Genomic DNA, 65254 nt, shown 5'->3' with positions numbered 1-65254 from the left:
ACCCTGTCAGGCTCAACAGCCAGCTCGTCAGCATAAGCGGCTAAGAAACGAACTTCTTCTTCGTGCTACTTTAGGAGGAAATGAGGATTCAAGAGCATGACAAGTGACAGCCGCACAGTACCATTAGATACTGACAGAAACAGCATCCCAACCGAAAGTGGTTTAAAGCCAGGATTTGCACTGAAACGTCCCCACTAGAAGTCAGTTTTAAACCATCACAGCGAGGTCATTTCTGCATTGTGAGGACATTTTGGCCGGCCCTCGCAATTTCAAAGCACGGTTTGAAGGTTAATACTTTAAAAGTTTTATGGTTCAGGTTAGGATTATGTTTAGGTTAGACTAGAGGAGAGATGGACTCCGTCCCAAGGATGAAGTCGGGGGGGCAAGGTTTGGGGTTAGGCATTTAGTTGTGATGGTTGAGACTAGGGAATGCATTATGTAAATAGGGGTCCTCACAAGTGTAGAGAGACATACGTGTGTGTGTGTGTGTGTGTGTGCGGTCCTACCTGGTTCGTTCCTTCCACAGCTCCTGATTCTCCTCTTGGTTTAACACCCACTGCTTATTGAACATGTGGTCCACGGTGCAGATTTGGTCCCCGTCACGGATGCCGGGCCTGCTGCGCCAGATGAGATGCTGATGTGAGATTGATGTCCGTCAGCCATACTGCAGGAGAGTTTCACATCAGATTGTTGCTCTGTTTTTACCATTTAAGGACAGCACTCACTTTTTCGCATGACCCCCCCCCCCCCCCCAAACTCTAAATCCGTGGCCAACCTTTTCGACCTATGACACCTGAAAACAAAGCAGTGTCTACTGTCCACTGGGACCCCTTGTCACAGGTTGCACGTGTCTACTGTTTGTCCAATCAGAGTTTTCTTCTCCTTCCCCATCCTGTTAACCTTCCCCTGACCTCTTAGATTTATCTGGCGACCATGAACCTTGTCGAGCCCCAGCCTCCAGGTTGGGAGCTGTTTGTGTTTGTGGGTCTGTGTGTCAGCCCTGTAAATGGACGACCATGAATTGATGTAATTATCATCCATCGTCCATTCCAGGCCGGTTCTATCGGAACAAATGAAAAGGGCACATACCAGACTTTACTCTTTGTCACATATACTTGGCCTGACGACTGAGCATTTATCAAAGTCTACCAACTCCTTTGGTTTGTACTCAATCCACTATCATCCAAGTCAAGGCCACTGTAATATAAAGACAACAATGATAGGTTCGCCGCACGTCACGCTGTGTGCGGGATCGTTTGAATACAAATGTGATTGCAGTCAGACCTGTAACTTAAGGTGGTGGTGACAGCATAGGCTTTCACTGTTTCGCTCATGATTGTTATGATAGGAATTTCTTCTTCCTGTGCAGACCTTTAAAAAAAGTGCTTTGACAGCATCCAAGCATGGTGACATTATGTTCACCAGGATGAACCAACTGACTCGAGCTGTCACGTCTCAGGCTGGATGATAGAAAAACACATTTAAAAAAACAAAAAACGCTTGGCAGTGATGTAATGTCAACGCTTTACAGTAGAAGCACTGAAACATTCGAAAAACAAACAAATCACCGTGATCATACCTGACTTGAGTCCTGAGAGCTGTCGCCCTGCGTCAACTGCTGGACTGATGAGATCTCCACTGCGTGCTTCTCCACTGGCTGGTGACGTGGGTTTCATCGGCCGCTCTGTGACTTGGCTGTCTGCTGGAAGGCTGCTTTTACAGCAGCGTTGGGGCGAGGAGCAGGTTGGCCCGCTGGCATCCTTCTAAAGTCTCTGTGACGGTCAGTATTTTCACAGTGAGCTGAAGTTCAGATCAGACCAAAGCAGGATTGCTCATCAGTGTGGGACACCCTCTGCTCTCTCTGTGTGTGTGTGTGTCTCTCTTATGAAGCGGATGGACTGCCAAGCCATGCATTCCACTGTTACCTTGTATGGTCACTGGGGGGGCGGGCCTTACACCAGGGAATGCCCCCTCTAGACATGACTGATTGGCTAACCTGTAGAGTCTGTCTTGGAAAGATGGAGGGAAAAGAGGAGGGAATGAGAAAGGAGAGGAAGAGAAGGAGGGGGGGAAGAAGGGGGTGGGGAGGTGGAGGAGTGGGGGATGAGAAATAAAAGGAGACACACTGACAAAGAAAGGGGATGTGAAGAGAGAAGGGGAGGGTGCAAGGAAAAGAAAGAGAGGAGGGGAGAGAAAGGGGAAGGGAAGAAGAGAAAAAAGAGAAGGGGGAAAGAGAGAGTGTGGGGGAGGGAGGGAGGGAGGGGGGGGGGTGTTTTCCCCAGTGAATGAAAAAAACTGTTTGACAATTTTCATATTTCTTCTAAATTTGGGCTTTTTCTGCATCGGGCAGCTGGACTGGACTGAGCAGCAAACTCAAACACCATGTGGAAGCTATTACACTGCTAACAGGCAGACAGGGAGGGAGGGAGGGAGGGAGGGAGAGAGGGAGGAAGAAATGTATGAGAAGCGATGACCTGGTGTAGCTGTCCCCCACACAACAAGGACTACAGCGGCACCTGGACCTCCTGGAGCAGCACCGTCGGAAGTCAACATGAACACATCTGAAATCATGATCTCACTTCATCTTAGGAGATCCCAGCCCGCCTCAGGTGGCCTTGGTCTGTTAGTCAGGCATGGGGGGCTTTTTACAAAACAGATGAATGGACTAAAATATTGACAGCGCAATCCAACCAATCACCTTCATGGTCGTGAAATATAGGGTCCACCCAGTCATCAGGACCACACTAGATGGGGTCAAGCGTCCCAACAGAGGCCCAGCATGCAGGATTCTGCCGCTCCATATTAAACATCCACAGGAAAAAACACCAACCAATGCATGCGGGGGCGGGATTGGGCTGCCAAAAGAGAGAACGCTTCCATTCTGGTGACATCTCAAATTGAGATCTGAGATGCCTGAGAAGATGCCTTGTCCCCTCCGTCAGCTTCTGAGACTTACTGATCAAATGACCCCCCCCCACCCCCTGCCCAATACTGTTCACCCTCAGAGCAGCAACGCTTTCCAACCACTAATCAGAGGGAGTCACATGGTTCAAATGAACTGAAGGTGCCTACCTGGAACACTGGACCAAATCAAACCAACTCAAACAAACTGTGTCTCTTTTACTGTCAGAGACACAAAGCAGAGACAGATGCGGACCACAGGTTCTATTGGGAGACGGATTGAGCTGCACGTCACACATCATTAAAATGGCATATAATTACCTCGACATAGCCAATTATACACACACACACACACACAAATGTGATGTAATGTAAAATACAATTAGACGGTTTTGACATTGATATACTGTATATAGTGTATTTGATTTTATGTTGTGTTATTACTAATATTACTGTTTTTATGTATTTGTATTTTTTTCTTCAGAAACGTTCATGCCAATAAAGTCATTGAATTGAATTGAGAGACAGACAGACAGAGAGCGGGGGGGGGGGGGGGGGGGGGTAATTACGTGAGTAACATTGTTTGACAGCTCTCTCGCTCCCTCTCAGTTCAGCTCAATAGGCTTTATTGACGGTCACAATTCCAAGTCATATGAGTAATCGCGTTAGTATTGGTACAATTTCATTGTGACTTCAGCAAGTGTTCAGTGATAATAATGAGATGCTGGTGGGATGGTGCAAGAGATTATTCAATAGATGCCAAAAGTAAATCCCCTCCCTGATATTTGTGTGGTTTTCTGTTAAAAGAAAAAAGTGGAATTCTGTCTCTCCAGCTCCTCGTCACGGGGACAGGCCGGCCGGCCTCCAGTCCTCTCCGTGGTCTCCCAGTCTGCCATCAGTATACTTACGGTCTGTGCAGGGACAACGTGTCTCTGATCTCCTGACCTGAGAGTTTGCCTGGTCCGAGGCTGGCCGGGGGTTTGCGATGTCAGACTCCTTTTTCTACGGTCCACTCTTGGCAGGCCTGGGCTCCAGAGTCTGGTACTTCTTTTTTTTGAACACTTTGAAGTGAAGGATATTGGCCTAATTCAGCCCTGCTTGTAGAGTCTGGGGGGTTTTTTTCTTTGCACCCAGAGAATACCTTTGCAGAACTCCAGGGTTTCAGTTGGATTTTTTAAAAATGAATAATTGGAATTTGAAGATTTGAACACTTGATCGCATAGAAAGCCCTTTTTTCCTCCTCTTTAAGTATTTTGGTCCCACCAATTCCAAATTGTTGGGTCATTTCTCTGTAAACTTCATCTTTTTTGGAAGGTGATCGTTTTGGTCTTCTTCGTGTTTTAAAAGGGTCAGGGTCTGGCAGTACTGACGGAAAAGGTCCAGACTCCTGAAGAGTGAGACCAGGTGCTGGAGACTGTTCTAATAACAATGCCAGTTCGTTGGTATAAATATTGAAGGGGCTGAGGTTGCAGCCTTGCTTCCCCCCCTCTGTCCTGTGGGAAGCTTTTTCGGTGTGTCCTCCAGTGGGGTTTGATCATTCTGACTAGCTCTTTCAAGATCTTTTTCGTTTTTTTTTCTGAAATCTGCTCTCGAGCTTGATTCTTTGCAGGTTTTCTACAGTGATCTTCAAAATCATTTTTCCGTGTATCTCCATTTTGAATCGTTGTAACGTTTCTTAATAGTAAATAGGCCTGCGCAAAGTGAATTCCACCCCAGACACTCTTTTTTTCTTTTTACATCCAGAGGCGTTTTGGTCTGCGCCTGTTGATAACACCCCTTGGAAATCAGAAGCGAAGAGGTTGTATGGACACACGAAAGCTGAAAATGGCGTGCGACTTATAAAACCGTGCACACGCATGTTCCCTTTATAAACCACAGTCCACCTGCGAATGTCACTTTTTAAAGTGAAAGGTGCTCACGGAAAAGTTGTGGCTCACTGCAAGCGTGAGTTAAGTGAAAGTAAATGTGCGGGAGGCATCTTTATACAATCTGGCTTCAGTTCAAAAAGCCTCACCATCTCCAAAACGTTGGTAGGCATGGGTCAGAGTTTGCCTACAGGTGAGCACATTCTCCCGTCAAGTTTGTTTTTACAGACCACAACTTTTGTGCAGGAAGTGGCGTACTTCCTCTTTCAGGCCCGGTTATCAATGAGACCCCGGAAGGGACCCCTGGGAGAGGTGCGCTGGACCATTCTCGCAAGCACACTTGCTGTTTTTGGTCCATGTAGCTGCAGCAGCACAAAAAACTGCCAATCACAGGGGAGCATGAATAAAAGATGAACCGCTGAAATAAATAAAATTTAAAAACAACATCATCATAAATCATTTGGTGGGAATATTTTATGTTTTTGCTTTTTTGAGAGATTTTTAATGTATTTCTTTTTCATTTATCGGGTATGTACATATATTAGCCCTCTTATCTATTTTGTTTCTTCGCGTTTTAATCTAATTCATTCTGCATGGTTTGTTGTAACCTGTATGTGCTGCTACTATCTGGACCTGGACCTCCTATATATATATATTTTTTTTTACCCTCTGGTTAAAGAAGCTTTATGGGTGAGTCATATCACAGGTGTTTAAAATGTGCCACTGACACAAAAGACCAGCAAGTAAGAATAGTACTCCACCAGTCAAACAGAATGCTGCTGACATCTTATTAATATAGATGGTCTTTTCCTGTTAAAGTAGATGTGTGTGTGTGTGGGGGGGGGGGGCAGGTATGAACCAGCTTCAAACTCTCCTCTGTCTGTTCTGTCTCTTGTGTCTTAATAAGGTAATGTTTGGAGATGGTTCACTGTTTACAGCAGCTGACAAGACTGGGCTATTAGTGATGGCAACCAAGCATGAACACACTCACACACACACCCACACACACCCACACACACACACACACTTACATTACCCTTTACTAATGTACAATGAGCCCACATCAGGACTAAATCTTATATAAATCTCCCAGAGTGTGTGTTTGCAGTCTTTTCCCTCATATGGAGAGGAGCCCCCCCCCACCCCCCCCCCCGTAGAAACTAAATAAACATCTACTTGTCTGCTACATGCAAAGTAAAATAGTTATTTTAGGCAAAAGCTTCCTCAGGCTCTGTGCTGTTCCCAGCAAGCTCGAGCGATGAAATCCCACGAAATGCCCTCAGTTATAGATCGGTACACGTAGATCTGGGGCCCCATGATTGGTCCTCAGGTCCGCCGGTGGAATTTCGGCTGCAGCCTGAGAAGGAGGACTGGACAGAAACATCCCCGCAGTTGGTTTCATCGCTCCCCCCTGTACGCTTGGTTGAGGCACACTCGAAGGTGCTACTACTAGCTATATCTATATATATATATATATATATATATATATACACGTCATTTAAATGTGGTTTCAATGACACGTCAGTTTTGTCAAATAGGCCAAGTCTCAACCTTCTGGCACCCACATGAACTTTGAAAAGGAGGAGGGGGGCTTTTATCTTGCTCTGTAAGTTCCTTATGAAAGTCTATAAATAGCAGATTAAGGCCATCTCAAATAATGGGAGAGAAGAAGGAAGCTGAGAGTGCACGTGTCACCGTTCACTGATGTGTCCCCTGTTTGTGCAGAAGCATGCCGCATGGTGTTCTGCGATTACTGCACATTCATGCAGAATGTGAACTCCTGCAGGGACTCTGACCTCCGACTGCGGCCTTTTCCTCGCGGTAATCAAACGCGTGGCACTGACTCTTCTGGAAATGACCCCATGACTAATGCGCGTAATTATCAGACGGGAGCCCCGCGTTGTGCCGAAACGGCGCGAGGACCTAACAGAAGCGGTTTAGTGTCACAGGAAGTCCAGTGGAACAGCAGGAGGCTGTGCAGGCCGACAGGAGGCTGTGCGCAGTTTCACTCTGTTTACATTCATTGACGGAACACTCTGTGTGTGTGTGTGTGTGTGTGTGTGTGTGTGCGTGTGTGTGTGCGTGCGGCACTCCAACTTGTCAAAGCAGGAAGAGCAGAGATTAGCGAAGGCAGAGTTGGAACAGTGTGCGCAGGTAGACCTGCTTCCTGTCAGCCCCATTCCCCTCTGCACCTTCTGACCAGGCGGCTCCAACGCGTTGGTCTTCGTTTGAAAGCAATGCCTATAAATAGCAGCCAGTCAGAGATCCACTGGGTGCCATGACAGCAGAGATCACTCTAACATTATATTACTGGATTATTTACCCTCTACTTGTTGTGTGTATTCAGTGCCATTAGAGGACAAATCCTGATGTCCTTGAAATCAAAGAAATACCTTCCACGGTCAACGGCAGAGAATCAGAAATGAGGACATGCAACGACGAAGACAACCAAAGTTATTTCCCATTATTTTATTTTTTTTCAGTATGTGAAATAGTCTTGCTCTTTCCTTATAAACATATAAACACCATGGAAGCATATCGTCATCCATGACATCTGTACACAATACACAAACAGAAGGCTGGACTCGTCGCCTCATATTCAGTCCATTCACCTCTCAACATTCACTGGCAGCCATTTTTTTTTTTTTTTCATGACGCTGCCAAACCCTTTTCCACATTTGAGAAAACCAACATCCTGAACCTCTAACCTTGCAGTCCTACGGGGCAGAGCTGCCCGCATACACGTGGCCAATGAAATCCTTTACGAGCCAACCAATTCTCTGATTCCTGTGTGAGTGAAAAGCAAAATCCAGAACCTTTTTTTTTGGGGGGGGGGGGGGGGGGGCTGGCAATCCTTAGCAATGAAAATAAGTTCTAAAAAAAAAAAAGGGAAAAAAAAAGAAAAGTCATTTCTCCAGGCTTTGAAACAGACCAGAGGTGTCAAGGGTGACCCAAGAATACATCTCCATCTGTCATACAATCTCGATCTAGCAGTCCGATTCCTGTCCATCACACGGACTTGGGAGAAGCAGCGAAGCACCGGGAGGCGGGCCGAGCATCAGCGGACTCCAGCTACATTTAAACTGTTTCGCTCCGTCATGGTTTCCAGCTTTGTGCATTGCAGAGTCGCCCGTTGTTTTGCTGTATTGTTTTGATTTCACCGCTTTGTGAAACGTCTCTACCGTATGAATTTCTTGGTTGGAGGATCATTTCACAAGTCTAGAGTCATCAAGTAAGAATTCTGCATTCATTCTCACACATTTTTTTTTTTTTTTTTTTTTTTAAACTTATCATGTATCAAAAGCAAACATAACAAAACCCAGTCGACAATTATCTGCACGAGCAGCCGACCGGGAAGATAAGAAGCCCGGAGGCAACATCATACACGCACTGTACTTTCACCGGGAGACGCCACAGCTTTGGGGAGAGATTTAACAGTGCCGTGCGTATCACCTGTCGCCTCCCCCCCGTGCACATTCAGTACATCCGTTTGTGCACATGAACTTACAGTTCACAGTGTATTTTTCTCTCTCTCTCTCTCTCTCAGACCTCCAAGTTTACCTGGCAGTCTTTATCCAATCGGCCTAACGTGCAAAGAGGACCGACACTTAATCCACAACTGTTCTACCATCTTCTGCTCCACACGGACTGAACGTTTCTTGGTCTCTTTTTCCATGTAACACTTTCTTGAGGTCAAATGCAAAACCATGACACATCCTCAACCAGCCAGAGCCACCAACGCTTCTGCATGTTGAAGGAAAAACTATTCACTCCAAAAGGGAAAGTTAAAAAAAACAAACAAAAAAAAACTAAACATCATCTCTTTGACATTTCTGTCTAAGGCCATGTGTGGAACAGAGGTAGGCAGACTGTGGCAGTGGACAGACGACAGATCAGGCTAACGCTGCAGCATAGTCCTTCTCTGCATGTGTTCTCGCGGCTAGCATGGCAGACAAACAAAAACACTAGCTGTGCGGACTACTGGGGGGGGGGGGGGGTCACACGGTCACTAGAGGCCTCAACAGCAGGACGAGCCTGGCCTTTATTTGGAACAGGACTGTGATGGAGCTAGGCCTTTATTTGCACGGGACTATATGAGAGCCAGGCCTTTTTTTGAACCAGGACTATACTAGAGCCAGGCCTTTATTTGAACAGGACTATGATGGAGCCAGGCCTTTATTTGCACGGGACTATACGACAGCCAGGCCTTTTTTGGAACCAGGACTATACTAGAGCCAGGCCTTTATTTGAACAGGACTATGATGGAGCCAGGCCTTTATATGAGCCACATTATACCAGAGCCAGGCCTTTATTTGGAACAGGACTATGATGGAGCCAGGCCTTTATTTGCACGGGACTATACTGGAGCCAGGCCTTTATATGAACCAGGACTATACTAGAGCCAGGCCTTTATTTGAACAGGATTATATCAGAGCCAGGCCTATATATATATGAACCACATTATACCAGAGCCAGGCCTTTATTTGGAACAGGACTATATCAGAGCCAGGCCGTTATTCCTAACTAGCTTATGTTGAAAGTCAATGTTTTTACCATTTGAGCAGTCATTTTCACCACTGTGCTGTTTTTTTTTGTTTTTTTTCCTTTTACTCTGCTTTTATTAGAGGATTTCACAGTATGCTAGGACGCTCACACATGCCTTAGGATTTTGCTTAAATAATCACCTATGTGTCATGAACCTCCTCCAAAATGTTTGCAAAATTCAAAGTGTATTATCCCCCATGGAACTAAATAGGGGGGGAAGAAAAACGGATTAAGCCTTCAATACGGTCCTCATGAACCAAATCACAAAAGTGTACATTCTTTGGAAGAGGTTTCGCCTTCAACATGTCGACTTTTGGCCGCTTCAACTGTTCTTGCTCCCTTCTCTGTGAATCTAGTGAAGTTATCATGCGCATGTCAGTCTGTAAGAACACAGCTCCGACCTGCAGATCCCACAGCTTACAGACTACACATCTCCCAGTCGCAAAGCTCAGGCAGTGCTGCAGCAGGACTGGCATTTGCTGGGATCCCTCCTGATGTGATGGACGGCGGGGTTTTGTGCGGCGCCTAGATGTAGTCGTCGTCCACAGGCTCTCCCGGCGTGTCACAGTGATGGAGGAAGAGGACCACCACTCTCTGAAACACCCCTCTTTTGCTCTGCCGGCGCTCTGAGATCTCCTCCCCAATGGTCTCCATGCAGATGTCGGCTGACAGCTGGCCTTTACGCCGCGGGGCGTAGATGGTGGCTGACACGCGACACAACAGAGAGGACAACAATTTCAAGTGCTTATGTGATCAGGTTCTGCCTCTGGGACAACTGCAATGTACATTCAGCGAACAGCCGCGTGGCGTGACTGCCGACAGGACAGATATGTGACGCAACGTGTGTGACTGCACTCACTGCTTTCATCGTCCTCAAAGTCATAGCGGGCGTAGCTGTTGGGATCAGCCGCTCTCAGAGTCCTCAGCCAGGGGAAGTCTGTTATCATGCTGTAGGGCGCGCCATCCACCACTCCTGAACAATAACATCACAGAAGACGGTTAACTTTAGAAGAACAGGGTTCACATCTCACGCGCCTCCGCTCCGCCTGCGGGTTCAAGTCCAGTCATCCCGCTCAACTTTGCTTTGTCTGGACTGAAAACCGCACGTTCTTCTTCAGCCCGTTTTTCTCCCACGTGATGCATCCAGAAGATTTCGCCATGTCATTTATCAATGCCACCTTCCGCTGCACTGCTGAAATGTCACATTTCTTTTACAACAAGTTGGGCAAAATAACTAATTTGTTTGTTATTTTGATCAGTATACCGCGATTACAACGGATTCCATTGGAAAAGGCTACTCGCACTCGATTTGAAAGTGATGTAAAAAAAAATGAACTGACACTGATCCTGCTATTCAGTGCGTTCTGTAAATGGACCTGCGAGACAGTTGAAATGAAACAATGACTGCGAGGTTAAAGTGCCGACTCTGACCGCCTCGAGGGGTTTGTTTGAGTGTGTTCATATTTGGTGAACACAGCGGGACTTGTAGGCCTTTTTTAAAATAGTACAAAAAGGTCCTAAACATCCAGACGAGCAGGAAGTGAAGCTGACCGCATTACAGAGTATCTATCGAGAGTCTGGTGTCGTCTGTAGGTCGGAGGTTCAACAAGACAATTTTAACACGCACTAATTCGCTACACTGCTCATCTGATGGATGTCAATTGAGTCATTGTTTCAGTAGAAATCCAACAACACTGGACGTGATCTCAATCCAACTGGCTACAAAGCCAAAAAACGGTTCGGTTGATATGTATGTGCGTGTCTACTCTGTGAGGGTTCATGTAGGTGTGACTGCATTACCCTCCAGCGTATAGATGTCCCGGCCCCAGGGGTATTTGGGATGCTTCATCACGTCCTCTTCTGTCCTGGTGGCCTCTGGGAAGAACTCATATTTGATCAACTCTCTGAGAGGGCGAGACAGAGACATGCAGAGAGCTCAGTTTGCGGGCTCATGTTCAAACTGAGATCAGGCCGCACACTTGCTTGATTAACCCTCCTACGTGTATTTATATCTACTTAGCTAATGAAAACTGGCCATTGTGCCTGCAGCAATAATGGTGACAACCAATTACGTTCATACTTGTGCAACACAAGCACATACACTCAGTGGCCACTTTGTCAGGTACTTATCTGTACGCACCTGTGACATTGTGGGAGAAGCGTTAATCATGTGTTTGTCACTGAGCTCATGGTTAAAAGGTGCTGTTGTACTGGACTACGGTATGTTGAGAGGTGGCAGTATATTTTGGTCCCTCCCATTTACAAACATGTGGGGGCAAAGGGACAGAGGAAGCAGAAGCAACAAAAAAAAAAGTAATTCCAGCACTTTTTGGACAAGGGTGTTGTTCAACTTTTGTTTACTGTTATCAGAGATTAGGGTGGGCCACATGTTAACATTTTCCAACCGGCCACAGTCAGCCTTACAGCCGGTGATTGCTGACATATACGCAGGTGTGTGTGTGTGTGTGTGTGTGTGTGTGTGTGTGTGTGTGTGTGTGTGTGTGTGTGTGTGTGTGTGGCGCACAGAGTGCAGACTTCTTCTGTCTGAAGAAATGTGCCTTCATCTTATCCTCTGACATTCGTAAATCAGTGCCAAGACAATGTGCATGATACGGCCCAACTCCAACTGCCAGGACCTATTTGCGTATGCTTTAAATTGCGCTTCACAGGTGAATTATTTACCGAGTTGAGAAAAAAACATTAAATTGGCTAAATAAAATGACAAAAAAAAAAAAAAAAAATCCCCCAAAAAAACAACCGACGATGGTCATTGCCGATAGTCAATATATTCACCCATCCCTATCAGGGACATTACTCACTGGCTGATGTTGGCTATGGTGTCCATCCAGCTGCGAATGCGAACCTTGTTGCGTATATTTGGAGGGTTGCTGAACTCGTGCACTATTGCGATGTGATAGGCATAGGGCCCCTGGAAGAGCTGACGCTCCAATGCTACTGAGTCAATCTGAGGAGGAGAGAGAGAGAAGGAAAGAGATGGAGTGTCCCGGAGAGGGCAAAGAGAAGGAGGGAAGACACCAGAGACAGGAGAACAACTTCAGCATAATGGAAACTGCGGGAAATGCTTGTCTACCTTCACTACGCAAGTAGGAGGTGTTCGCTTAATTTTCAGCATAAAACTGATTTACCAACTAAAAGCAGCTCAAAATGTCCCACTGGTTGAAAACTGAAATCAACTGACGGCTACTCAAGACTTAGCTGTTGTTTCAAAATGAAAGCCTTCATAAATGATCTTGGCTGGAAGACTTTTTAACTAGGAGCCACATGCAGAAATGTTGGAGGTGCCCTGTCAACTGTTTTACAGTCGTCTCTTTTATAATGGTGGCAAAATGCTTTTTGAGCCGCAGGTGACTTTCCCGTTGCAATTCCGTCAGCGGCCACTGAGACAAACTGGCAGCAAGACTGAGCGCCGCCGCCGCCGCCGCCGCTTCCAGCACGGAAACAGGAAACAGACATAACATGACATCCCATGTTACCAACCTGGTGCATAGGGCGCATGTAGATGATGCGGTTCCTCTCAGGAGGCATTCGCAGTATCTGATCCAGGACCTGTTCCATGTCTAGCTTCTTACACTGAGCGTAATCAAACCTGTTCACTATGGGGGCACTTTCCACTCGCAGCTGCTTCAACACCCGACATCTGGTGGCTACAGAGAGGGGAGGACATGAGGAGACGGTTTGTGACTCAGCATAAAGACGTGACGAAAATGAACATAAACTGCATTAAAAAAAAAAGCTTTGTTTTTAAAACTCGACATAAAGTTGGATTTATTTAAAAAGGACTATAGTAATATCTGGAGATTGTAATGGTGGACACACTACAATCAAAGATCATATAGTTAACACATTCCAAAGAATGTTTTGACATCATTTTCATCTGTCTTGTTCAAAAAACATGAAAGTTTTTCAAACTTAATGAAATAGTAAGAAATGTGTACAGGCGAGAATGAGTGCAATCTATACCATTACGTGCAGCTCTATGTGAGGGCCACGTCGAGCTTTATGTTGACCCCTTAAGGTCTACATGGGTCATTTGTTGTTCCAAATTCCACCTTTGAACAGTTTGGGCCACAAAACCACTCATTTGTGGGAAAATAATAATCAACTTTACTCCAGTAAGAGGTTTTAGTTGTAGTTGTAGAGTATTAGCACACATTTTGTCAAAGTAATGCAAAAGGGCAATGTGAAAAACATGAATCCGAGTCCTTGTTTGTCTGTTACCATGAATGAACATCATCTTGGGGCAGTCTTTAAGGACCAGGTCAGTGATTCCACAGTTGGTCAGTGTGATGCCCACCAGGTTCTTACTCTTCAGAGACAAAATCTGCACGAGCAAAAGCATCGCAGTATGTCAACAATACCAACAAAAGGATACAAAGTCTACAACTGGCTCGATGGAGCTGCCTTTGAGCCCCACCTTTAACACTCTGGCTCCCCCCAGGGGAGGACGACCTTTGAAAAATCACTTTAAAACAAGTTTACTATGTACAGTGAATATACGAAGTATTCACCTCCCCTGTTGGACTCTGAATGACAGTGAATTCATTAAATGTGTTTAACACTGATAAATAATAATAATAATGATAATAAATGTCTACATATTGGATTGTGTGTGTGTGTGTGTGTGTGTGTGTGTACCTGTACGTGGTCGTCCTCAGTGACCGGGTCTGAGGTGCTGGTTGATTTGTCAGCCATTCGTTTCCTCCTCACTGCTACTCGAGGCCTGGCTTTAGAAAGATCTACACAACGTAAACAATGAGCACAAATACCACCTTAAAAAAAATACAAAAATCGGTTGTACATTCAGCGCGTGTTCACATGAACTGCCAGCCAACAAACAGGCCAAACAGAAGTCAACTATTCTAACAGCTGTAAGCAACAACGTTAAAAGCGTACTCATCATTTTAGCATTGCACTTCTGGCACAGGACAGTTAAAAAAAAAAACAACAACAAAAAAAACAGAGATGTTTTTATCTCTCACAGTCTTCCTTCCACATCCTTCTACCCACAATGCAACAGGCAGTTGATTTTTTTATGATAAAGAAAAATCACATAAAATAAGATTTTAAGAGATATTTAAATCATTTAGGCTCAGAAACTGTGCTGGTTTATACACAGTGGTATTGTTATAGTATAAATGTAACAGTTATGAAAAATAAATAAATAAATAAATAAATCACAGAGGCTGCTTGCTATTTGGCCCTGCTGAAATGACCAATTAAACCAGCTGGTTTTTGCCATGTGTTGATTTCCATGATTTATGACTGGTATTATTATACTGTAGTGGGTAGGAAATGACTTAGCTTGTTCTAAAATGTGTTGATTTTGGATTTACGCTTGATTCCTTGACTCTTTTCCCCTTACTTTCATAACTTTATCTTGCCATCATTTATGAAAAACAAACCACAAGGATTCATAAACAATTCTTCAGTTAACTCCCCACCGCCGGTTTATCCATTAGAACTTGCAATTATCTCTGCAGTCGAAGTTCTTGGATACACTAGAGCCAATGCGAGACGTCGCCAATCTTTGTTTTATTTATTTCTTTATTTATTTTTCATGTTTCTACGTGGGACGTTTATGTTTAGATATAAATATGATGTGTCACTTATATATGTTCTGAGTGGTTGAGAGATTACTTTAGGAGGGGGGGATGAAAAGGAGGGGGTTGCAATTGCTTTTTATGTATTTAAAAGTACAGAGCATAAAATAATAATCAACATGTTCAATGATATAACTTGACAGGCCCAAACCTCTGATACTAAACAAACACAGCTTTGGTTGCATACATTAGTGGACACATTTTAAATGTGTTCTGTGTCTTACCTGTCTCAGGTACCAGGGACACAGAGGACATACGTGTGCAAGATCGGGTCAAAGGTCGTCTAGGAACAAAGTCCTCGTCTCCGGCTTGACGCTGCTGTGAACCTGAACAAACAGCAGAGGCAGATCCAGCAGGGGCAGGTTGTCTCTCCCCCTGTCCAGTCAGCAGTACTGGTCTCCTGGGAGCATGGTTTACAGAAACATATCTGGGCTGCAGACTGTCCACACCGGCAGGACCAGAGCTCTGCCTCACCCCCGCCTCCCTGTCCCCAGCCTGTGCTCCAGAGGAGCCCTGTGTGCCATCATTAGTCCTGCCGGTTCCTGTAGCTCTGTCAGTGGTTGTGGTTGCTCTGTGTGTGGTCCCCGTCAACACCCTCCCACATCCACCCGCCTGCCTGGATGTGGCTGCCCCAGGTCCAACCCTGCCCAGAGATCCAGTCACAGGCCTCACTCCGGTCCTTGCCGCGGCCACAGCACTCCCAGGGCCCCGCACTGTCCCACTGTCAGCCCCGGACCTTGCAGTGGTCTCCCCAGGCTCAGTAGTAATTCCTTTACTGCTAGTCCTCCTGCTGTTCTCAGCAGCAGCCTTCATGTCTGCCTTGATCTGTTCACTGGTCACCTGACAGCTCTTCTCACAGCTGCTCTCCGACACCTGAGCCTTCGTCTGATCGACCGAGGCCGTCGCCGCGTTGTTGCTCCGCCGCAGAGGCGTCTTTCCTTTGCCTGGAAACACACACACATTTATGTTACACTGGTGGGGACACTATTCACTTCCATTTATAACTTCACAAAATAAATTTAACTTTGACTTGTTAAAAACTGTTTTTTTTTTTTTTTTTTTTTAAACCAATCTCTTGTGCTTTTCAAGGTCTTTAAATGTAGGTGTGTCTTGACAGTTTCCTTTACCTTTTAACTGCAGATTTGTGTGTGTGTGTGTGTGGAGCCACATACTGGGAAAAAAACAGTTTTACACTCTACAATTTTGTAAATTGAACAAGAAAGACTTGTTACTCTCACATGCCCTCATACTGTAGCTGCTGTGTGACAGAGCGCAGTCTACGTCCACAATGTGTCACAACTGTCACTGCTGGGTGTGTTCTGTGGTGTGCTGACACCTTCTGTACAGGACGCTGGCTGCTGCAAACAGGAAGCTGGCATTAGCCTTGAAACAAGGCCTTCCTCTTCCTCGCTGTCCGAGTCTGAGATGACCAGCGGGGGCTTGGGAACGGCGGCTCCAGCTGGTCTGCACTGCTGGACTAAACCACTGGGACCTGGAGGTGGGAGGGATATATCAGTAGACGTCATAACTTAATAAATTATAAAATGGGAAAGTAAGAATGTAGGGGCCCTACAGGAGTTTGCCAGGAAACCTCCCGTCTTGACCTCAGCTAATGATCAAAAAGGAGCAGCTCCAAACCTGCTTGCTCCTCATCCGGAGGTTGCGGTGTTCCAGCTGGACGACTGGGCCCTGGAGTCACGTCAGCTTCCTCCACTCCCACCTCCTCTACTGCTCCTTTCAGGTCTTTCTGAGGCTCAGGCTGCACGTTCTCCTCCTCTAACATCACCTCCTCCTCCTCCTCTTCCTCCTCCTCCTCCATCCCATTTACCTCCACTGGTGCTGGGGAAACAAACAACATTTCTTTACTTTTTTTCCCCACAGGAGGAGGTTACGTTTTCCGGTTCCATTTGTTTATTTGACTGTTAACAGGATCTCTCAAAAACTGACAGGTGAAGCAATCTACTTAACGTCTGGCTTTTAGGAGGCACAATAGTAACATGTCAAATCTAAATTGCCATGAGTGCGAACAATCCCACACAGGACCTGCGTGTGCTTCTTTTTATACGGTTTGCCCTTGCTATGTTTCTACGGAAGACTTTCTAAACAAAAATAACAAATGAAAGTGTGAAAAAGTGAAGGGACCTAAATACTTGAGAAGCCACAGCCCCTGATGGTAACAAGCTTCTATGCTACGGAGTTCAGGTGGGACTTGCCATTGTGCTGCTGCTGCTGCTGCTGCTGCTGCTGCGGTCTTTGGTTGTTGTTGTTGACGTTGTTGTTGACGTTGTTGTTGACATTGTTGTTGACATTGTTGTTGACATTGTTGTTGTTGACGACAGGTGGAGGAGCAGGAGGCAGGTTGTCCTCATTATTGTGGTGGTGATTGTTGTTGTTGTTGTCGTTGTCATTGTTGGAGTTCTGGTTGCTGACCAGTGCTGAGGACACGCCAATACCAGTTCCTGCACTCAGGCCCACCCTGGCACAGCCCTGACACACACACACACACACACACACACACACACACACACACACACACAACATGCATCAGCACATACACTAACTTTATGAAGCAGATCAGACCAGCCACACATCAACCATTCATATTAAATAAGATTGAAGTCTGTTGTTGTTGTTGTTGTTAATTATAAAATTCAGTGTTTCCACTATCAATTCACTCAGTCCAGTGTTAATTTCCTCCATAACAACTATGAGGGAAAGTATTTGCTGACGACCTATTATTCACGCATCATACCAGTAATGCTTGTGAAAGGTGCAGATGACTGTGTGTGTGTGTGTGTGTGTGTGTGTGTGAACGCACTGTATACCTTGGGTGGTTCTCTAAACATCTGGTCCAGACAGATAAACTCCAGACTGGGCAGTAACTCTATGAACTGGGAGAAGGATTCCAGTTTTATAGCATGGCAGCGAACCAGAGTGAGATCAACGAGACGGCTCCACCTGGACTGGTCTGAGGGGAGAAACAGGCACAACATATTAAGAGCTGCGTAGAGCATTAACATCGGAGCCATGTGTGGCTGTAGGCCGGCAGTGGTGAGGACTGGCGAGTGAGTCGGCAGTGTGTTGTACCTGTGATCCAGTGGTGAGGGTTGTGCAGGTGAGGGCAGTTGTAGATGAGGAGGTATTTAATATTGGTGAACACCTCGTTCACCACCTTTATGCCAATATCTGTGATGATGCCTGGGTTCTCAATGACGTCAGCCAGACCGTACTTCACCAGCTCCGAATGACTCATCTTACCTGCGTTTATACACACACACACACACACAAGACGTTGCACTTTCACACACACCTGTCAACTTACTACAATTCATCAGAGCACAACCATTTTAGTTCAATGTTTAAGAAAAGCTGAGGCGAGACAGCAAAACTGTGGGAGGGCCTAATGAGTGACTCTGCCAGCCGGAGCAGGAGCGTCCTGCTGGTCTGGAGTTTAAGGTGCTGATTCAATTCCACGACCAAGTGGACGAAGTACAGGAAGAGAAGCCGAGAGAGAATCGCTCGATTCCTGTCAGGGAGGGGAAAGTGCCCGATGCTCTCGGAGCCCGGTGATGATATCCGAGAGGAGGAACTAACATTGCAGCAGGAACTCATCCACGTAGCCCAGGTGAAGCGTCTCAAACTGAGGGAACTCCAGTTCAGCCATTTTGAGAGCGGAGAAGACTCCATCTTTAGTCAGTGAAGGCTGGATACGCAGCTCATGAAGCCTGTTGCAACAAAAGTCGTGTCATTGTCAAATGCATGGTACTTGAAAGCTAACAAAATCCTGTCTTTAATTACAAGAATAACCCACCTTTAAGTAAGTAAGTGTCATAATATATGAGTAGCAAGATAATGCTGTGATTATTATTCTGACTATCATTCTGTGTACTGAATAAACTGCCCACGTTTGCCCACAAGACGCCAATGAAAGCGGCTGCATTTTTGCTGTATACCAACGCCTTTTCTCTCAGTCAGTTTAAACGATTGATGACTGGCTGAGCACCTGCGAGCAGCAGTGATGATGAGGTAGCCCAGGTCCACTTCCAGAGCGTTCTTACAGGCCCCAAACACAATGGTGTGGAGGTTCCGAAATCCCCCTGGAGATGCACAGACAGCATTACAGAGAACAAACAAACCACATTAGCCAGCAGCGTCGTTCGATATCTGAAATCCCGAATGCTATTAAGAGCATGCAAATCGTCGGACACCGCCGAATACAAATGGCAGTGGAATATGATTGTCAACATCGTCAAACATGATAAAAATGTTACTAATTCACTTCAATAAAATACATGTTACTCTTAGGAAAACCAACAGGTGCTCTCCTCACCTGACCTCCAGCTATCCTCCACCACATGTTGGATCAGCCCTCCCAGGAAGGGTACTCTCACCAGCTCCAGCTGCTCCAGGTTGCGGGCTGACGCTAAACCAGTGACCAGGGGAACGTATTTGAGGGAGTTGGTCGGCCCTGCACAGTTCCGCATGACAAAGGTTCTCAGGCTCACACACAGAAAGTCCTTAAACGGCTGTGGTTTGGTGAGGCGGACCCACTTCAGGTAAAGGTGGCGCAGCATGGACACACAGGGGATCTCTGGGACGTTCACACCTACAACAAACAAACACCATGTCAATGTACATCAATACAGCCGCCCCCCCCCCCCTCAGGAACACTCCTCAGGCCTGTGTATTCAACACAAACAGGGATATGAAGACATCACAGCGGGAAGTAGGGGTATAAATGTATATACATTGATGGCCTAATGAGGACCTTCATCAGCGCATTTGCCTTTAGCACCCCTTGTTCAGAATACGTCTTCCACCCAGTATTTCTCATTAGTTTACTCCATTGAATTTCAGCTGCGGTGTGGAGGCAGGTGAAGCAAGAACGGTCCTACTCACCCACTAGATGTAGGGTCTGGATCTTTGCAGTTATGGGGATGGTCAGTTTGTTCTCAGCGGGAATGGGAAAAGCCCCGTTACGGTTGCGGAACTTTCCCAGTATGTGAACCTGAGGCATGTAGTTCCATATGGCTTCCACCAGCTCCAGATGAGATGTCTCCACACCCTGAAATGAGGTCAAATAAGGTTACTGGATAAAAAAAACAAAACAAAACAATTCTTAATTCAAGGTCCACCTACTAGCTTTTGTTCCTTCAACCCCACTGGAACAAGTAACTGAAGAGGACCTACAACGCTTCTGTTACTACATGTATTACTACATGGTACGGTTGTTTGTTGGATTGAAAACCTGCATGCCCTTGGCTCGATGTGATGTATCGGTGCGCCGCTTTGCAGTAGGACATCATTCTCACACTACATACTGACCAGCAGATTGGGACAGGCCTGTAGTGCCTCCAGGACTCCAGGTATACTGAAAGCCTCGTAGCCTCGGACTCGTCTCCTCTCCAGGTATCGAGGGTGGAGGCCGTATAGCTGCTCCAGGTCTGGCATCTTCTTCAAAAGTAGCAGAAAGCTGCTGTCTGTGAAGCCTAAACCAGGGAACACAATACACGCCATTAGACCCTTTCCACAACATGTGCGAAAACAGCGTGATCAACTGCTGAACCAGCTGAAGGTTCCTCGTGCAGCAAATAGGGCACAAATATCTCAGCTTTGTGCTAAAGAATCAAGAAAAGGACCCCTGTGAAATAAGCTGATACACATGAGTAGTAAACTGGTGTAAATATAAAATCAGCGGAACGTGTCTTATTACATCACCACAACACTGCCACCCCCTGCTGTGCTACTGCAACTCCCTCCTCACCATCTGCAGCTAGTCCACAGCGCTAGTCCAAACCCTCGTGTTCAGCCTACCCCACTTTTCACAAACCACTTTGTTTTTTTTTTATTCACTACAGAGGCTCCCTGCTGCAGCTGACAAAAGGCCCTCTAAGCAGTTGTCCTGTAGCACTGAACACTTAGTTCTTTAGTTAGGGTGCAGCGGTTGTGCCCCGAGCTCTTACCTGAAGGCATATACTCCCACCAGCGACCAGCACAGAGATCCACTACCTTGACCACTCGCAGGTACAGAGTTACAGCTTCTCGAAGCTTTCTGGACAGACACTCCATACACATGATGTCCTTCATGGGAAGGTACCTACAAAACAAAACAACGGTCACACATATATATACCATGAGACGTTGTAATACCGTTTATACTGTAGTAGCTGTCCCTCCAACATCTCTGGGTGTATTATTGGCAGTATCGGGTTTTTACATGAATTTTGCATCGTGAAGTATCTTGATTTCTCAGGTATATCAGACAAACATATTTAAAGCTGGAGTGCGGAACTTTTACATATAAATAAACATTCAAGCCAAACAACTTCACACAATGCTGGTTAACATACAGAGTTTTTAAATTTGGGGCCTGCGGCGACATTCCCGCGCTGGTGCGCCAAGAGTGATGCGGTTTACGTCAACCAGCAGTGATTGGTTTGCTGCAGAGCTGAATGGGGGAGCAACCGCAGCGACAAAGCTGGCTACCGCTATTGCTACAGCAGAGCCATGTAGAGACAGAGTTGCATCAAAGCTTGATCATCATGTGATTCAAATAGTTCTTGGAAGGAAGTTCTCGTCAGGCGATTTGAATGCCTAAATATATAACGCATGCATGGTAAATACAGAGAGACAGAACTGCGAACTCTCTCTCTATGGCTCTGGACCACAGAAAAACCTGTAGGCATATGCCAGAAGGGGGAGACAAAAGTTCTGCACTCGAGCTTTAAATAAAGGGAACGTTGACATACTGTACTGTGTAGAATTTTTTTCAACTGTGATATCACCAGCATGCTTACTTGCATGGTGCAGACATCCTACTGCAGGATCCATGACAATATAAAACACACATACATATATATGTATATATATGTAGAACCCCACCCAGCCCTACAATATATTGTAAAGTACATAACAGAGTGGTTGGCTGGAGGGCGGTGTACCTGAATATGTGACAGAGGACTTCATGGGACAGCTCATTGATGTAGTCTTTGGGCTCAGTGGGTCTCAGGACCAGTTCCCCTCCGCCGCTGCCCCCAACAGGCTGGAGTTTAGAGGCCTTCCTCCTGGGACCCATCACTTGTGCGTCACTGCTCGGGCTTCTACACAGACACGCACACTTCCTCCCTCCTTCAGCCTGGAGCCTGGAGACTATTTCCCAAGCATGAACCTCAATTCTGGACACAACGTCATAGAGGAAGACAGACAAGTTAATGGGAGCGAGGGCAGGTCAAAGACATCTCTAGATTTTATTAGTCTCTGATTGACCTTATAGTCGTAGCAGATTTGCATTAACTGTAGGTCCGATCAGCAAAGGAACCATAAAACAACTTCCAGCATTCACCAGAGAGCTTCAGAGGACGCATGAGAGGACAGGATGTACCCTTTCACTGAACACATTTCGTTTCCTTGCACCCCTCCCTCACACCTTATGTGCAAGGGTCAAAGAGGCAAGGAAAAGTTGCAAGTGAAGGAAACAAGAAGACATTTAAGGCACATGAGAAGCACACAGAGAGTAGGTGACATCCATACCAGTATGGCACTTACAAAGCTGCTTCCTGTATGTGAACATATTCAGGATAGGATGTTCATTGATGCAGGGTCTTCCTGGTTATCCATGTCCTTTCTACATGATAATAATGACATTATCCAGGTTTCTGATCTCCAGTAGTGGAAGACGAGAGCGACAAGCAATAACCAAATTATCCTCCACGTGAGTCGTTTTAGCTCCGTTTAGGTTTCCGACAACTCCAAGGAGAATCATCTGGCTCTTCTGCTGGTAGACACTCAGCTGTGTGTTTTCACTCAGTAACGTTGTTTATCTGCCATGTGGTTCTTGGCAAGTCAGCGTGCAGGCATTACTGTTACCAATTTAAAAGGGGAACTCCCCCGTATTTATACATGAAGATCAGAAAGTAACCCTGATGATGTCATCAAGGTTATCTCAGCTTAGGCTTGGGGACTACACGTTTATAACAGAGCCTGAATTAGTACCAAGTGGAGGAGTGCAGTTTGAAAGATGTGGGCATTCATTGCACAGGAAGGGTCTGAGGCAATGGTTCTTAAACTGGGGGGGGGGGGGGTCACCAGGGGAAAATATGGAGTGGAACTAAGTTGAATGAAGGGGAAATTAAAAAAACTAAAAAGGAGTTGAGAGTTTGTTGATGCTATCTTTACTTTTAGTGTGTGTGTGTGTGTGTGTGTGTGTGTGTGTGTGTGTGTGTGTGTGTGTGTGTGTGTGTGTGCGCGTGTGTGTGGGGATTGGGGATCTCTCAGCCTCTGCGGCACAGATTCTGACAACTCATTCTTTATTCTGTCTGTTGTGAATTGAACAACTTTCTGGAGAAGCACGAATAAATCACTGGAGTACACATTTAAATCATCTTTTTGTTGACCATCTATTGTTTTATACTGAGGCAACTGCTTGTGTTCAGATATCATGAAACGCGGAGGGATTTGAGATGCTTGGCTTATTCTATGTATGACAAAAATATCCCTTTAGAAAAGTGTGTCATACAAAACAAAACAAGGTTTCAAGAGGAAGTCACAGGGCCGAAGTCTGTGTCACCGCAGCAGTACCAACACATGTGTAATGGTGCAGTAAAGGTGAACTTCAGGCTCATTGGGCTGTTCTGGCTTCAAGGTGTATCAATCTGTTAACGAGAGGTCAGTAAATAGAACAGGACAAGCTTCTGGGGGGGGGCTTCAGCTAATGCCAGGCACGTTCCTTTCCTTCGGTTCAAGGCCAGTGTGTGCAGGTGAAGTCTCACAGAAAACAACTCACTGATGGAGAGGTACACAACGCAAAACCACAGAAACGTGAACAGCATTTTCTTTTTCATGTCTGTTAGCCAACGGACAAATGAGTGACAGTTAAACGTTTATCTACAGTGTCAGAACTAAGATTAAATCTGAAGTAGCCCCATTAGTCCACACCTGTCAGACTCGTTTCAGCGTTATCATGCTGTAAAGTTCAACCGGGTCTTTGTCAAAGCTAGCTTAACTACTAGTTAGCATAGCCGCAGCTAACACTGTACACAAAGACAAAAACCACACAAGTAAACACTACAGCAAGCAGGCTGACAAAAGCTGTCCAGCTTTAACAAGGCCTTTAGCTAAGATGCTAACCTACCGGTGCTTTTCTCTCACAGCCGCTGTGGTGTTGCTCTTCAGCCATCCTGAGAACAGCAGTGTTTCTAAACACAAGCTTCGCTCTATCACTTCTTCTTCTTCTTCTTCTTCGACTTCTTCTTCTTCGACTTCTTCTTCTCCTTCGTTTTTACCGGCGGGCCCATGTAAAATGTGTACACCGCCTCCTACTGTCTCGGAGGGCGTCATTCATTCATAACACCAAATCCCCGCGGCTGTGGGATGGGATCATATCTTGAAAATGGGTTGTTCAAAAGGAAATCTGGATTCTGAGAATCGGATCGGATCGCGTAATCCAATCCTGATTTTAATCTGAGCCAAGGTAAATTTTAACCGTTTGTTTTTTTTCGATGCATTTGACACAGACAGAAACCAGAAGCAGGTTTCGTTTTTTCGTTTTTCAAATTTTGGACAAAAAACAAAAAAAAACACAAATTCAGCTCAATTTCTTGTTTTCTGTTCTTACAAACAAGACAAAGTTACCACTCAATGTTTCGTTTTCATTGGTGGGTGGGCCTTCGGTGCTTCCTTGCTTCTGATTGGCTAGTGTGCTCCGTCAATTATATTTGCGCTGTATCCTTCAAAATAAAGGTTCTACCTGTTTGCCTTTAAACAGTGCAGTGTCAGCACAAATATATATATATATATATATATTGCGAAACTTAAACAGACAGACAGACAGGGCTATGTTACGATCACAGACCAGTCTTGCACCATGGTCCTCCTCAGATCCACAGTCAGCTCCTTTGTCTTTGTCAGGTTGAGCTCTAGATGCTTCTGCTCGCACCATGTGACAAAGTTGTTCACAGCAGCCCTGTACTCCTCCTCATCACCCTTACTGATACATCAAACTATTGCTGAGTCAGTGCAGTAGCTGAAGTCCGTGGTGTAGACGGTGAAGAGGAAGGGAGAGAGGACAGTCCCTTGCGGGGCCCCTGTGTTGCTGACCACTCTGTCTGACCCACAGCGTTGCAAACGCACATACTGTGATCTGCCAGTTAGGTAGTTGACAATCCAGGACACGAGGGGGGGGGCATCCACCTGCATCTCCGTCAGCTTCTCACCCAGTAGAGTCGGGCGGATGATGTTGAACGCACTGGAGGAGTCAACAAACATGACTCTCACAGTGCTCGCCGGCTTATCCAGGTGGGCGTATAGATGATGGCATCAGAATCAGAATCAGAATCAGAAATACTTTATTGATCCCCGGGGGGAAATTGTACAGTACCGGTGCTCCCATTCCAGAGTAGAAAAATAGCATAATTTAGAACTAAAGGTATGTACAAAATATAAAAATAAGAAATAGAAAATAAAAAATATACACATTTACAGTATTTAAGTGAAGTGAGGTAAAAAAAATATATATACAATAACAATGTATATATATGTATGGATGTGTTGCACTGTAGTGTATGACTATATATGTATTGCACTGAAACATTCAGAATAAATAGTGAGGTAGTGTATGACAGGTGAAGTAGATACAGATACAGATTTCCAGTTTCTTCCTGAGTGTCTGACACTCAGAGGGAGGAGTTGAACAGTCTGATGGCCACAGGCAGGAATGATTTCCTGTGGCGCTCTGTTGTACATTTGGGAGCAATGAGTCTCCCACTGAAGCTGCTCTTGTGTCCGACCAGTACGTCATGGAGAGGATGTGAGACATTGTCCAAGATGCCCCGCAGCTTAGACAGCGTCCTCCTCTCTGACACCACCGTCAGAGAGTCCAGCTCCACCCCCACAACGTCACTGGCCTTGCGGATCAGTTTGTTTAGTTTGTTGGAGTCCGCCACCCTCAGCCTGCTGCCCCAGCATGCAACAGCATAGAGGATAGCACTGGCCACCACAGACTCATAGAACATCCTCAGCATGGTCCGGCAGATGTTGACGGACCTCAGCCGCCTCAGAAAATAGAGACGGCTCTGGCCCTTCTTGTAGAGACCATTAGTGTTCTTTACCCAGTCCAGTTTATTGTCTATGTGAACTCCCAGGTACTTGTAATCCTCTACAATGTCCACATCCTCAACTCCAAGTCAGGGCTGGTAGGTGAACTGAAGGGGGTCCAAGTGTGGCTTGACCAAGGGCCGGAGCTGCTCTAGCACGAGTCTCTCCAGGGTCTTCATGATGTGGGAGGTCAGTGCCACGGGTCTGTAGTCCTTGGAGCCACTGGGACGCGGCGTCTTTGGCACAGGAACGAGGCAGGACGTCTTCCACAGCATGGGGACCCTCTGAAGACTCAGGCTCATGTTGAAGACGTGGTGAAGTACTCCACATAGCTGGGGGGCACAGGCTTTAAGCACCCTTGGGCTGACACCATCAGGGCCTGCAGCCTTGCTGGAGTGGAGTCTCCTCAGCTGTCTTCTAACATGGTCAGCAGTGAAGCACACTGTAGAGGTGACCGGCGGGGGAGGGGGTGGAGTCGTCAGGTTGGAGAGTGCCGTCAGCCTGGGGACTGGGGAACCAGGTGTAAGGAGGGCCCACAGAGTCAAATCTGTTGAAAAACAGATTCAGTTCGTTGGCCCGGTCCACACTGCCTTCAGCTCCTCTGCTGCTGGTTGGCCTGTAACCCGTGATGGTCCTCATTCCACTCCAGACCTCCAGCTTCCTCCTGTACCTCTCCTTAGCCTCCCTGATCTCCACCTTCGGTTCCCCCTGGATCGTCCCCCCCCCCCCCCCCCCCCCCCCGTTGCCAGCTCTGAAATACCCTCTTCTTTTCATTCAGGAAAAGAGTGTCTCATCACATTTAAGGTCCCCTCCAATTCTAACTTGAACAAAACTAACGGCCTAAAGGTCTTAAACACAACTGTACGTAGTCTCCCATCATTAAACCCCCCTTCCACGTGGTTTTCCCCCGTATCAAATGAAAAGGAAAGACAAATAATTCAGCCTATTCTCTATTCATCTGGAGCCTTCTTCATCTCCTTTTTTAGAGGAAATAACAGGATCCAGTGGTTTGAGCTTTTTAAGTTTGAGAATCCAACTTCAGTGTTGAGATGTGTGGCAGGTGGTGTCCTCAGCATGTTGGCAAGGCCACCTTTTGCTAATAGAGAATACAGAAATGCTGCTGCCCCAGGCGATGTTTTATTTTTGCGAGGACAGAGTCCCTTGGACCTTGAGGCTGGGCACAAGGGAGAGGAGTCCACAAGATGGCGGTAATGCAGCATCAGAAAGGGGGGGGGGTGACAGCTCGCTGTGATTGGCTGAGCGCTTACCAATAGCAAGCTGACAGGAGGTTGTCGTGTGTCGGCAGCAGCGTTGCAGAATGTTTGGAAAACTTTCCGTTTCGCTGTTTCTGCTCTTTGTTTTCTGCAATGGGCCCGCCGAGGCACAGAAGAAAAAAGAGGTAACGCGACTGTGCTGACACAAAGCGGAGAAAGTTCTTAAACTTTTGGGGGGAAACATTTTGCGACGTCTTCAAAGTTGACTGCCGCCCGTGCCAATCTCGGAAGCTAAGCTAACAGCCGCTAGAAACGAGCTAACGTGCGGTTGTGTGTGGCAGCAAGTTAGTAAGTGGTCTCCGTCAAACGACGCCGATAAAAGTCTGTTAAACCACAGTGCTGGCTGTCGGACCAGCTGCATTTACAACCGTCTGAAGTCAAGTGAGAGCATCCAGTCCCGGAGAACCGTTCAGTTGTCGTGACCTGTCTAAACACAGCAAAGGCTAAAAGGACTTCAGGAAACCCCACTTCCTGTTTCACGCTCCCACACACCTTTTAACAGCTCAAAGTAAATAGATGTCACATTCATGAAGGGTAGTTATCCACTCTGTGGAATCTAACAATGGGAATAGACTCTAAATTATGCCCTCGGCCATCATTTTTTTTAAAAATAATTCAACAGTACACACTACAAGGCTTTCATTCCAGTGAAGACCAGGTGACCAGTGAAGGTGGCTGCACATGCGTCAGGGAGTGAGCCTCTGATAGTGAGAGGATCAAGCCAGTCTGTGCCTTAAATGACTGTGGCAGACAAACTGCCAAACTCTCCAGTATAACAGTAACACACAACTAACAGCTTGTGCCCCTAATCCCTCGTTGCCGGCTGTTTTGCGAGAATGTTTGGTTGAAAGGATGTTCGGGTGTTCGTCACGTCTGTGTCCTGTGTAGACCCTGCTGTCGGAGAAAGTCACCCAGATGATGGAGTGGGCCTCCAAGCGTTCAGTCATCAGGATGAATGGAGATAAGTTTCGCCGCTTTGTCAAGGCTCCCCCCAGGAACTACTCCGTGGTCATCATGTTCACGGCACTGCAGCCACAGAGACAGTGTGGGGTCTGCAGGTGAGAAGCGGGAGCAATGGGCAAACGGGCGCCGTTATTTTCATTCTCAACTATGAGTTGAAATGCATCTTTTCATTTTCAGACAAGCTGATGAGGAGTTCCAGGTGCTGGCTAACTCCTGGCGTTATTCCTCTGCCTTTACTAACAAAGTCTTCTTCGCATCTGTCGATTTCGACGAAGGATCAGACGTCTTCCAGATGGTGAGACAACTTCTTGTTCTCAGAAACAAATGTTATGCCTTTTGTTTTCTAAGAGTCTGCCGTATATACGTTAACACCAAAAACCTGAAAAGGTGCGTCATTGGGGGCTTAGAGTCCAACCAAACGTTGGACTGGCTGATTTCAGTGATCAAGAGAGGTAGTGAGTAAATTGAGCTGCTGTAGGCGTAGTAGTCCTCCAGGGCTCATTGTTTGGGATAAAAACTAACAGTTTTGCTGTTAAGTTGTGTATATGTTTTTCCTCTCCGCTGTAAAGAACTATACGAGAGATTTGGTATGTTTCACCTAGTCACTACAAATCAAGGATGGTGTATCGGTGTCAGTGTAAAACAAATGAAGGCAAAGCAAAAAAGAAGCTGTCAGAGCCAAGGAACCTGCTCTGGAGCAGGTTATGTTTGCGATAACAGATCAACTCATATAAAAGCGCTGCCTACTGACCAATCAGTTCTCTTTTGAAAATAGCATCACCAATCATGGAAGATCCTATGGAGCTTGGCGTGGATTGTGAGAGAGTGTCATGGGGGGGGCAGAGGGTTCAGAGACCGACAAAGCACTTTGGCTTGGTTTTATATGAGAGCTATAGATTCTGGTCAGCTTCTTGAGCTGTATCTCAAAGCCATTTTATTGTGCTTTTGTATACCGATATCATCCTACAGCAGAGACTGATTGAAGCACTAAAGCCTTGTACTTGTGTACGATACATAAGATATAAAAGTAAGCCTACTCACCGCTTTGAAACATGTTTTTATATTTCTTTTTTATTTGCTCCTATGAAGCTAAAATTGTCGTACAAGCCATAAGCATACATCTAAGCAACACATGGTCTTGTCCAAAGCGACTTACAATAAGGAACAAAAGCGAGGTGTCATCAGACATTGAATGTGCATCTCTCCTAAACTAACAGCTGAAATAATGTACAGTGCTACAATACAAGTTTTTTTTCCCAGTGAAAGACTTTTCATCCCTCTGCTTTTAAAGGCTAAGAGTCAGTAAAGTGTAAATAAACCACTCTTGGTTCGTTTGAACTCTTAATTACTTACAAAAATTGAAAGCTGAACCTGTGAGAAAGGATTCCTTTTTTGATGAGCTGATTCGGTCAAGATGTGCTACGCATATTGAACGTTTTGACTGTATTTGTGTTGCAGCTAAATATGAATTCTGCTCCGACCTTCCTCAACTTCCCATCCAAAGGGAAGCCTCGCAAGTCTGACACCTATGAGCTGCAGGTCAGAGGCTTTGCAGCTGAGCAGCTGGCTAGATGGGTGGCAGACAGGACTGATGTGCAGGTAATTGCAACACGTACCATTAAACCTTGAGTCTAAGTGACCAGGTGTGATCCGCCACTGTGCTTGCTGTGATGAAATAAACCAATAAGTCTCAACTAGACAAAAGAATTGGAGGCTCTGATGACTCGTCATGTTTTGCCTGTTTTTCAGATCCGGGTCATTCGTCCTCCTAATTACGCAGGGCCTCTGCTACTAGGCTTCCTCCTGGCTGTGATTGGAGGACTGGCATACCTACGAAGGCACAATTTGGAGTTTCTCTTTAACAAGAACGTCTGGGCCTTCTCTGCACTGGTAACAGCCAACACACACACATACATCTGTACATAGATGAATACATTGTGGTTGTGGGAAGTAGACATGGATAGGGAGCCAGTGAAGCGAAGCTAAAGTTGGTGTGATGTGATCAAATGTTCTAGTTTTAGTTAAGATTCTAGCTGCAGCCTTCTGAACCATTCAGTGCTAGCACGTGGTAGACCTGAGCATGTTACAATAATCAAGTCTAGATTAAACAAAGACGTGAATTAGGATCTCTGCATCAGCCAAGGACAGAAAAGACCTCATTTGACCTCCGTTGCATAGGTGACAGAAAGCCGTCTTGGCGATTTCTTTAATGTGCTGATCAGAGAAGATCAGCACACCACGATTCTTGGCTGTCGAACTTTGAGAGATCACACAGTTGTCGAGAGTTACTGTTACTCGAAATTATGAGACATCCAGTTATTCACAGCAGAAAAGCAGGCCTCTAATTTGATAATTTGAGAATGATCCTCTGCCTTTACAGGCACGTACAGCTGAGTGTCATCAGCGTAGCAGTGGAAATGAATTCCATGACTGCGTATAGTTTGGCCAAGAGCAAAGGGCCAAGACCAGGGCCCTGAGCCTACTTCATATTTCGCATCAGAAAGTTTTGGTTTAGTATTATTATAAGAAACACACTGTGTTCTTTCAGATAGGTAAGACTTTAACCACGAGAGCCAGGGCAGAAATGCCAAATAGGTTTTCCAGTTGGTCTAGTTGCTGAGCCACGCGTCTTTCTTTCTTTGAGTACTTTTGTGTTCACATGTGTACTGATGGAACCTGCTGTTGTGTTTATATATTGCTTATTCTGTTGTTGATTGTAAGTGAATACCCAGCTGCTTGCTGATTATTTAGCTTTGTATTACAGAGGGATGCGCACCTGCGAGTCAACTGTCACGGTGTTGAAATACGATGAATATGATAATGTAGCGTATCTCTAATCCCTGGTAAAACTGCTGTTCTTTTAATCTTGTAATGTAGAGGAAATGCTCCCATGTGTGTTTCTCCAGTGCTTCGTCCTGATCATGACATCAGGTCAGATGTGGAACCACATCAGGGGACCACCATATGCGCACAAGAACCCCAGCACCGGACAAGTTGTAAGACCGAAAACGCACTGTATTTACAATATATCCTCATTCACAATGTAATGTGTGAACCAACCATCAGAGTGTGTGTTTTCAGAGTTACATCCATGGCAGCAGTCAGGCCCAATTTGTGGCTGAGACACACATCGTCCTCCTCTTCAGTATCCTTCAGCTGTATGCACCCTCACACTCTCACAGTCGACACACGCTGCATACTTTGGACTAACCCCAAATTCATCTCCTCTCTCTTCGGTTTCTTCACTGTTGTAGCTTTGTTGCATTGTTATTTTCAGATAACCTGTTTGTGACAGGGCTGCAGACCACCTCCCTTCCCACTAACCCCGTACCACCCGCATGCCTGATCTGAAAGTGACACTCTGCGGGTTGTACCCGTTCGATTCTGGTGGTAGTGGTTTGAGTAGACTAAGGTCATGCATTGGTTGTCTACACCTTGACCCTGCTGTCAGATGCTGCTGTTACCATGGGAATGGTGCTGCTGTGTGAAGCTGCTACCTCTGACTTGGACATTGGAAAGAGGAAGAGTATGCACGCACACTCTTTTTTTTTTTTTCTCTTTGTTTCACTAATGTGTTCCTCTCCATGTTTAATCATGACATGGTTTATATCCATGAAAAATATTGGGATTATTCGCTTCCTTCAACACAGAGACAGAGAGTTGGTGGGTGTATATTGATAGAAAATACTGTACTGAGGTCTGAGTTATAGGGAACAAAAAAATATGGAGAAACTAACTAACTAACAAACATACATAGCTGGGCAGGTACATACTGTGATTAATCGGAGGGCATATATTATAAAGGGCTGCCGTATATGGAAAAAAATACTCCTTTGAACCTCTCAGAGTATATTTTATTTTCTCAAGTTTGAGAAAGAATGTAACCTCTTTAAGCCATTGGGATGTAGAAGGACTCATGTTTTTGTTTAGAGTTAAGAGCAAGGGGTTCCAAATATTGCTATTAGTGGACCTGGATGCAGGTTGAGGTTGAACACTGAAGACATCGTTTTAAAAAACCCTTCCCAGTAGTTGTATAGTACTGGTCATAGAAAAAACATATGACTTAGGTTGCATGGAGTGTTGGGACATCTACTGCATTTATCAACAACATCTGGATGCATTCCAGAAAGCCGAGATTTGGAAAGACGAGCCCTATGCAATACCTTAGGTTGTATGGGGCTGAGTCGAGCACAGGGCGCGGAGGTATGCACTCTGTCTATAGCCGATGATCTGCTTCTGTTAATGCAAACTCAACACCTCATCTGTACACGCGTTTCCTCAGTAAAAGCCTTCCAGCGGCTCAAGAGGGCATAATCTCTCCCTTCCCTGGCTGGCTTTTAATTTGTAATGTACACAGGGAGGCTGTAGTTTTATTGATGGTGCCCTTATAATTACAAAACGGAAAGGAGAAGCGATTGTAAATAATCAGGGTATTAGTGTAAAAAGAAAGTGAGAACGTATTACTCCGTTCTGTTGTTGTGGAAATATACATTCTAATTCCACATACGAGACATGACGGTGCAGGTGGTGGCGGTGGTAAATCTAGCCATGAATGAGAACATGTTGCTTATTGGGGAAATAGACTTCCGACAGTTTATCACTGATGTTGAAATGAACAGTTGCTGATGATGTTGTTGACAAGCACACAAATATACTGTATAGCTTAACTGTGTGTGTGTGTGTGTCAGTTATGTGTGTAGCAGGTATTGGTCTGGTGATGCTGTTCTTCAGCTGGCTGCTGTCCATTTTCAGAGCAAAGTACCATGGATACCCATACAGGTAGAGAGAGAGACGGACCCACATACAAACATCTGTTTATCTTGTTTGACCTGCTGTGATCGGCGGAGATGATGCCCCATTTCCCATTGGCAAAAAGTCTTCTCGTCTCTGTTGCAGCTTCCTGATGAGCTAGAGCTGAGCAGCACCACCCAGCTTCACAGCAAGCGTGAACTTCAGGAGAGGGAAGTTCAAGCAAGCAGGGTGCTGTCCACGGCAGCGGTGCCACATCTCTCTTTGCTAAGCCATGGTTTGTCTTCTGATCTGTTGAGCCAAACGTGTGTGTGTGTGTGTCGACACACATACATACGCACTATGCCTTTAAGACTTAAGCAATTCATTTGCCAACAACGGAGCCTTCATCATCAGTGCGCGCTCTAAACTGTCTCGTGCCAAAATGTGTTTTCTAGATTACAATTTTGGAAAACCGTAATCAGAATTTCTTAAATTGATTGATTGGTAATCGGTTTTTTTTCAGTCCAGCTCCTACTGGACGCGAAGCTCAGTCTGTGTCTTCTTATTTTTTAAAACTGTTGGGACCATAAACAGGTCATGGACTCTGTTGTGTTTGTTTAATTGTTGTTTGTTTGTTTGTTTGTTTGTTTGTGTGTGGCTGAACTTGAAGCAGGAGTAGCAAAGTGGGTGCAGTTATTTCAGGTATCCAGGGTTTCTGGAAATGGGTCTTACACACTTCCTGTAATATCCTACTAATGTCCTAGGATGTTTTCTGGCACTGAATGTAGGGAAAGCAAACAAAGTACCCGCTCATTTATTCTCATTTGATGCCGCCCCCATCTTTCCATGAATTTGTGGGAATGCCATTAGTTCTTCATGTACTTAGAGAACTTGTTTCCATACAGCCAATCAACCACATCATCTTTCCTGCAGCAAATTAAACCTTATGGTCCTTACTCTTCATTAGCACTGACGACACGCTGTCAAATACAGCCTTGATGGTTTCTGTTTACAACAACAAAGAGGCTGAGTTTTCTGCAGTTGGTATTTCTGCTCCTGGTTGGCATCTTCCAAGTAGCAACAGTTACTAAGGCTCGTTGAAACCGTAGTATTTAGAGCAATTTACCAAATCAAAGGTATGTAAAACAAAGCAGAAATACTCGTGAGCAGTGGTCATAACACAGCTCTATAAATGCAGTCATATTACCCAAGTCATCGTGCGTTTCTAAAAGGGTTCCAAATGCAGATTTCCACCGGGTGAAATCCTGGAAGGACGTGCAGCTTCACTCACTCTGCGGCTCTGTAAACCATGTGCCTTACACACGAACTGAATATAATAAGAGTGATTAATTGTCTGGTGATTTTAATAAATCCGAAGGCAGTTCAATTACTCATCACTACTCCCTCAGTGATGGCCAGTGTGGTAACAGGGTAACGCAGCTCCTGCGTGTTTGCATCCTCACCCTACAAACCTATTTGGAATTTAATAGTGCAAAGGAATGTAGATGGACGGGTGGAAGTTTATTTTTTCACTAGTGGGCACCTCCCACCTCCATTTGTTTTCATATTGCCAAAAGTTAAAAGTCAGTTGTGTTTCTCATCAAATCACTTCTACTGCTAATTAAGTGATGTTTGGATTCATCAAGTCACGTGACAGTGAATCCTTTTTCACACGGGTTTCGTGTAATATACGTAATATACCTACCTTCCACCTGTAATAGGTCCAAAGTGAGCTGGTGTTAAAAATGGAATAGGAGCAGATGGCAAGTTAACTATCCACCCTTAATGTTGTTAGAGAATGATTATCGTCCCTTATTAAGAAGTAAGAATGGCCTTAAACCCCCGGAGCCAGATTTTGGAGTGTGTATGCGTCATGAGAAGTATGCAAACTCAGTAAACTTTTTTTGTCTGTCGTATAAAAAAAAGTGCTTTAAATGTTTGGAGGTTGCCTTATCAGGTTGTACCAGGAGAGAATATTTGATCTGAAGTGGTTGTTTCTGATATTAAAGTGCCTTAACTGCCTTTCAGTGCTTGTTTTCCCCTCTTTCTTTCAGTTTTTGGGAGCCCAGTAGGCACAAGTGACGCACAGCTTGTGGCTAGACTCATAAATGTCGCTTATTATCTAAGACGTAAATATTTCAGACAGTTTATTTCAACAGACGGGTGAATAAGTACTGCTGTGAGAAAGCAGAGGAGGGAAAAGGGGCAGCTCTCCATGCTGGCCTTCAAGTGTCGGTTCAGTGTTTGACCTGTGGTGGGCAGTAATATTCCTTGAAGCATTGCGTCGCAAAAAAAAAAAAAAACAACACAAGGCGAAGAAGAAGGAACCCGGAAAATGTGACAAGATGGCGGAACGTGAAAACAACAACGATGCCACAGAGCGATTGAATTCAGACGCAGAAGCCCCGAAATTATATGATTTGCTAGACCGTGGGTGGAAGATATTTGAGGAGGTGGACAGTACAAACGAACCACTCGGCTCCAACAGTATCCAGGTCCGAGTTAAACGCGGTATGAGTATGTTGGAGGAAGCGTCTCGAATGGTGGCTCAGCTCGACCTGTTCAGCCGCAATGAGGAGGTGGAGGATATAGCCACGGCAGACCTGAAGTACCTGCTGCTGCCCGCCTTGTTGGGAGCTCTGACCATGAAGCAGACCGGCCGAGACAAACGTTTAGAGATAGTCCAGACAGCCCGGGGCTACTTTATGGATTTCCTGAGGAGATGTAAAGAGTACAACTTAACTTTGTCACCGTTTGAACTGCCAAAGTCGACGAATGAAAACACAAGCCCCGAGGAAGCATCAGAGAATGGACGCTCTACAGCCATGGTAAGAGCTTTAGCAAAACATTAACGTTGCGCTAGCATGAATGACAGCGAATGTCTTCGTAAGAAAAGTGCTGCTGAGCTCAGTCTGTGGGCTGAAGCCTTAACGACGGACATTAAATACATAACGTTGATGTTTCAAAATGTAGAATCAGCGTAGGTGTAACAGTGGTCCTGTTGAAGAAGATGTTGGCATCAACAGTTGTAGCAGGAAGTGGCGTATAGTTGAAGAAGCGGTAGCCGGTCATTAGGGGGGGCCTTAGCGTAATTGCTTTGTGGTGTGTAACCCCCCCCCCCCCCCCCAAACAAAAAAAAAAAAGTATATTCAAGTAGCATATTATTTGTATCCAGGGACTAAATTGGGATTTAGTATATGGGGTGGCTCTGTGCCGTGTTATGAGAGAGATGGTGGTGGTGGTGGTGGACCTCGGACCGTTGGGGGGAGGGGTCCGGGGGCATGATCCCTCTAGCAAACAATTATATACGTAATTTCAATTTCATAATTTCAACCATAAACACATTGGTTATACAGGTATGAATAGTATAGCACTGAAAAGGCTTTAGTCCACGTGGGGGCCTCCAAAGCAGAATATAGTATATATATATATATATATATGTGTATATCCTCCTGGGTTCATCTCACAAGCACAAACACACACCCACTTCACGAGATGAAACAATAAGGGTTCCATGCTCAGCCACTGCGCCACATAGAGCTCCATATGCTCCATGTGAGATGATTTCCAACGCATGCAATTGGTCTGTGGGTTTCCTGGGCAGCTAAACAATTGGAGCAAAGTAGAAAAGCTGTGCGGGTTAAAATAGAAACGCTACATCAAAAATTAATTATTCTCAAGTGTCTGTCTTGGTGCTCCCTCCGGCACTTGGTGCCCAAAGACCCTTTTATTGTGAAAGACATGCAGGAAGTGTTCAGTTCATACAAACAGTAGCTTTATGCATCAATATATAAATAAGGACACTGTGATAGGACTTGGAGGAAAGAAGCAGCTTGTCACAAAAAATCATTTAAGATGGTACTAAGCTGACCTGTGATGTGTGCTTGCTGTTCCAGTCTGTCCCCTGCTCGCCAGACCTGGTTTCCATGGCAGCACAGAGACAAGCCAAGATTGAGCGGTACCGTCAGAAGAAGGACCTGGAAGCCAGACTGGCAGAAGTTCGCAAAGCTGTGGACAGCGGACAGGCCGACGATGAAGTCAGCCGAGATTTTTACCTCCTGAATGTCCGGAGGTGGGTCACTCTGTGTCTGGAGGAAATCGAGAGCATTGACCAGGAGGTGGAGATACTCAAGAAGATGGATGGTCTGAAGCAGGGGGCCGCCAAGCAGCCAGCTCAGCCGGCCAGGCCTCCCATGAAACCCTTCATCCTCACCAAGGACGCTGTGCAGGTGAGACTGTGTAGGGTCCAGGCCATCATGAGCTTATTGCAGATGCATTGGTATCGGTGTGTACGCTGACATGAGAGCACTGACAAGTTGATTTTTCCACTTTAAAATGTCCTGCTCAATATGTATCTGTGTCACACACACACACAAAACCAGATTAAAAAACAAAAAATACAATAGGTTGAGGTTGTATTATCTGAACGATGACTTGTGTTACAGAAGAGCTAGACTGGATTATGTTGTTATGACATTTGTCTCAGATGGTATGTGCTGTTAACTCTGCTTATAGCTGCATTAGTCGCATTTAAAGGAGAGGTCTCATTCGTTAGTGCTGTCTCTCGACTGTAAAGGTAGCAGCTGCCAGTCTGGCTACTGTAAGCAACGTCCAGGCTGTCCATTTAAACATGGGGCACAAACAGCCTCCACTCAGCTCCACCAAGTCACCGTCAGGAAGAATAACCGATAGGCCAAACCTAGGGCACAAACTATGTCACATCTCTCTGCTGCGACCTCAAGCGTTTGAGTAACAACTGCAGAGACTAAGATGAGTGTATCAAGATGTTTTATCAGCTCCTCTCTTCTCTCATCTGGATTTTAGCAGCTGACATTAGCTACTTGTCCAACAAAGACCACCTTCCAAATGATACCCCAAAGATCATACAGGTTCTGAACATGAAGAGCAGAGCAGAGCAGACAGTGGGGTAGTTCACAGGCAAAGCACACATTCAGGCTGACAAGTCTTTTTAGAAAGTTTGAAGTCTCTGCAGCCACTGAGGTAAAAAAAGAGTGACAATCAGCATGTTTTGGCTGAAAAGGCCACTAATGTATCACTAGTACAGGTTGCGGTTTCCTTTACATTCCATGCAGCAATGTGTGACAGAATGTGTTTGTTTCTTCCACAGGCTAAGGTGTTTGGGGCTGGTTACCCCAGCCTTGCCACCATGACGGTAGATGACTGGTATGACCAGCAGAGGAAACACGGAGTCCTGCCTGACCAGGGGATACCCAGGAGGATCGCTGTGGAGGAGGACACTGATGCGAAGGAGAGGGAAGAAGAAGAAAAAGAGAAAAGGGCTGAAATTGATGATGAGGAGTCTCTGCTAAAAGCCAGAAACTGGGATGACTGGAAAGACACTCATCGCAAAGGTTATGGAAACCGCCAGAACATGGGCTAACTGATCCCAGCGCAGTGTCCAAACAGACCTGGCTCTGTCTTCATTTCTATTCTAATCAGTCCAGGAAGTGGACGTTCTTCACCATTCTGATCCTTTAAACCTTGTACCAGAAGGTCACCAAACCAAGAAACTCCACAGCTTCACCAACACACCTGCTAAGTTCAATTATTGGTTTATCTGCAGCTGACCCACTCATGCTCCATTTCCTTTTGTCAGTCATTTACAAGGTTGGATTCAACAGTCCTCCGTGGTGTCGTGTTTCTGAGTCTGGGTTGAATGCAGCCCAGCGGCCGTGATGCCAGTGTGTCTGCTTTGTAGTGTGTATTCTCCTAATGCTGTCATTGGAAATAAAGAGACTGATCAAAGCATGTGTACAGAGTGTGGTCAGAATCTGTCCAATCTAACAGGAACATGGTGTCTTTGTTCTGTTGGGGCACTCTTGAGTCCGGATCACATCTTTGGACAGACCATGACTGTATTTGAAACCGCCTGCTATACTAGCAGTACAGACTGATTTGGCCAAAATGGTAGCATGTAGTATGCAGTACGCTGTATGCAAACAAAAGCAAAATGGATGGATGCCGTACTGACTTGGTAAAAAAAAATCTCGGACCAGTCTACCTCAGCAGTCTACCAAAATCTGTTTCTGAACAAATTTGAGGTTGAGAAATAAGCGACCCAGTTACCGAATCTTCACTCATATTAGATCTACAAGGCCTCATTTAAAAGTTTGTAACATAACACCCGCACGATTAAGTCTGGACTCCAAGCATGCATTGTGCGAGCATCAGTGAGGTCCAACACTGATGGTGGGCTGTAAGGGCTGACTCGCAGTCAGAGTTCCAGTTCATCCCCTGGGGTTTTGGATGTGGTTGAGGTCAGGGCTCCGTGGAGGCCTTCCACACCAAACTGGGGGTGGGGGGAAAGCATTTGTTAATGGAGCTGGCTTTGTGCACTGGGGCATGAGGGGGACAAACAAACTGTTGCAACCAAGGTGGAAGTCGTACTGTTTATTTATAGGATAGTAGGACTCAGTGGACACAGAGGACATTTAGCCTGTCCACAGAGTCCTGCTGTATTTTAGAACACATTTCAGACAAAAAAGTGACTCCAACAAGACAGCTTACTCTCATCCAAGTTGGACTGTGTTGCAGACAGAGGTTAGACATATTCTTTTATCAGGACATTTGCTGTAGTTTGCTCTAAAAGGAAGAAGTAACTGGCAAAAACCATCCACTGACCACAGATAAACGTTTCCATTTATATATTTGTGGATAATAATAGGACAATAATGTTGCAATGCAATGACATGACCGGTGAGTCAAGTTTATGATGATGTGAGGAGATCTCCGTTTGGCACAGGTTTAATTGCTGGCGCCGGAAGTGCAGAGTGGATCCACGGCGGCAGCTTGACGAAGGGACGGGCCAGGTCACTCGCCCTCTGAGGACTGTAGCCGTTAGCTAGCCGCGCGAAGAACTCCGCAACACGGATAACACACGCCCGTGTACAGTCTGAGGTAGTGTCCCGCTACGTCTGCCTGTCTCACCCCGTCTGTCTGTCTGCCTGTCTGCCTCACTCCTTGTCTGTCTACTTGTCTGTCTCTACGTCGGCTGACGCCATCCGCAATGAATGGTCCGAGGCTAAGTTGACGTTAGCTCACTTAGCTACGTTGAACTTCGGAGCAGGTAAATGACATTTGTACAGCCTGCCAGAACCGATGTATGCGACCATCATTGTCATTGGTTTTCATATTCCTACACACCACCTTCAAATAGGCGACATAATGTAACGTTAGTTACTGTCACAAAGGTTACGCTCTTTGAACAGTGTAAGTTAATCATTGACATGGTTATCAGCTAACGTTACTGCATCGAGAATAGGGAACCAGACGACTGCGCACACACATATTTATCATGTTTTCTGTTGAATTTTTATCTTTTTATATATATATGTATATATACATCTACTTTATATATTTTATATTTGCCTTTTTGTATTTGACTTGAACTGTTGCGCACCCGCTACCTGGACTTTTTCTCCCAACTGTACTTGAAGTATTTGAAGGTTACACTGCCACTTTACTTTTACCTGTTGCGTTTGCGCCACATTGGTAACTGTGAACTTTCCGCATATTTACTTAAGCATTGCACTAATTAACATTATCTTACTCCAATAAAGATATCTAGAATTGGGGTAATTTTCCATCATTTATTATGGTGACGTGGTGTGGCTACGCATGAATAACGCTGTCAAAGCACAGCCCCAATCCCCCAAGGGCGTTTAAAAGTATACAGTTTAGCTAGCTGGTTTCTTAACAGCACTGGGGTACGTAATAGTCGAGGCACAGCACACAGGCACCGTGCTCACTGGTATGGTCTCCCCCAGTATGTTGTGCTTGTACACATCCAGTCACCGTCTGCGCATTGACCCCGAGGTGAGCTCTCTGCCTGGGGAAAAAAACACACTGAATGTCTTTGATTAGAAATGTAGCTGTGCAGCCAGCTAGTTGTGCAAAGCTAGCTGTGTAGCGACAACCCAACAACAAACGGCACAGCTTGGCTACCCTACCTGCTGTGATTGTGACTTACCTTACCTTACCAGCTGCTATTCGTGCCAAAACCGCACTGCATTAGCGATCCGTGTCCCACGCCGGTCATGACAACGGTTGTGGCAGTTGATAATACAGCAAACGTTCACCTATCCACCATTTAATTAATCACAACTGTAGGCCTGTAAATGGCAACATGTTATTACAAACATATTCACTATTCCTATGAATACATATATGCACAGCATCTTTAAATTAGTAAAACACAGTAAGTGAAATTTTATTTACTTGTGCCGAGCAACAACAAAAAAAAAAGCTCTGAGGAAAAGATGCAGTGCCTGCAGAGGTCAAGCTCGTCTTAACAGGCAAGGCTATGGAAACGTAGCTAAGCTAAGCTCGCTAGTCAGAAGACTGAATGGCGGATCCAAGATGTTTTGCTGCCTTTTCATCTTCACCAGTTAAAGTTAGCGAGCTGTAGACTGGAGGAAAGACCATTTCATTCGCTGAGCCGCCCCAAAAGCGCCACCGGCAGCTACAGGCAACTTTTGAGGTGGAATGTTTTCTTGCATCCTCAAGCTTTTAAAAAAACAAATATATGGATTTCAACCTGATAAAAGTTGTGCTTCTCAGAAACTCTTTTAATATTACAAAGATCCTGCATAAAACACATATACAAAATCCAAGCAATGCAACAGTTAAGCTCTAAGCCAAACATCAAAAGGTGGCAGTGCAAGTATCTGGACAACATGGGACATGTCTCTGTGTTCAAACTTATACAAAGTGAAGAAAACCAGACATTAGAGTAGTGCTTCAGTATTTGATTTCTTTTTAGCCCTGGTTGGGTCCTCCAACCCTGACCAAAGTACCTCTGTAGTTGCTCAATGCTCAGTGTTCTGAGGCAGGTATTGTTTACTTTGCACATAAGGACATACAAGACTCTTGACTTCTGTCAGCTGTCATGCTTACATTATGCTACATTATAATGCACATTCTGAATGAAGTGTGTCTCTCTGTGTAGATGCCAGGTGCTGGTCCATGGGTGTGAGCAAACTGGATGTATTTTACAGAAGGCTGCTCCTCAGCAAACTCTTCATTGGGGGATGGGGGAAGCCTGAAGACCTCAAGAGGTACGGAAAACAGAGAACACCACAGAATACAGCTAGAAATATCAGGAGTGTAGAGAAGCATGCCATCGTCTACAGGAGAACATTATAAGAGGGGAGGAAACAGGCTTTCCTCGGGCAGCTGGGAGATAGTCTCGCCAGCATATCCTGGGTCTGGTCTGTGGTCTCCTCCAGGGACAATGTTTATCAAACTGTTAAAGGGGACCTATTATGCTCATTTCCAGTTCTATATTTTTATTGTGGGACACCACTAGAGCAGCTTTGCATGATTCACAGATCAAATAAGTCCTTCTTCATCTTATACTGTCCATTCATGCAGCCCCTCAGTTCACCCTCTGTCTGAGACAAGCCGTTTGAGCTCCTGTCTCTTTAAGGCCCCCCTTCACCAGAAGCCCACTTTCTTCTGATTGGCCATCTCCAGCGTGCTCGACGGCATATGACAGCAACGGTAACTTAGCTTGGAAAAGAGCGATATGGGGCACTGAATGTGATGAACCTGTTAATCAGATTACTTTAGCTACAAGTAAAGCCATCTGTCCATCAAGAAACTAACCAATTTTCCCTCACAATGGCAAAAGCACCCTCCAACAACCTCCCAACAACCTCCAAAAATTTGAAGAGTAATCCTGAGCAGAGCAGCCTATTTTATGGGCGTGTTTTTTTTTTGGTTTTTTTTCCTTCTTCGTGGGCGTGCTGTACCTGGAGCAGGTGACCATATAAGGAAATGGAGGTAGAGAAACAGTTGAAAACGTTCACAGCAGTCTGAAGCTTGAGCTTTTGGCTCATAGGAGTTACTTTAACATACGTTTGCCTCATTATTTGGCAACTTTGGCAATGTTATCCAACATTGTAACATTATAGAAAATAGAAAAAGCATAATAGGTCCCCTTTAAAAGTAACATTTTACACTTAACTGAAAGATAAACGTATAAATCCTCACTCACAAACTTGATACTAAAAGCTATTTCTCACATTTCTTTTGACTTAAAAGGCAGTATTCTCAATGCAGAGACAGGCAAGCGCGCACACCTTCTGAGACATGTTTTTGAATATGTACAATATATAATTGGTCGTGATGAATAATATGTTATCTGGAGCCAGATGTTTTGGTCACAGTACGGTAGTTTTAACCTACCACTTGCAGCTACTGCTCTCTTGTTATCTTGTCAACTCCGAACACTCATCAGGAGTGCAAACAACAAAAAAAGAACTGCCATCAATTTAGATTGCAGTCACTTTCTATGCATCTTCATTGTCTGTACTTTTACTGTAGTATGGTTTTCTCTGCTGTACCTCCTCTCAGCAGCAGAACGTCCTCTCTGCCCCAGTTTCTATTTCAGCCATTTTCATATTCTTTATATGTTATAAATCTGGGTCTCCCAAACACAGAATTCAGTTAAGATGATGGTCCTTCCTAAATTACATCTATTTACTGCACTCCCAGTAGAGGTAGCTCTTGAATACCATCAGTGCTGGGTTTTCTAGATGGGGTGAAAGAACCCAGCAAACACTGGTCGGACAGTCAAACTGCGTTCCTGGCCAAAAGTCTCAGGGGTCTCATTTATAATGCGTACGCCACTTCCCACCCAAAAGTTGCGATCTATAAAAAGAAACTCTAAGGGAGACTGTGACACCTGTCCGTAAACTCCGAACCACGCGCACAAACATTTTGGAGACGCAGGCGGTGAGGTTTTGAATTGAAGCCAGATTGTATAACGACGCCTCTCACACATTTCATTTCACTTAATATCAAACGTTGATTATCGATCATTGCTGTCGTAAAGGTATTTATTTATATGCATCAATATCCATGTGGTGCTTTGCATTGATGGTTGAATGAGGGCTGGATATGAGGCTGATCCACGCGCGCACATTTCCAGGTGGACTGTGATTTATAAAGGGAACGTAGCCTGCAGGCGAGCGCACGCATGGTTTTATAAGTCTGATTCACTCATTTTTGTGTGCACGCACACACTTTTAGTATGGATGGATTACAAGGATGTGAGTTAATAAGAGATACCAAGACTTGTTATTGGGTCGCACAACTTCAGAACTTTGTCTCACTCATGCTCGATATGAGCGGAGCATCATCGCGAGGACAGAAACAAGGAAGAAACGTTAACACTGTTGAAGTTTGTTGTGAGAGTTTGCTTGTATGTTGGCCTGGACTGGCCTTTTCGGGAGAAAGTGAGATGTTTAATGCCAAGGATACCTTCTCTCTGTTTTTTTTTTTTTTTTGTGAGATACGCCTGAAGGTATGTGTAGAAGTGATATTTACCTCCCTGAAGATTTTCATGTTTGCACGTGAAAAAGCTGTCACCAAATGCTGGCTTCAGAGAAACCCTCCCTCTATGGACCTGTTTATTGGCACTGACCACTGTCATGGAAAGATGACTTATACCCTCGGACTACAGAAAGACAAGGGTGAAAAATACTGGATGAAACGACTCGCACAAGATGGACAATGATTGTTTTTTGTTTTTTATTTTTTTCTCTTTCTCTTTTCATCTTTAACATCAGCCAACAATGCTTAAATCCCTGTGTTAATGAACTTGTCCCTGTGTCTCTGCTTGTGCTCATTGTTGACCCTATCCTAGTCCCCCTGTTTCTGTTCTACATTTCAGTTTCTCCATTGAATTGAAAAGGCTCCTGCTCTTTCAGTAATAAAGCTATTTAAATGTTCTATCATTGTGTTATTCCTTCTTTTCTATTCAGCCGTCTCATTCTGTGACGCCCCAAGGCCTCGACATCTTGCGCAACACTCGTGAGGCAGTTGGGATGCTGTGGGTCTTGAGTAATTGCTGTCTCTTCAAAATGAGAACAGCTCGGAGTTGGCTGACTCGACTCGCGATGGCAACACTGTGGAATAATGATGGCAATTATAATGGAAGTTTGTTTATTCAACTTTATTCAACAAAATATCAAGTACACAACACAATACGAGAGAGCTGACAACAAAAAAATAGTTAAATGAATATTAAGAAATAAGGATTGAAAACAATATAAATCAATGAAATCAACAGACAAGAGCAATGAATTGGACTTCAGGGGGTTTCTGTAATGTTTTGGTAATTTATTTTGTAAGAGCAGTGCGTAACGTAAGTGGTATTGAAAGCATGAGAATTTAAATCAAACCAAAATGTTATTTTACACTGAAAGAATAAATGGATAGATGTTTAATCAGCACGTGACACATCTGGAGGTGCTAGAATAGATTTTATGTAAAATACTGACTTTGTTAGGAGTACAACATCTATTTGGTAAAAGCCATGTTTTGTTTTTTTTTCCAGTTTATTTCTTCCAAATGTGAGTTCCCATAAGATTTTCCTCGCGGGATTATTTTGTTTTGACTTTGTAAACTTGATGAATATGTTTATCGAAGTGTCGTCATTCAGTCGTGAGTGGTGATGTAAAACTTTTGCGTAGCCAAGTGGAGAGTTTCATCAATACCGGGGTGGTATTATTAATGATCAGCTCGGTCTATTGGCAAGCTGTTTCCCATCAAGCGTTTCGCTTCTGCAGCTCGTGAAGAGCAACTGCGGCCAGCAACAGGCCCTCTAAACTGCGCGATTTCCAAGTCTCACGCAGTCGGGCGTCCAGAGCAAGTCGGACAAACTCGCCAGCCATCATGCAATTCACTCGAGACGGGGGTCGGCGTCAGTCTGACTCTGATCTCAAGCAAGCCTCATGCTGTGAGGGGCTGAGGCACTGGCGGGAGGAGCTTAGACAATGCTGGGAGGGATTATGATGGTCCTGGTAGGGACTAAGACATTACTGGGAGGAGCTGAGAGACTGCTGGGAGGAGCTGAGAATCTACTATTTTATCGCATTACTTACTTTGTGGGCTACTGGAGCCAGAAGGTGACATGTTTGTCAAGGACTGGTGGATCCTGGTGGTGTGATGGTGTGAGCAGACAGAATCCCTAAACAGTCTATAAGACCTCATATTTTCTTAAACAAAGAAGTTGTTTTTTTTAGAGTGGTCGCCAAGACGAATATTAGAAGAGGCAAAAGTTGCTGTTGACACTGAAATTAAAAATTCGAGAGAGAAGAAGGTGTAGGTTTTCCAGTTTGCCCCTGTACAGTCAGAGTGTGTGTCCATTAATCAGACAAGCTAATCCCCCCTTGTTTGTGTTTTGCAGAATCTTTGAGTTCCGTAAGATCATTGGAGACAGAGAGAAGTGCAAGTCTCTGGTGCCTCAGGACTATCCAGTGTACATAAACAAGGTACTCCCATCTGCTCTCTCCTCACTGCTCACCAGTAGAACTGGAGGTTGCCCTCTCACAGGTACGTGTCTTTGTTTGCGCCTTCGTTTTCCAGACAGAGGAGCACGCCGACTGTCAGATCCACGATGGGTTCTTCATCTCTCCTCTGGAACACTTGGTTCCTGGGATCCTGCCACCAGAGGCTGTCAAAGCCAGGTACAGAACATGATGTGGCCCCTTACTTGTGACGATGTCGCAGCAGCTCACGTGAGCCCTGTGTGACTTTTTTCCCCGACCAAATGCTGATGACCGTTTTAGTTCATAATGCTGCCTTTTTATCTGTGTGCGTGTGTGTGTGTGTTGTTTCAGGTTCCAGTTTATAGTTCCTAAGAGGTGGCAGAAGAACAGACCAGTATGTATCCACTTGGCTGGGACAGGAGACCACGTAAGGCTCTAAACCTTTTTTTAGCTCAACATAACTTGAACTTAAAGTGTACCCAGGCAGGAAACCCCATACAGGCACCGATATATACTGATCATAGAAAATGCAGCAGTCGCTATGGGAACCAATTTGGAGCTGCATCATCAGTTGGTATCATGATTTGTAGAACCCCGGACAGATGGATCCTCTGTCTGTGTGCTTTCTGATGGTTTGTTTGTGTGTGTGCGTGCAGTTTTTCTGGCGTCGGCGGACCCTGATGGCCAGGCCCATGATCAAGGAGGCAGGAATGGCTTCACTGCTACTGGAGAACCCTTATTATATCCTTCTATCGCACTGCTGATGCTTTGATATAATACAGTAATGAAGAAGACAATAGCGTATCTTGGAAAGAATTCAGAAATTGTACGCGTTTGTGTCTTCCTGTTATCTTTATCTGATGGAAGCTGTCTGTGACCTTTTGGTTTTGTTCCTTGACTGACCTTTTACATGGCTACCGTAAACCCAAAGACCAGCTGTGAGTCACCTCCCCATCACACACTTGTGCCTTGATTGACTGATTGATTACCAAAACAGACAGCAGTAGATCAAAGTTTTAAAACCAGAGAAGCGCAAATGAGAAAAGTCATCATGCTAACACTGACGATTTGCCAACAAGCTAACTGTTGACTCCTTCTGCTGGTCCTTTTTTGGAAAACAGACAGAAATCTGAAGGGATGACATGTGAACAGGGTCTACTTTGTCCAGGTTCTGGAGGATTCTGCTCTTCGTAATGTGGCTGATTGAGAAAAAGACGTCTTAACAAATATAGCAGCCAATATTCATGTTTTTAATACATGATAAAGTGCATTTACTGAAAGGTGTAGCAACTGCAGAATTACACCTTTTAGGTTTATAGGTTTCTTAGGTTTGTAGTTGACCTTTAAATCAGTTGTTTTGGCTTTCACACACACAAACATCCCAGCATGAGATAGATTGAGATTTCACCACTTCATCGTGTTGTTCGAGCACACGTGCAGTTCAGCCTGTGATGGCTGCAGGCTTGTGAGTAGTGGCAGGTAGGGCTGGGTGCTGTTTGAAACCTTAACTCGACTGAAAAGCAAATGAATTGGCAACTATTTCATCATTTTGTGTGTCACTTGGGACAAAAGCCAGATGAATAAATTTGGCATACTGCCCCAGCAGGCTTGAAAGAGTTTGAAGCCTGCTCCCTCACAGAGGACTGCAGCTGTTGTTACAGTGGGTCCCAAGGGAGCTAAATGCATCGCTTCTGTGTGCGCTATCGCCTCCTCGTCTCGACAGATAGACAGATAGACAGACAGAAAGAGACAGAGAGAGAGAGAGACGTAGAGACACAGACAGGCAGAGATGTATGGCAGCGCTATAGTAGCCATAGCAGCTATCATTATAATAATAATAATAGAAATATGACTGATAATAGTAGTTACAGCTGTAATAATAGCAATAGCAGCTTTAATAGTAACAGAACTACGACTAAACATAATAACTGTAGTGATGAGAGTCAAGTAAAGAATGGAAGAAACCTCAGGAAGGGCAACACAGTACAATCACAGCATTGACAATCAGGACGACAGAGTTACAGATGGATTGTTGAGAGATTTCTTTGGCAAAGCAGCAATTGTCTAGAACATACCGAAAAGTGGACTGTGCCACATGCTACGCTAGTGAATCCGGGATGTTTCTATGGATGGTTTGATGCCTCCGTCATTTCTCATGACTGGGATTCCGTTTTGCCTGCTGTGGCTTCAGCTGCCGTCCTCTGCGGGCGAGGGATCAAACTACAGGCAGAGCCGACACTACAGGGGATGATGGGTCAATACTCGGGCAGATTTTCACTGGACGTTTGCTTTAAGGCTGGGATTCATTCAGCGTAAAGTAAACGGGGACATTATTTGTGAGTATTTTAGGCGGTCCAGTCTAAAGAATGTGTCAGACCTGTTTGTGATGGGAGGGGCTTTGATCCTGGAGTCAACGGTGCTTCTCCGTTGGCTGGAGAGAGAAGGTTACTGGCCACTAGGAATGACTGGCATCTCCATGGGAGGATATGTGAGTCACCAAAACAGCACACATTTTTGCCATTTTGTTAACTGACGCACTTTTCACTTTGTCTGGAGACCCCGAGTCACCGGCATGTTGCTTAAACTTTGAAAGTAAATATTTGACATGCAGGCCCGCATACAATTACAAGTGGATCCGATACAACACCTGATCCTACCCATGGAAGTCCCCTGTGTGTCTTTGTGTCCAGATGGCGTCCCTGGCAGTGACTAATTGGCCAAAGCCCATCCCTCTGATTCCCTGTTTGTCCTGGTCCACTGCCTCTAGTGTCTTTACCACGGTAACGCACTCTTTCTACCTGACATATATCAACAAGGACACATTACAGCTGACCTCATAACCAAACATTGTAGCAGAGTGGTTCCTCCTCTTACTTCTTAAGGAAACCCTTCCAAATCTACATTTCTATAGTTTTGTTTTGTTTTGTTTTTCAGCTTAGTTTAGAAAACTTTATTTCTATCACTTACTGTCCACCCAGCAGGTATGACCCTGTCACAGTGTGTGTGTGTGTGTGTGTGTGTGTGTGTGTGTGTGTGCGCGCGTACGTACGTACGTAGGGAGTGCTGAGTAAAGCAGTGAACTGGACCGAGCTGGAGAAGCAGTATGCCATTAACTCAGTGTTTGAAGAGGAGATCATTAAGCTGTTGGAGTACTGTGGGGTATGTTCTCCGTCTACTGTTCACCTCCTCATACTGTCACACAGTGATTGAAAATGTCTGGACGTTTTATATGGCGTTAGAACTCCTCATAAGAACCAGCGGGGGGCGCAATTGGCTTGGTTTGATAAGGATGTTGGTACCAAATCGCTGTAAGTTGATCAGTCGCAGGAAAATGATGTATTATTTGAATGACACATTGTGAATGAATGAACATTTGCTTATTTGTAGCTTTTCTTTATTTCATGTCAGTGTGAGACACTCAAATAATCAGACCACATTAGAAATATTTCAGTCTCTACTGAGCTCTCACAATATGTGATCATTATTTCAGTCGGAGAAGCATCGCATCAAGGACTCGACACATGCATCAATACACATGAGCATCAATAAGTATGAGTGTTTTGTTCTTTCTCCTCATCTGTCAGGCTGATTCCTTTAAGATGGGTCCAGAACTTGTGAAGAATGCGGACTCTTTGGAGCATCTGCTGGGCCTGTCTGGAGATGGCAGAGCGTCAGCTGGCCAGAACTTCAAAGCTGGTGGGGAAGCTGAGGCCGGACGGGGCCTGTTGATTGACGGATGCCCTGAAGGGGGCGGGGCTGGAGACAGATTGAACCAATTCTTATCATCGGTGAGCGGCAGCGAGACGAGCTTGAACACTCTACAGAGGTAATCCGTTTTAGTTATTGGGACTAGAAGCTACTGAATGTGTTCTTTGCTGTATTCAAGGACAAGGCCTCAAATACCATGTTCATCTGTGTAGTATCTACTTTGTTTTCTGGATATATTGTACATGCTTCAACCGTAGACTGTACGTGAAGATGGACGACACATCTATCAAAGTCCTGCCCATACACCTGGCTGACCCAATCGCGAGCACAGCTGTCAATCATGACGTTTCTCCCCGTTTTTATAGCATCAGATATGTGTCCATGTCTCCCATCCGCTAACATGGAGGGGGTGGGGCCTATGACCAATACTGCAGCCAGCCACCAGGGGACGTTTCGGCTTCACTTTGGGGGAGCTGTTATGTCATCCATCTCTATATACAGTCTATGGCTTCATCAGACACCACACCTTCTAACATATTACTTGTATATACATTGGTGTGGTGAAGACACCCCCCCCCCCCCTCTCCATTTATCCCAATGGAGGTTGTTTTGAGACAGTACGTGTCACCTGTGTTCTGTCAAACAAATGTGCATGAAACCGGTTCTGAGCAGTGTAGTGTAGCTTGTTGGGCGGCATGGTGGCGCAGTGGTTAGCTGTACAATGTACAGTGGTTAGCACTGTACATTAGTCATTCAGAATACCAAAGACATTTCCTACATATTAAGTTCAGGCAAAGTTTAAAAAATGTAATCCTCGTCTGCAATATGGAATAATGTACAATTATGAGATTGTCTTGATTGAAAGCATGATTTATTCCCTTGGAGCTAAAATAATCGGCAATCTACCAGAATCTTTGTTTCTTGGTTTATTCTAGACAGGCGCTGTTGTCTTTCGCTCATTACTGAAAAACAGTATTGGTGTATTGGTAGAAAAATACAAGGATTATAAAGGCAACATGAGCCTCTTTCACCATAGGTTCCAATTACAGCAAGTTCAAAACTGGACTAGGTAAGATGGCGGCCACATGGTTCAATCCTGGAATGGGAAGTCATCATGACGTGTAATGTTTTCTGTCTATGGTTTCATGATGGGTTCATGGGTTTCATCTTAAATCTTTTCTTAGAAGCCTCCATGCAAACAACACACTGCACGGGAAGAAGATGGATTCGGCCAAATGCTGTCGGCCATCATTACACAGAGAGTCTATAAGCTTCATGAAGGGAGTGATGGATGAATGCACTCACATGGCCAACTTCTCTGGTAAGTTTTACGGTGCGAACAGATCGACGTGTTTCTGATTAGTGCCATTAACACACAATAGGATAGAGGGAAGTAAACAGACCTCCACAAACGGCTCCAAACAAGTTTACTAAAGCAGTGTTTCCACCGCGCAGAGAGCTTCCAAGCAAGCAATGAAGGTGCTTTCAGACCGTGAGCGGTTGTCGCCGTGAACATCGATGTTCTGCGTATTGACTCGACAGCAGCAGGCCACAATGCCGCTGCCACCCCGAGCTTACGGCTACCTCCGATCCCTCCAGCCTGTCCACCTGTACGGGCCACCGCAGGCTGCTTGCTGTCCACCACCTACTTGTGGCCCTAACTATTGCCAAGAAAACAATACTACTAAACTGGAGCAAGAAAGAAAAAAAATATCATCTCACAATGATTGGATCCCCTAACAAGGCCCCCCCCCCCTTGCTTGAACAGTTCAATAAAACATACTCAACAATTCTCAGATCTATTCTGCTGTATGAAGGCAAATTTGAGCATGGAACAGGAAAAAGGAAAACAAGGGGCAAAAACAAGAACCAATAATGCTAATGATTAATAAAGTTAAACCCATCCTGCAACACTTGCCTGAAATACATCCAAACCCAAACAGGTCACACCCTCCATTTATTAATTAATTCATTTATTTATTTATTTTTTTTTTTATGGTGTTTTTCCTCTTCCCTACCGCTCGCTTTTTTTTATTTGTTTGCTTTGTTGTTTGTATTAATTTGTTGTTACGCGGGCTTTTTGTTTTTTGTTATTTATTTATTAATTTTATTTTTTCTTCTCTCACACGTGTCCCTTTTTGTTTTGTCATCACGTGTTGCCTTTATGTTAATATGTTCATATTGTCTATATGTGTATGCACTATCTGGTGAATTTAGAAAAACAAAAACAAAAAAACAAATCCACCAACTAAGTTGCAATGCCATCACACAGCCAAACAGAGCGGACTGTTTAAATAGAGGAAGTGGATAGCAGTATGACAAAATAAATATAGCAAGTTTTGCTTACTAGTATCATAAAAGTCATTTTATTGTCCCAGGCCGGATAACCAGACACTGACGCTCCAGTACCATTTCTCTGCATTGATGTGTCCGTTCTCTGCTGGTGAACAGCTGTGCAATTCTGGGAACTCGGATACCTGCGAAATCAGCTCCTGTATCGATTCCTTTGCTGTGGTTTATATGGTGGCTATGGTCACACAGCTAGCTAGCTAGTGGCAACCGCTCGCTGTCTGAAAGCACCTTAAGGAACATTACGAGTGGCAGGCTACACATCTGCAGGACATACACACAGTGTTACTCCACCTCCACCAGTCGGGGCTGTTTTTTCTCAACAGGAAGTGTAAGCAACACATGAAGTTGGACAAAGCTACTCCCAAAAAGATTAGTTTGGGGAAGTCATTTAAGAGATGTCCTCGATTCACCAGCCTCAGATCCTCAGGCAGGGAGTTTCAGATCTGAGGGGGGTCCTGACTGCAAAAGCCTGGTCACCTTTAAGTTTTGAGCCGGGACTCAAAAACAGCCAGCAGAGATCCTGCTTGAGGATCTGAGGCTCTGGCTGATTGTGGAGCAGCAATTCAGCAGTATAACTGTAACCAGTGAAGAGGCTGAAACAAGCCAGAGCAGCTGCGTGTTGTACCAGCTGAATTACAATAATCTAACCGAGGTGATATAAAAGCACAAGTGACCGTCTCGAGATCAGGTCGAGAGAAAAGACCAGATTTTTGACTGAACGACTTCTGTAATTTGTTTTTCCGAGCCAAAGGTCCCTGTCAAATATTACACCCAGGTTCCTGGCTGCAGGTTTGACATTTGTAGACAAGGAGCCAATATGCTTTTGTGAAATTGGGGTAGACTTTGGAGGACCAAAAAGAATGATTTCAGATCTGTTTTCATTGAACTGGAGAAAGTGTCAGTCCAGCACTTTTATTTCTCACAGACAAGATAATAACTGATGAAAGCTGCCTTCTTCGCTGGTTTTTAGTGTGTCAACAGCGTAACAATGCATGATGCGTCTCAGTGGCAGCATGTGTGAGTAAATACATGGTATCTGTCCTAGTCCCTGTAGACACCGGTCTCATCATCGTGGTCCAGGCCAAAGAGGACGCCTACATCCCTCGCACGGGGGTCCTCAGTCTGCAGGAGATCTGGCCAGGATGTGAAGTCAGATATCTGAATGGAGGTCACATCAGTGCGTACCTGTTTAAACAGAATGTCTTCAGGTAAACTGCTGACTCTTAAGAATATCAAAAGGTGTGTGTGTGTGTGTGTGTGTGTGTGTGTGGTCAGGTACAAGTCGAGTCGGTAAGTGTTTCGCTAGCTGGCTCCTTCCGATGTTGAAATGCTGCTATGTGAAGGTTAAGGTTCAGCTTTATTGTCATGCAATACAGGATTGCACAATGCAATGCAGTTGTGGCTCCCTCCGTGCTACGGGTGGAAAGCCCAGAGAGGTGGACTGGAGTCACGTGACGCGTCCCAGAGTCAGTCATCAATATGACGACTTTGGACTCTTAAAATCAAAAAAAGACTTTGACTTTCAACACCAGCGACTCATGACCGCATTTGGACTTTAGCCTTTTGACGTGGAATGACTTGAGATCCTCCCCAAAGCCCAAAGAAGAAATCATATCTTCTGCTTCCAACACGAATCAGACATTCAAAACGATCTAGTCGGCCGTCTACAGTCAACAACGTTTTTTTTTTTGTTAATTTCAAGCTTCTTTTCCAAATGGGTTTTTTTTTTTTTTTGCTTGTGAAGTTGATTTAAAACGAATAAGTACGCCTTCGCAAAAGCACGAATTATTTCTGTAAATGTACTTCGCACGAAAATGTAAAATTGAATTGAATTCGGCAAAGAACTCGTTTAAGCACGTCCACGTTGCATTGGATTGTCTAATAACGCTTCTCCTTATGAAGGTGGTTATGTTCAGTTTTTGTTGACACTGTCAGACAGCTGTTGGTTTAACATCTGTCCACCTTCGTTTACATGAACGGGGTGGAATTCGTTTTCTGCATTTTCCACCTCTGTCCCTTACCTGGGACACACAGACACGGCCTGTTATATTGTACCGATATCATACGAGAGTGCATCAACTCAACTTTGTCATGCTACCTCTTGCTCTGTTGAATTGATTGCATATCTGTTTATTTCCAGACAGGCCATATACGATGCATTCAACAGATTCTGCCTGAAGTATCCCAACCTGCACTAGCCATGGCAGACTGCAGCCCTGTCCTCCCCGTAACAGCACCAGGACCTTGTGGCCGGACATTAGAAAAAGCACCGCCTGTCCCCAGACCAGGAGGCTCGACATAAAGCATGGCAGTTAAGATCTCTTCGACTGAGACATGATGGTGCCTGAGTTTTACAGGCTATCCTGAGATAAATGACAGCTGAGCACAGTCACTTTTTAATTCTTTACATTTCCCACTTCTACAAAGGGTGCGCGCGCTGGTGCACCCAAACAACTGTAAGAGTCCGAAAACACACGTGTCGAAACTGTTGTGGGATGCCAGTGTGTGGTTGTCAAAGGAACACTCGGGCCTCTGGTTTCACTTTGGTAAACTGGTGTTAACAGAAAATAACCACGTGGCAGTGTGTGTTTTCACTCCGCACCTGGTCCACACCACCAGACTGGACATGTCCATCCTGATGTGGCTGTGTTATGAATTCTCCACCTCTGTCCCTTACCTAGAACACACAGACAGACTGCCTGTTATATTGTACCGATATCATACGAGAGTGCATATCAACTCACCGTTACAGCGTGTCGATTATACAGTATGTGATAAATTACAAGAAGAAAGTATGAGGCATAAATACAAGTTTGAATTTCACGCTAATTAAGTTTTTCACGAATTCAGACCCTGTTTTTGATACCATTCATGGTAGGCATTTATTTACAGTATTTACCTTTCATATACGCACTAGTGTTCATTGCCATTCCCCCACAGGAATAAAATGACCTACTTACACATGAGGGACTCTCACCATCTCCTACAGCCGTATCAGAGCTGCTAATGTTGCCGCTAATGCTAACACTTCCAAACCCCTCAGCAATGCTGTCAACTTTACAGTTCCCTGCTGTGTGTGTGTGGGAAAACTACTACCAGCATTAAATCAGATCAGATGGTTTGTTTGGCTGCACTGTAAACAGGTACACCACTAGCTCTCCTGTTGTGTTTCTGACAAAGTAGCTGCTCGGCCAGTGTTTTGCTGTAGTATTAAACCACGCGTACTGTTACCACATTAACCATGGATGGCACCAAATCAACCAGGACTGACATTTTAAGGATTAAGCCTTTGTAGGAACATTAATTTGATGACATAGGAGACAGCAGTATTAATCAGCGTTGGGACAAATAATCAATACGCCTTATTCACGTGAAAGTATCAAACTTTATTTATGCTTTTTTTTTTTTTCCCCCATTGACATTACCCAATCAAAATGAGAACATCGATCAACAAGTTACATTAACAAGAAATAAACACACACAGCATGTGTGGAGATGGTGGCGGAGTAATTCACAAGTCTGGTTGTTGGTAACGTTGCCTGCCACAACGAAAAAGAAATCACAAAACAGTGGAAACATGAGACATTTCTGACATCTAGAAATGATTGTAGAAATCCATTAATGGCAAATGGGTCCGTTTTGTGTCTTTGTCATTGTCAATAACACTGCACCCTTTGAATACATGGCTCAAACTGAGTTTGATTGATCCAAGGTATGTAGGAATGTCTGGAAAAATGCATTTAAGGGTTAAGATGACTGAACAAGCGTTTCTTGATAACGCCAGGTGAATGTGATTAGTGTGAGCGGAGGATGAAGCTGTGTTAAGCTGCGCTGAGGTCAGCAGCAGGGATGGCAGATAGAGTCTAGTCATGAACATGCCGTTTTGAAACTGGAGGCCTGGGTGTTTTCTGACAGAGGTGTCACAGCTTGGCTTGATTTGGTCCAGATATCATTTTACGTGCCACACTTCAATATATTATAATAAAGTGCATGAAATGCTACATTAGCATATGAACGTGTCTTTTGAAACGTGTTCCCTCAGAGCAGACAGGCTGTCTCTCCTCTCTTCTTCCAGCTCATTGGCAGTGAGCGCATGTCTATTGATGTGACTCGGTACCCTGTGAACATGTTCCATTGTCTTTTTTTTTTCTTTTTCTTCAAACGATAAAAGAAAAGAATTACTGCCTGCGTCACTTTCACTGCATCCACTGTTGTTCTCCTGGCTTTGGTCCAGGAGAACAACAGTGATCCAATACTGGATTTTCCTTCAGTGATTAAATATAATCAGTACTCGTTAGTTTTTGGTAAGAAGCCCTCAAAAAGCAAATCAGATTTGACAGAATTAAACTAATCTCCCAGGTGGAACTGTCACCTAACTAACATTAGTGAGCATCAGTGCACCAGTGAGCCATGGCAGTGCACATCATGCGCAATAGCAACTGGCTAATCTAAGTGGAATGTTGTTATTAATGATATTAATTATGCCTGTGCTGTTCCTGCTTTTTTTTTTTGTTTTTGGCCCTATCCCAGAAAGATGAAGTGTTGAACCTCCAGGAATCCTCAAAAAAATCACCCGCCTCCCTTACAGACAGAAGAACAGCCACAGTCATCCTCCAGTCCTCCTGTGCCATGTTGTTGTAGTTCCAGTTATGTAATGTTTATGTAATGGTGCCACTGACACAGCAGACCTTCTTTGTCCCGACCAGGCGGTTTGTAGTCCGCCACACGCTACGATCCAGCAAATTCAGCCGCTGGATTCTTTTATATCTATACGTTTGTACAATGCGTGGAAGTAAACACTGAATAATGTTATTCTTGCTCGGTCTGAGATTCTGTTGTTAGTAGGATCTACAAAAGTTAGTGTTTTTTTGTTTTTGTTTTGTTTTTAAATGAGATTGCTCCTCACTTCAACTGATATTAAAACCTCAACTACACTAATAAAGCGGTTCTACAGACACTCTGCTGTACAACATTTAACATTTGTAAGATGACTGTTTCTAAATAAAAGATAACTGGTAAGAGTCTGTGTTTTTCTTCTTGTCAACAAATCCCATGTGCAAGAGCCAAACCAATAACGTACTGTATTGAAAGCTTGATATGTCTTATTCCAACAGCTGTTAAAGACACATCAAATATACCACCAAATGATAGAATAACACCAGACTTATTCTTTCAGGGAAGAAACTGTAGGATTATTTTGATAATAGTGATCTTATGGTTTGAATGTTTAAGAAGCAATGATTATCATTTCAGTAGAAAAGGACCTTTGCATACCAACTCAAATAGGCTGCACATTGTGTTTGCACATCAACAATTAAACTATGGTATAGTGGATGCTGAACAGTCTCGATTCAGTTTTGTACCCATCACAAACATGATCATCAGATGCAAATGAAAGGGTTTGGTGGTGGCTGATGATACAAAGCATTACACTTGGATGCCAGAGACCAGATTTAACATCCTGTCTTACACTGGCTGTCACCACAGGAGTGGCTGATGTAGGAATAAAAGCATGAAAAACAGCTCAGCTCAGGATGAACTTTTTTTTTTAACCATGAATGGATTTTCAAAATACACTGTCCATCCCGTTATTAAACAACGCATCTCTTTTTAGTCTCTGTCTTTTTCAGTGATCACTAACAGTGAAGCAGGACACAGCATCATATAGATGTAGTTTCCCTGGTCCTGAGGCCCAGTCACACTATGGATGCTGAACTGACTCTTCCCTTGATTTAAGATGCGGAGGTCACACACTCCACTGATATGTGCACCATTGTACTGCACACAACTGTCCATTAGAAACCAATAAAATGATCCCCTTCTGACAAAAACTGCAACTTTCCTGACTTGCGAAATGATCTTTTGGATTGACTGACATCATTATGCGTAACTCATGACACAATTCAAACGGGGTCGTTCTTAACTACCGTACACGTTTGCGAACCGGAAGGGGAGGGACGTCGCCTCTGTATTTGCACTTTAACTTTTAAGACTTTTATTTTGTAGCTTGTTTACATGCGTCGAGGTGGAGCCGGACGTGACGTCGGCTGCTCTGTGTACACCAGCTGATCGGAGGAAAAAAAAGCAGGTCCGTCATTATGGCGTGTGTTTTGTAACAGATAAGAATATCTGGGGGGACATCGGCAGTCCGAGCTCCCGACGCGCGCTTTCAGCGGGAAACTGCAGCAGGCGCGCGCGTGCGCCGCTGACACTGCAGCTCGAGAGGCCCGTTTGCTCCGGCCGACACATCGCCAGGGCCCGTCCGCGATGCTAAGCTAACCAGCTAGCTGTCACCGTTAGCGGGGTTGAGTGTAAACCGCTGGGGAAAGAAGTGGACGCGCTCGACCAAACGATGACGGTCTGACGAACGGACACGTATATTTGACGCTAAGCTAATGGCAGCCGTGAATGGGCAGACTGGTAGCCCGTCTGTAGCCCCTCTGTAGCCTGTCCGGTGGGCTCAGACGGCCTCTGACAGAACCCCGAACCTCCCCCCCCCCCCCCCTCCGCCCCCACCTTGTGAGCAACGCTCTCGTCCAGCTCGAAGATGTGGTTGAAGCTGTTCTTCCTGCTCCTGTATTTCCTGGTGCTGTTTATGCTGGCGAGGATCTTTGAGGCCGTAGTTTGGTACGAGACCGGTATGTTCGCCACTCAGCTTGTGGATCCGGTGACGCTCAGCTATAAGAAGTTGAAGACCATCCTGGAGTGTCGGGGGCTGGGGTACTCCGGACTAGCCGAGAAGAAGGACGTCAGCGAGCTGGTGGAGAAATCAGGTAAAGGTCAGGGCTTGGGGGTGTGTGTGTGTGTGTGTTGGGGGGGGGGGGGGGGGGGGCGTCTTTCTTGATCTGTGTCATAATAAAGTCCAGATTAGTTTCACATCACACGAATTAGTCTCTAAAGCAGCCCATAGAATGTCCCACTGAGGAGACATGATGGACATCATATGTACTGCAACCAGTCATTCTCTGTGGCAGTGGAGTCTGGTTATGTTCTGCAGTGTCTTCACCAATACATGTAAAAGATCAGTTCTATTTAGAACAAAACAAAAATCCAGCGACCCCAGACACACTCACTACGCAGTCCAAACCGGAGAAGAGAGAAGAGTCCCCCCCCCCCCAGCCAGCTGGTCCCGATCCCAATCAGACCACACACCAAATGATAAACGGTCAAAAAGAAAAAACAGATTGCATGTTGGGAAAGAAAACCACCGGAACACAGAGTGAATTAGTGGTGACAGCCACACCTTCTCACCTCAAAGCGCCAGACTTTTACCGGAGCAACATTTCCCGAAATATAACCCTGTCCTGAATGTGGATCCAAAGCAGACTCCCTGTTTACTGGGAGACATCATCTTGAGAGTTATGAAAGCTATGAAAACGGATATGAATAATGATCTTTGCAGTTGTTTGTTTGTTCGTTTACTCCTACGCCTGCCAAGTATATTGATTTACAGTAACTCTAATGGTTGAATTTTGTTATGATAATATCTTGAGATGTCAATGTTAAATGGAAGTCACCGCTGTGTGAGTGATGTCAGCTGCGTCTGTCTGTCTGTCTGTCTGTCTGTGTGTGTGTGTGTGTGTGTGTGTGTGTGTGTGTGTGTGTGTGTGTGTGTGTGTGTGTCTGGCACAGCTGACAGAGGGTCAATACATTGGTACAACATTTAACAATGTTGTTTGTAATTTAGGAAATTTAGGATTGGGTTTCTGTAATCCTTGGGCCTTTGGTCACTTTTATGACCCCCCCAACCCTCCCTCCCCTCCAGGAGAGTTGACCCAGGGGGAGCTGTACTCGGCCATCAAGAAGGAGAAGGAGCAGACAGAGGCAGGAGATGCCAGCACCACACACTTCAGTGGGGAGATGCACTTCTATGAACTAGTGGAGGACACTAAAGACGGGATCTGGCTGGTTCAGGTAAAAGCACCCCTCGTTCCTCACAAGGTGAATCGCGAGATGAACCTGTGTGCCGCCCCGATTCTGGACCCGTTAAAACCGCAGACTTTGAACACAGTAACGTGCGGTTAGAGGAAGAATGGCGACTATTTCAGTCGAGTGTGTGTGTGTGTGTGTGTGTGTGTGTGTGTGTGTGTGTGTGTGTGTGTGTGTGTGTGTGTGTCACCTGTCTGACCCTGTCATGTCCCTGTGTGTACCTGCAGGTCATTGCCCAGGACCGGGAGGCTCTGCTCAGTCAGTCCAACTGGGGGAAGATGGTGCAAAAAGTGTCTCAGTTTGGGATCAGAACTGGAACCTTCAACTGCTCTAATGACTACAGGTGGGTGGGGGGGGTGGGGGGGGGGGCTTGCTCAAATGAAAATAATGCTCATTTGGAACCACCGGTCCTAGCAGGGAGATGAGATTTCTTCTTGCCGTAATGCAGCTAGCATTGAGGTTTGCATCTACAGGTGGCGCTCCAGCACTATCATAAATTCAAAATGGCCGTAACATAGTTACATCGGCTGTTATTACAAAGCTGTTTGTGTTTATAAGTCGCTCAGTATAGTCATTGACTCTGGTCTGAACCTGGGTCTCTATACAAACGCTCACCTGGTGTTGTACCCACGTGGTGTCTCCGCTGTGTCCAGCAGGTCATGTATCAGGCGCGGCTGGCAGCGCTCCACCCTCATCATGTCCGTCCCCCAGACCTCCGCGTCAAAGGGCAAAGTCATGCTGAAAGAATACAACGGCCGTCGCATTGAGACCGAGCACATCTTCCGCTGGATGACCTCGCACGTGGCTCATCGGATCAAAACCCTGCGCCGGTCGGAGCAGCTGGCAGAGGAGTGGCGGCCCGACCCGGCCCACCCGGTGAAGATGTTCCTGTTCGCCCGCCTGTCCCAGCCGCCCGCCTTCTTCTCCTCGCTGTCCGTCAAGTTCACCGGCAGGATTGAGTTCATCTTCGTGGACGTGCGTCACTGGGACAACCACAGCAGCCTGTCGGAGATCGGTGTGACGCAGAGCCCCGCCTACATCCTCAAGATGCCAGAGGGCATTTATCGCTATGGCAACAGGTGATGACTGTGGAAAAGATGATGGGTTGAGGTTTATACAAGCAAATAGAAAATCTCTTTGAATTGTTCTTTTTTCGTCTTTCCGCTCCTCCTCTGCTCTCTGTAGCACCGGGGAGTTCCTGTCCCTGGCTGCCATGGATACGTTCCTGCGTTCGGTCCAGCCGGAGGTCAATGATCTGTTTGTCCTCAGTCTGGTCCTGATCAACTTGCTGGCCTGGATGGACCTCTTCATTACACAGGTCACTTAACTGTTTCTGCATTAGTGCATTTGCTCAAGTCCCCGTACTCGCGCGCAATTCTGAGGTACTTGTACTTTACTTGGGTATTTCCATTGAATGTGACTTTGTACTTCTACTCCGCTACATGTATGTGACAGCTGTAGTAAAGCTGGCTGCATGCTACATTTTGGTGATTATACTTTTGTACTTTTACTACTTTGCTATTTTTTTTTATTTAAATGAGAGGATCTGAATGCTGAGGCACCGTTAGTTCTGTATTTGTTGTCCGCTTTTATTTCTAACCAGTATTCATTTTTCACGGGACAGGGAGCAACCGTGAAGCGATTTGTGGTTCTGATCCGAACACTTGGAACCTACAACTCCATACTGCTGGTGTCCTGGCTTCCTGTTCTGGTAGGAAATCTATATCCGCACCACACAGTCCACAATGTGTTCCAAAGCTTTTCATAATGGTTTAATGCAAACGATTTATGGCGATAGATGTTAAATTGGGGTTTTCAAAATAAAGCGACATGGATCCTAGCACCGTGGATTATGACTCTGTTAGGTTCCGACAAGACAAACCTCGATATCCGGCAACTACGTCGGCGTCAAGGGGTCCGTACACCCGGTGGCCGCTATATTAGGGACACCCGTACACCTGCCCGCGTGCAGATGGCAGGTCACAATGTGGTGTAAAACAACATGGATCCACAGTGGCTCAGGCTGGTGGTGTGATAATACCAACTGAGCATCATTTAAATACCACAGCCGGCCATGTGCACCCCTTTACGACCACAGTCTGCCCCTCCTGTGATGTGATGGATAACACGGGATAACTGTTCTGAGGGAAGGTGGGGGGGCGGCGTATTGGAAAGGTCTACCTAATAAAGTGGCCACTATGTATGTAGACTAACCTTATTATTACTTTTTTTTAACTGAGTGGAGAGTTGATAATAACTGATCACTAATGACTGATTGATCACCCCCCCCCCCCCCCTCCCAGGCTCTCCTCCAGCTGCCCTATCTGGACTCTCTGTACGGTTACAGTCTGAAGCTGCTTCGTTATGCCGACACCACCACACTGGCCAGTCTGGTGAGAGCTGACTGGACCTTCTACTCGTCCCACCCGGCTCTCTTCCTGTCCACCTACCTGGCCCACGGCCTGCTGGTCGACTACTTCGAGAAGAAACGCCGCTGTGGCGCCAGAAGCCAAGAAGACAGCACCACCAACCTGGAGTGGCTGGCCAGTCTGTGGGATTGGTACACTTCCTATCTCCTCCACCCAATCGCATCGCTGCAGCAGGTCCCATCTGATCACTCGGACTGGGAGGATGACCCCAACTTCTTATTGGAGCGCTTGGCTTTCCCTGATCTCTGGCTTCGCCCGTTAGTAAACGTGGACTACATGAAAGCCCTGCCAACCTGGAGGTTCAGAGCTGTTGCCCAGCACAGGGGGGAGGGGTCCGATGAAGAGACAGATAGTTCACGTTCGGACACAGAGAGTCAGGAGCAGAGGGATCCCCCTCCTGCAGGTCCCAGCAGACCTCCACACAGCAGCAAAAGACACAAGAGGTCGTTGTGCCACCAGGACAGCAACACACAGCTCTCTGAGTCCAACAGCATGGACCCTGCTGCTGCTGCTGCTGCTGCTGCTGCTGCTGCTGCATCATCCTTATTCTGTCGTCACAGGAACCAAAGCTCACCGCCAACTGTCAGCGCGCCGGAGGACGGCTGCCTCACGCCTGAAGGTGTCTCCAACCACCAGCGCTGCGATTGGTCGGTGTGGCCCTGCGGCGTGCTGCAGTGTTCAGAGTGCGTGGTGTGTCTGGAGAACTTTGCGAGCGGGGAGCTGCTGATGGGTCTGCCCTGCGGCCACGCCTTCCACCAGCAGTGCATTGCGGTGTGGCTGGCGGCGGGCAGGCACTGCTGCCCCGTGTGCCGCTGGCCCAGCTACAAGAAGAAACAGCAGAGAGCCACGCAGAGCGGCACCGCTGGGAGCACACTGCAGGACTGACGAAGAGCCCCCCCCCACTTATCTTCACCTCCCCGGGCTCACTGAAGACGCTGTCTGTTATCGCGGCGGCTCGCTCGGGGTGGAGTTGGGACTGGCGAGGGTTTACGTAGAAGGGAATTGTGAGTAGGCTTCACAGATGAAACTAAGGAGCCCCCCCCCCCCCCCCCCCCCCGGTTTCTGTATAGAGAGAGACATCGAGTCACTCAGTTAACCATAGATGTTAAACGTCGTAGTGCAATAAAAAAAACAAAAATCTAGTTTTTGCTTCTTCTTCTTTTCTTTTTTTTGTCCAACCCCCCCCCCCCCCATCCACCAGTTCAGTTCAGTTTCCAGGACTGAGAGGAAAAGTCTGTTGTGACGACAGACGGGACGAGAAGCTGCTCACTTAATAATATCAAGCTAACATGCATCAAAACACACACTTAACACTGTGTCTGCTCCATCCTGTGTCATGACGAAATGTGTTGCTGTTGTAATTAGAGAAATTTATTAATTTATTTTTATTAAAAGATGGGTCTCCTAGATTTCCTAAGCTTGACGCAGGGTAAGCGATACTGGTACCAGTCCAGCCCTTAATGGATTCATCTGACGCAGTACAGATTGCCCGAAACAGGAAAATATATATATCTATATATAGATATATAGATATATATATAGATATATATCTATATATATCTATATATAGATATATATAGATGTTTAAGTATATATGAAAGGACCCTGAAGGTTGCGGAGCCCCAGAGGTACTAAACCGTGTCAACACACGATATGTTAGAGCAGAATAATCATTTGAGATTACAGGAAAGTCTGAAAAGTTACACATCATTTGGAGTAGCAGACGTGTTTCTCTGCTGTCCTATCTTCTTAATCATCTGGTGACCCCTCCGATTTGTCTTGCGACCCTTTTGTGAGGCCCCCAGGTGGGGGGGGGCCACTGTGTCAGGCGATTGAAAGAAATGTCAGCGAGGCTCAACTCACAAATTTGAGTTATTCTACGATGGAACACATTTTAGGGGGTCAGCGACCTCCGCCACCAGCCATCACCCCCACCCCCACCCATACCCACATCGTTCCATCATTAACGTTCCACTTGTTTAGCCGACGCTTTTATCCAAAGCCACTTTACAGCAAGTGCATTCAACCATGTGGACGCAAACCCAACAACTGCAAGAAGCATCAAGGACACCACAGCGCCGGATCCTGTCCGGCATTAAACCGTGCAGCGGGGTTTTTGGATCGAGTATCAAGAAAACCGAGGCGGCTTCCACCGAGATCCCACCGTTTTGGAACTCGGCTGCAGCTGCACTCTCTTTAATCAAAAGGATTTGTTGTGTGTTTCTGTTAAATATTCCTTCGTCCTTTCCCAAGACTGGACAACCTGATGAGAGTTTAACAATGGTGGGTATCATGCGTGTGAAGGGCCCTCCAACGCTCCAGTTTAACATCGACTGGGGCGGGGGACGTAGAGGTTTCCCTTCAGGAACCCCCATGCCGACAAAGCTCTCATTTAACGAACGGGGGCCGGCATTAAAGCGGCTTTCTTGTTATATCGACGGATTTGAAACAAACGGCTTGACTCACGTCAGGTTGAGACATTTAGACGTTCGCAGTCGGAGGTTTCTGTAGTCCAGGTTACTGTTGGGCCTTCAGCACCTGTACAGT

General features: G+C 45.5%; 5 protein-coding genes across 7 annotated transcripts; 4 read left to right on the top strand and 1 right to left on the bottom strand.

Annotated features, from left to right (window-relative positions):
- Positions 1-9238: 9238 nt before the first annotated feature.
- LOC139291258 (F-box only protein 38-like) lies at positions 9239-24149 on the bottom strand. The gene is made up of 21 exons (XM_070913228.1): positions 24063-24149; positions 21874-22107; positions 20896-21029; positions 20258-20421; positions 19832-19997; positions 19263-19538; positions 18936-19029; positions 18527-18657; positions 18020-18190; positions 17758-17900; positions 17146-17419; positions 16571-16771; positions 16230-16424; positions 15157-15876; positions 13968-14068; positions 13551-13653; positions 12810-12976; positions 12131-12276; positions 11112-11215; positions 10171-10284; positions 9239-10015 (listed from the first exon to the last, which is right to left on the bottom strand). The coding sequence occupies exons 2-21, from the start codon at positions 22005-22007 to the stop codon at positions 9837-9839; spliced, it is 3717 nt and encodes a 1238-aa protein (XP_070769329.1). The 5' UTR covers positions 22008-22107; positions 24063-24149; the 3' UTR covers positions 9239-9836.
- Positions 24150-27313: 3164 nt separating this feature from the next.
- Positions 27314-35013, top strand: magt1 (magnesium transporter 1). Its single transcript, XM_070913214.1, has 10 exons — positions 27314-27422; positions 28186-28355; positions 28438-28555; positions 29719-29859; positions 30010-30150; positions 31167-31256; positions 31342-31405; positions 31712-31786; positions 32949-33039; positions 33157-35013. The coding sequence occupies exons 1-10, from the start codon at positions 27342-27344 to the stop codon at positions 33170-33172; spliced, it is 987 nt and encodes a 328-aa protein (XP_070769315.1). The 5' UTR covers positions 27314-27341; the 3' UTR covers positions 33173-35013.
- Positions 35014-35336: 323 nt separating this feature from the next.
- Positions 35337-38762, top strand: igbp1 (immunoglobulin (CD79A) binding protein 1). The gene is made up of 3 exons (XM_070913363.1): positions 35337-35819; positions 36888-37220; positions 38120-38762. Exons 1-3 carry the CDS (start codon positions 35337-35339, stop codon positions 38390-38392), a joined length of 1089 nt encoding a protein of 362 aa, XP_070769464.1. The 3' UTR covers positions 38393-38762.
- A 1075-nt stretch (positions 38763-39837) lies between these two features.
- On the top strand, positions 39838-57368 carry abhd18 (abhydrolase domain containing 18). The gene is made up of 14 exons (XM_070913007.1): positions 39838-39909; positions 41960-42068; positions 46208-46292; positions 46387-46487; positions 46641-46716; positions 46946-47030; positions 47200-47227; positions 48639-48777; positions 48980-49069; positions 49347-49448; positions 49874-50115; positions 51182-51318; positions 53395-53557; positions 54490-57368. The coding sequence occupies exons 2-14, from the start codon at positions 41977-41979 to the stop codon at positions 54545-54547; spliced, it is 1398 nt and encodes a 465-aa protein (XP_070769108.1). The 5' UTR covers positions 39838-39909; positions 41960-41976; the 3' UTR covers positions 54548-57368.
- Positions 57369-58866: 1498 nt separating this feature from the next.
- Positions 58867-63739, top strand: rnf103 (ring finger protein 103). 3 transcript variants are annotated; one of them, XM_070913005.1, is made up of 8 exons: positions 58867-59122; positions 60115-60263; positions 60506-60621; positions 60935-61357; positions 61464-61596; positions 61903-61989; positions 62582-63087; positions 63151-63739. In XM_070913005.1, exons 1-8 carry the CDS (start codon positions 58897-58899, stop codon positions 63590-63592), a joined length of 2082 nt encoding a protein of 693 aa, XP_070769106.1. In that variant the 5' UTR covers positions 58867-58896; the 3' UTR covers positions 63593-63739. The 3 variants fall into 3 exon arrangements, with proteins under 3 accessions (XP_070769106.1, XP_070769107.1, XP_070769105.1); XM_070913006.1 differs by having other exon boundaries at positions 62582-63197; positions 63327-63739; XM_070913004.1 differs by having other exon boundaries at positions 62582-63739.
- The last annotated feature ends 1515 nt before the right edge of the window (positions 63740-65254 follow it).

Source organism: Enoplosus armatus, chromosome 10 (assembly GCF_043641665.1).
Source record: "Enoplosus armatus isolate fEnoArm2 chromosome 10, fEnoArm2.hap1, whole genome shotgun sequence".
NCBI classification, from domain to species: domain Eukaryota; kingdom Metazoa; phylum Chordata; class Actinopteri; order Centrarchiformes; family Enoplosidae; genus Enoplosus; species Enoplosus armatus.
This window is presented reverse-complemented; position numbering and strand designations above follow the sequence as displayed.

Coding starts and splice junctions, on each gene's coding strand:
- LOC139291258 (XM_070913228.1), bottom strand. CDS start 22,007: ATGGGTCCCAGGAGGAAGGCCTCTAAACTCCAGCCTGTTGGGGGCAGC. Junction 19,539..19,831: donor CCAGACCCTACATCTAGTGG/GTGAGTAGGACC, acceptor TGTTTGTTGTAG/GTGTGAACGTCCCAGAGATC. Junction 18,191..18,526: donor GGATGAGTTCCTGCTGCAAT/GTTAGTTCCTCC, acceptor GTATAAACGCAG/GTAAGATGAGTCATTCGGAG.
- magt1 (XM_070913214.1), top strand. CDS start 27,342: ATGTTTGGAAAACTTTCCGTTTCGCTGTTTCTGCTCTTTGTTTTCTGC. Junction 29,860..30,009: donor CAGACAGGACTGATGTGCAG/GTAATTGCAACA, acceptor CCTGTTTTTCAG/ATCCGGGTCATTCGTCCTCC. Junction 31,257..31,341: donor ACCCCAGCACCGGACAAGTT/GTAAGACCGAAA, acceptor GTGTGTTTTCAG/AGTTACATCCATGGCAGCAG.
- igbp1 (XM_070913363.1), top strand. CDS start 35,337: ATGGCGGAACGTGAAAACAACAACGATGCCACAGAGCGATTGAATTCA. Junction 35,820..36,887: donor ATGGACGCTCTACAGCCATG/GTAAGAGCTTTA, acceptor TTGCTGTTCCAG/TCTGTCCCCTGCTCGCCAGA. Junction 37,221..38,119: donor TCACCAAGGACGCTGTGCAG/GTGAGACTGTGT, acceptor TTTCTTCCACAG/GCTAAGGTGTTTGGGGCTGG.
- abhd18 (XM_070913007.1), top strand. CDS start 41,977: ATGGGTGTGAGCAAACTGGATGTATTTTACAGAAGGCTGCTCCTCAGC. Junction 46,488..46,640: donor CCAGAGGCTGTCAAAGCCAG/GTACAGAACATG, acceptor GTGTTGTTTCAG/GTTCCAGTTTATAGTTCCTA. Junction 50,116..51,181: donor AGCTTGAACACTCTACAGAG/GTAATCCGTTTT, acceptor ATCTTTTCTTAG/AAGCCTCCATGCAAACAACA.
- rnf103 (XM_070913004.1), top strand. CDS start 58,897: ATGTGGTTGAAGCTGTTCTTCCTGCTCCTGTATTTCCTGGTGCTGTTT. Junction 59,123..60,114: donor CGAGCTGGTGGAGAAATCAG/GTAAAGGTCAGG, acceptor CCTCCCCTCCAG/GAGAGTTGACCCAGGGGGAG. Junction 61,358..61,463: donor ATTTATCGCTATGGCAACAG/GTGATGACTGTG, acceptor TGCTCTCTGTAG/CACCGGGGAGTTCCTGTCCC.